The sequence below is a fragment of the Anolis sagrei genome, chromosome 6, assembly GCF_037176765.1.
Source record: "Anolis sagrei isolate rAnoSag1 chromosome 6, rAnoSag1.mat, whole genome shotgun sequence".
Taxonomy (NCBI): domain Eukaryota; kingdom Metazoa; phylum Chordata; class Lepidosauria; order Squamata; family Dactyloidae; genus Anolis; species Anolis sagrei.
The window spans coordinates 15,440,858-15,511,619 of NC_090026.1; the positions used below are offsets into that span (position 1 = coordinate 15,440,858).

The following is a 70,762-nucleotide window of genomic DNA, read 5'->3' on the forward strand; positions in this document are numbered from 1 at the left end:
ATAGCGTAGCTCTTATTTGGTCCTTGATTTGACCTTTCTTCTTGTGCAGGCTGTTTGGCTTAGAAGAAAGGGTAGCAAAGAAAACAGTAACAAGTTTATTGAAATATAACAGGGTATAATCGATTCAATGTTACTTCTCTAGAGGCACAAACTTAGTTGGTTACATTGATAAGGTTTCTTGAATAACTTTAGGTACAGACTTTAAGAGGTTTCTTTAAGCAGATGTATCTTTCCTTGACAACTGTTCTAGTAAAACAAATAAGCTAAGTGGCTTATTTAACAGTATTGGCTCCAAGCCAAACCTTGATTCTTAACCAAGAATCAGTCCCCCCTGTAGATCTATCACTACAGGATTCTTGTTGGATTTCCACACCCACACAGGATCAACTTCTGTGGTTCTTTGGCCACGGACTAGTTCCCTGATTCTCCCACTAGAGATATCAGTCTTCTCTGTAGCTCACCGGCTTACAGACTGCCCACTTTCAAACAGCTACGCAGTCAAGTGGCAGTTGGCTCTGCCCCCTGTTGCTATGGCAACTCAGCTAAAGGCAAGCCAAGCCAATTATCTATCAAAATATAACTCTACATACTTACCATTATTAACTATTGTCTAAACAACACATAACTATAGGAATAAAAATACACATCTTCACACAGAAGAAGACCCACAAGCCACTCTAAACACTTTTGCAGAAGCACACAAGAAGCTCAGCCTGTCACTGAACATTGAGAAAACCAAAGTGCTCTTCCAGCAGTCATCAGCCAATCCTTCTCCAATGCCAGAAATACAGCTCAACGGTGTAACATTAGAAAATGTTGACCATTTCCGCTACCTTGGCAGCCACCTCTCCACAAAAGTCAAGGTTGACACTGAAATACAACACCGCCTGAGCTCTGCAAGTGCAGCATTCTTCCAAATGAAGCAGAAAGTGTTTGAGGATGGGGACATCAGTAGGGAGACTAAGGTGCTTGTTTATAAAGCTGTTGTCCTCCCAACCCTGCTATATGCCTGTGAGACGTGGGCTGCCTACAGATGTCACACGCAACTACAAAAATTCCTGCAAATCTCTTGGGAAGACAGACGGACAAATGTCAGCATGCTGGAAGAAGCAAAGATCACCAGCATTGAAGTGATGGTCCTCCGCCATCAACTCCACCGGACCGACCACGTTGTCCGGATGCCTAACCACCGTCTCCCAAAACAGTAACTATTCTCTGAACTCAAGAATGGAAAACATAATGTTGATGGACAGGAGAAAAGATTTAAAGATGGGCTTAAAGTCAACCTTTAAAAAAATGTGGCATAGACACAGAGAATTGGGAAGCCTTGGCCTTTGAGCACACTAACTGGATGTCGGCTGCGACCAGCAGTGCTGCAGAATTCAAAGAGGCACAAATGGAGGGTGAAAGGGAGAAGCATGCCATGAGAAAGGTGCGTCAAGCCAACCCTGACCCTAATACAACCAAATTTAAATACTGGTGGGGTTGTGGAGAGGATTGATTTTGTCATTTGGGAGTTGTAATTGCTGGGATTTATAGCTCACCTACAATCAAAGAGCATTTTGAACTCCACCAATGATGGAATTGAACCAAACTTGGAACAAAGAACTGCCATGACCAACAGAAAATACCTGGAGGGTCTGATGGACATTGATCTTGAGTTTGGGAATTGTAGTTCACCTACATCCGAGAGCACTGTGGGCTCAAAAAATGATAGATCTGGACCAAACTTGGCACAAATACTCAATATGCCCAAATGTGGAGTTTGGGGAAAATAGGCCTTGACATTTGGGAGTTGTAGTTGCTGAAATTTATAGTTCACCTACAACCAAAGAGCATTCTGAACCCCACCAATGATAGAATTGAACCAAACTTCCCACACAGAACCCCCATGACCAATAGAAGATAATGTTTTCTTTGGTGACCCCTCTGAAACACCCCCCCCCCGTGACCCCCACAGGGGTCCCGACCCCCAGGTTGAGAAACAGCAATCTAATCAATATAATACTCTGACAAAGCCAACCCTGATCAGGACTGCCTTCCATCTGGAAACCGATGTCCTCACTGCAGGAGAACATGTGGATCAAGAATAGGGCTCCACAGCCACCTAGGATCCACCCACCAAGACACTGGACTTGGAGGACTATCATCCTCGGGCTACAAGAGATTGCCTATGTAAGTAAAGCTGCTGTGGCCCTCTATGAGAACAAGTTGGACAGCCCTTTGCTACTGTAGAATCCACACAGTTTGAAGCCACTTTAACTGTCATGTGCCCAAGGCCGTAGCCAGAAAAAAAATTCGGGAGGGGTTGAAATTTTCGGGGGTGGGGTGGGGTTTGAAACCTGCCTCCTAGCTCATGCTGAAGCAAAGAGCGCATCAGGGGGCAGAGCGGCCTTCAATAGTCTGCAGCTCCGCCCCTGTCAACCACCTCCTCCAAGTCTGGCCTCCTTAATGAGAACATTCAATACACACACCCCACAATGACAGTAATAATAATAATAATAATAATAATAATAATAATAAATATTTATTTGTACCCCGTGACCATCTCCTGGAGGACTGGGTTAACAACACACCATGATGCAATTAAAATCTGTGGCAGGGCCAAATGTAATAATTAAAATTAAAAAGTGCTGGGCATGACCAGGTGAAAAGGGTAGGTGTTTGGAGGGGGATGGGCATGCAGTTATCCTGGCTGGGGCTTGCCTGGTGTCCTTAGGGAGAGAGTTCCAGAGTCGAGGGGCCACCACGGAGAAAGCCCTATCCCTCGTCCCTGCCAATTGCACTTGCGATGCAGGTGGGATTCTGAGTAGGGCCTCTCCAGATGAACGAAGAGATTGTGTGGGTTCGTACACAGAGATGTGGTCACGCAGGTAGACGGGTCCCAAACAGTGTGAATAAATTGTCAATATTTGCCTGAGATAGTGCTTGCAGTTCTGGAGGGATTCTTAACTTTTTTTTTCATCTCATAGATTTAGCATGGGGATTTGGTTAACCAGTTAAAATTCATGAGTAAACCAGGTTTTTAAAAAAATCTGAAACAAATCTGAAAAAAAATCTGAAACAGACCTGTAGCGGGGGTGGGGGGGGTGGGGTTAGGGGTTCAACCTCCCCCCCCCCCCCCCCGCTACAGGTCTGCATGTGCTCCAGCTAGGCAATCCTGCTGGGATGTGTGGTTTGGCGAGGCACTAGCGCTCTTTGGCAGAGAACCGTAAAGACCTGGGAAGACTGCAACGCCCAAAGTGAGAGTAACGGACCGCCTTGGAGGGTCCGATGTGACCCCTCCCCTCCCCTCCCTGCTCACCCTTCTCTATCCTTTTCCGGAGCTTCTCCGCTTGGTCCTTGCAGCCGATCTTCTCCAGCAGCCGGATCGCCAGATCTGTAGAGGCGTCTCCGGGGCGGAAGCGGAGCAGGATATCAGCCAGATACGGGGCACGCGCCTCCCTCCGCACCATGGTGCGGACTCGGTGGGCGCCCAGGGAGCGCCGGACCTCCTGCTCGAATTGCAAGAGCTCGCTCTCCCCCAAGTCGGCCAAGGCGTCCAGCAGCAGGCCGCGACGTCCCCCGACCCGGGGTTTGACGCTTTTGCTCTGGACAAAGACGGGCTCCCATTCCCTCCTGTGGTCCGAAGGGCCTGGCTGGGGGTCGCCAGGGGTCTTGGCCATCGTCCTGAGGGGCCTTCAGGGGATCGCCGCCTCCTCTTCCTCCTCCGCACAAGCGCCTCGCCCGGGGGAAAGCGCCCAGTGGGGGAAAGAGCCAAAGGGCGTGCCAGAGATCTTGGTTTAACTTTTCCGTGAATGCTGTTCCCGAGGGCAGGGCAGGGCAGGGCGGACGTGGCCTCAGGCGGCAACGAAACCACCCCGTCGCCGCCTGCCACCCTCCGTCCACCCGCAGCACCTTTGAGCCTGGAAGACGGTCCTCTCTCTCCTCGGGAGGGAAGCCAAGGAAGGCTGCATCTTCTCTACTGAAGGATGAAGGCTCCTTGAGCTCACTTTTCACGGACTCAGCTTTTGCAAGACCCACCTCACACTTGAGCAGTGATCCTCAACCTTCCTCATGCCGCGACCCCTTCATACATTTCCTCATGTTGTGCTGACTCCCAACCATAACATTATTTTCATTGTTACTTCACAACTATAGTTTTGCTACTGTTATGAATCGTAATGTAAATATCTGATATGCAGGATGAATTTTCATTCACTGGACCACATTTGGCACCAATACCCTCTAGGTCAGTGTTTCTCAACCTTCCTAATGCCTGTGACCCCTTAATACAGTTCCTCCTGTTGTGGTGACCCCCAACCATAACATTATTTTCGTTGCTACTTCATAACTGTAATTTTGCTACTGATATGAATGTCATGTAAAAACCTTATATGAAGGATGTATTTTCATTCACTGGCCCAAATTTGGCGCTAATCTCCGATACACCCAAATTTGAATACTGGTGGGTTGGGGGGATTGATGTTGTCATTTGGAAGTTTTACTTGCTGAGATTTATAGTTCACCTACAATCAAAGAGCATTCTGAACTCCACCAACGATGGAATTGAACCAAACTTGGGACACAGAACTCCCATGACCAACAGAAAATACCGGGAGGGTTTGGTAAACATTGACTTTGAGTTCACCTACATCCAGAGAGCACTGTAGACTCAAACAATGGTGGATCTGGACCAAGGTTGGCACAAATACTCAATCTGCCCAAATGTGAGCGCTGGTGGAGTTTGGGGAAAATGGACCTTGATATTTGGCAGTTGTAATTCCTGGGATTTATAGTTCACTTACAATCAAAGAGCATTCTGAACCCCACCAATGAGATAATTGGGCCAAACTTCCCACACAGAACCCCCATGACAAACAGAAAATACTGTGTTTTCTGATGGTCTTTGGCAACCTCCTCTGACACCCCGTCATGACCCCCCCCCCAGGGGTCCCGACCCCCAGGTTGTGAAACTGGTGGAGTCCATGGATTGATTTTGTCATTTGAGAGTTGTAGTTGCTGGGATTTATAATTCACCTCCAATCAAAGACCATTCTGAACTCCACCAACAATGGAATTGAACCAAACTTGGCATACAGAACTTCTATGACCAAGAGAAAATGGTATGGATGGTTTGGTGGGCATTGAGCTTGAGTTTTGGAATTACAGTTCACCCACATCCAGAGAGCACTGTGGACTCAAACAATTATGGATCTGGACCAAACTTGGCATGGATAATCAGTATGCCCAAATGTGGACACTGGTGGAGTTTGGGGAAAATAGACCTTGACATTTGGGGGTTGTAGTTGCTGGGATTTATAGTTCACCTACAATCAGAGAACATTCTGAACCCTACCAATGATAGAATTGGACCAAACTTCCCACACAGAACCCTCATAACCAACAGAAAATACTGTGTTTTCTGATGGTCTTTGCCAACCCTTCTGACACCTCCTTGCGACCCCCCCCCCCCCCCCGCAGGAGTCCCAACCCCCAGGTTGAGAAATGCTGCACTAGAGAATGAATCCATGTTAAACCTGGTTGCTGCCTCCTGTAGAATTCTGTGGTTTGTAGTTTAGAGAAGAGCCTTTAACAGCCTCAGAATTCTGCAGGAGGCGGAAACTAGATGTAAAGTGGATTTATTCTCTAGTGTGACAAAGTAGCAAGAGCTACAGCAGCATTTCTTAACCTGGGAGTCGGGAGCCCGGGGGGGGGGGGGGGGTTGTGAAAGGGTTTCAGAGGGGTTGCAAAAGACCACCAGAAAACATATATTTCTGATGGTCTTAGAAACCCCTTTGGCAGAGAAGGCTGAAGATCTCTCCTCCTGGCATTCTCTTCCTATTTGGAAACAGATGGCGAATCCTCCCACCAAAATCCCTCCTCTCTGTGATTGGCTGGCCTCTCAGCCTAGGGGAGGGCTGTTTCTGAGACTCCAATCAGGAAGGGGAGAGCAGGTGTGCTCTGCGCATAGCAGTGTGGTGCGCATGTGCAGCCGAGGGAGAGCGTGCAAGGCTGGAGGGAGGCTCGTGCTAGCGAGTCCCGTCAAAGCATGGGTGTTCTGTGTGCAGGGCCGGCCCGAGGTAATTTTCAAGTGTAAGCAAACAGTATTTTGCCACCCCCCCCCCCCCCCAAACTAATCACTGAAAAATAAAAGGTAGGAGGTAGAGGTGAATAAAAGAATTACCTTAAAAACCAAAAGTTTACTTACAGCATTATGTTTATATAGTTACATTACATAGAATTAACACAAATTAACATTTTTTAAAGAATGCAAATATTTTATTAAACTTAGCAACAATTTTAAGTTTTTGTTGTTATTTTTGGTCTACAAGTACTACACAAAGTTTTCCTGGCCATGCTGTCTCTTCAGAATATTTTTCAGACTTTGGGCTTGCTAATAACAGAACTCAATTCCATGCTTGTTGAGTCTGTCAATTAGTTTTGTTTTGGAGAACGCAGCCCGAGGAGAATAGACACCTCCTTTTTAAGGAAGCAAACTCAAGTCCTTCAGAAGTGCCACGCCAGTCTGGACCATTGCAATGGGTGTGGCAACATAGGCTTTTCTGGCTTTCAATTCTGAAAACTCGTGTACTAGTAAATCTGTTTCCGTTTCATCCAACAAGTCATTTTCAATGGCCAAGGTACTAGTCCACTCAAGAACTCTTGACTCAAAGTTGATCTTAAGTATGTTTTATAAGTTTTAATTTTGAAAAACTCCACGGATACTGGAAGTGTTATCAGAATTCTCAATACAATATGTAACAAAATTTGAAAAAAAATGTTCTGGGTTTAAAGTGTTCCTGTTTAACGGTGTGGTACTTACTTTGAAAGTAGTTGTTATACTCCAGAAACTGCCACAAATTATGTTGAATTGGTTGAGACTCTATGAGATATTCATTGAACAACTAGAGCAAAATATGCTGCAGGGTGTCCCGCAAAAACAGTTTTTTTTTTTGCAGTTTAATAAACTTTTCCCATTTTTTTTGATAACCAATTAGGAAATGACATTTATAACCCAGGAAAAAAAATAGTGTTATACTGTGTTATGTGTTCCTGCATGATAGGGGTAGGACTGGATGGCCCTTGGTATCTCTTCTGGCTCTATCGTTCTATGAAGCTCTCTTAGCCAATGGTCTGGGAAGTGACCTCCTTGGACCACTAGCCCTTGGCCAGATTTCAAGGGAGTTCAACTCATGCACCAGGCTCTCCCTTCACAACAATGATGATATATTCCAGTTCAAAAGAGAAAATGTAGGATTTTATTCCGCTGTGTGGAAGGGGCCTGAGATTATGTAACTTCAGGTATAGGTACCTGAGTATGTCTGCCTTCCCTTTGCCCTCTCCCTATCCTTTTCCTCATAGCTATTCTCTACACAGCACAATACAAATGTCTCCGTTGTCTTGGTTTTTAGGCTTCTCCTTGGGGTCATTTATTTATTTACTTACTTACTTACTTTGCTTATATACCGCAGTATCTCAAGCCCGAAGGCGACTCACAGCGGTTCACAAACAGTAAAAACAATAGAAACAGCAGTGGTTCCATGCAACATATAACAATTGACTTAACACATTATCCATAAATTACCAATAAGCAATTACAATGCACAATTATTACGAAAAACAACCGTACCCAATCTTCTCATCATCCAAGCGTAGTCCAGGTTCGTCGTCCATTGTTCCATTCCTATATTCCATTACCAGATTGCACTAAATTACTCAAACGCCTGCACAAACATCCAGGTCTTCACCTTTTTGCGGAATACCATTAGAGATGGTGCTAGTCTAATGTCCGTAGGAAGGGCGTTCCACAGCTGAGGAGCCACCACCGAGAAGGCCCTATCTCTCGTCCCCGCCAGCCGAGCTTGAGAAGCAATTACATTTGGAGATCTGATTCAGGAAATTGTATTGGATGGACCGCATTAGCTCTAGTTTCTTAGATATAGTTATCACAGTTTTCAATGGGCAAAGCAGAGTGAAGAGTGATATATGTCATATGCCAATTTAGCTCTGAATGTAAAAGAATGTCAAAGAACATAACTGCCAGGGCTGTATGCTATGAAATCAGGGGAGTTGTAGTTTGCTGAGGGTCTGGGACTATTTTGCTCTTGTAAAACTACAACTTCCATGATTCCCTAACATGGAGCCCTGACAGTTAAAGTAATGTTAAATTGCATTAATTCTACAGTAATGATTCTCCCCCTGTCATCTACAAAGAGAGAGCTCTTGCAAAGAAGTGTCTCCCAAATAAAGAAGTGGGAATAAAGACCCCTTCTACACTGTCATATAAAATCCAGATTATCTGCTTTGAACTGGATTATATGGCAGTGTAGAAGGGACCAAAGAGTAAATTCGAGCTTCAGTTACATCAGGAGAATTCTTTGGGACTTTCCTTCCTAGGCTTTCCCCTCATTTATTAAAGGGAGGTAGCATTTTAAGAAGGCCCTTTCTATAATAACTGTATTGGAGCAAGGCAATAAGAGATTATTTAATGACAACCCGGACTGGTTCTGGAATATGACCTGGATTATGTGATTTTTAATTGTTTTAATGTTAATGTTTTAATTGGTTGGTTAGTTGTTGATGTATGTATACATGCGTCATTGAATTGTTGCCTTTGTAAGGCCGCCTTGAGTCCCCTTGGGAGGTGGGATACAAGTATGGTAAATAAATAAATATACATATTATATGAGGCTATATTTAGAGGAGGCTGAAGAGAGAAACAGCACAGTGGTTTGCCTATTGGACTCCATGTGGCTCTACACTGCTGAATGAATACAATGGCTCAACGCAATTGAATCCTGGGAGTTGCAGTTTGGTCAGGCTCCTGTACTCTTTGGCAGGGAAGGCGAAAGACCTTGTAAAACTACAACCCCATGTCACACTCTCTCAGTCTCTGATGGAGGCAAAGATCAACTCCTTTCCCAAAAAACCTGGCTAAGAAAGAAACCTCAGTGATGGGTTGGGTTGGCCTTCCGGTCAATGGGAAGTAACCTGAAAGCACATTATCACAAACAACCTGGTGGGTGGGTTATTGTGACCTTTCTGGGCTATATGACCATGTTCCAGAAGCATTCTCTCCTGATGTTTTGCCCAAATCTATGGCAGGTATTCTCAGAAGTTATGAGGTATGTTAGAAATTAGGCAAGTGAAGTTTATATATCTTTATATGTCCAGGGTGGGAGAAAGAACTCTTGTCTGTTTGAGGTAGGTGTTAATGTTTCAATTGGCCACCTCGATTAGCATTTAATGGCCTAGCAGTTTCAATGTGGCTTCTAACTGCCTGGGGGAATCTTTTGTTGGGAGGTGATTAGCTGGCCCCGATTGTTTCTTGCCTGGAAACAAGTGTTCTTTATTTACTGTGATGATTTTAGAGGTTTTTTTTTTTTAATTTATGGGGGATAGTGCCTTGTCTGCTTTGTGGTTTCATCGCCTTTCAGGGTCATCAAGGAGAAGACAGTCACTGCTGCTTTGTAAGATTTGCAGGATTTGGGACTGGTGTCAAATATATTTAAGAACAAGAGCAGAGAAGTCACACTGTACAGGTGTATGTCTTCTGGCATCATTTCATCATCTCTTGCCATCTTCAAGGTCCTCAATAAGATACTTCTGCTTGACCTTCAATGCCTCATAAAGACGATCCTTGCAAAAGCGGTTCCAGCTTGGCAGGAGCATGTAGAGCTCCCGCATTTTATCCTGGGAGGTCTTCATGAAGAGGATTTTTTGGTATTGCTCATTATCCAGGACAGCCCCATAAAGCATATCCAAGACTCCCTCTACATTGGTGGTCCGCCTTATCAGCTCCTCTCGGTGCCGCTCAACGAAGTGCATCCCTGGTGCATCAGGCAGATGTTCCTCTGCACGAAGGGAGGGAAAGAAAGAATGCATAAAAATTAATCACATATAATGCTGTGACATCTTAGAGCTAGGGAAAAGGTAAAGTGACCACTTGTTGGATACTTAGCTCTGCCACCAAGCAACTCTGATTTCCAGAAAATTGGAGGGATTAAGAGAGCCTAGAATAGAAAGAGGGACTCACCTTCTGTCTCTGGATTTGCACCAACATTGATTGGTCTGTGGGTTGGCCTGCAAGCAGCAGCACCTGGAAAAGGAAGAAACAGCAACTGTGTGTTTAAACTGCATTAATCAGTGTAGTCACAGTGACACCAAAGATTATTTTGTATTAAAAATTGCCTTTAAATGTGCAAACTGCCTCCTACATGTTTATCAGAATCTCTCTATCCTAGATATTTTTAGGCATGGGAGCAGCCCTTTTTCCTCAAAGGAATTTCCATTTCCCCCCCTGGAGGGACATTGCAACTAATACAGCCCTCCCAGGGCTTTTCCACACAGCCCTATATCCCAGAATATCAAGGCAGAAAATTCCATAATATCTGCTTTGAACTGGGTTATCTGAGTCCACACTCAGATAATGTGGGATTTTCTCCCTTGATATTCTGGGATATAGGGCTGTGTGGAAGGCCCCCCAGGTTCCTCAGGGGAATAACCTGACATATATGATTTAAAAAATGACAAGATATGAACCAATTCATCTGGAACAGGTTTAGACAAAGTGTGCTTCCATGGGTTTTTATCAAACTGCAGTTCCCACCAGTCCTAGATGGGGTAGCCAATTGTCATGAAAATAAGATTTATAGCTTGATGGCATCGGACTGATGATTGTCCATCTCTGTTATATTCATATGTAGCCCATGGGCTGTTTTAACATGTAATTAAAACAGCCCACTGTTGGACTCTTATCATTCAGCAAAGTTGGGGTTTCATATATTAAGTGACCTATCAATACATGTAAACACTGAAAAGAAAAGAAAACAAATTATTTTAATTAAGATAAGCACTTGGAAACCCTGAATGCTGAATCAACATCATGCAATTAACTTAATCTGGATATACAGCCCCTTCTATAAAGCAGATAATGTGGATTTTATATGGCAATATAGATGGGGCCTACACTGCCATATAAAATCCAGATTATCTGCTTTGAACTGGATTATATGGCAGTGTAGACTCACAGAATCTGGTTCATCTGGATTCTCTGCTTTGATAATATGAATTATATGTCAGTGTAGACCCAGCCTTAGCTGCACAGAATTCAGTCTTCACTACCAAACCATCAACAGTTCGATCTACAATTTGCTTTTGATGTATAAAATGTAGATGTTAAAATAAGAAAATATGTATTTGTGGTCTAGAAAATGAGGACAATGGTCTTCTATTGCACAGGCATCATTTGAGAACTAAAAAGGCTATATTGCAAACTACTATTGGTGGGATACGGAAGAGCAGTCAGCAGAGCTTTAATCCCGGTTGTGGAAGAGCATGGGTTTTAGGTACAGCACCGATTACAAGCGGAATCTGTGGGTTTCAAAGTTATAGTTAGAAAGGAGAATTTAAATAAAAAAGTCAAAATAGATGGAACTGCCCCTTCCTTCTCAAACACACACAGAATTATAGTCTGAGGCCCCTTTTAAACTGTCCTTATATCCCAGGATCCGAACCCAGATTATATGCTTTGAATATAATCTGAGATAAACAAATAATCCTGGGATAAAAGGACAGTGTAGAAGGGGCCTGAGATTGCTACAATGTCACAGCTATGGTCTTCTGATCCAACTGCCACCTCCTCCTTCCTCTCCAGTAAGGCACCATTGTGGTGGCCACTGATGTGTCTTGATAGCTAGTAGGGTGGAGGGGAACACAAGCCATGATATATATAATATATAATATAACTTTATTTTTATACCCCGCCTCCATCTCCCTGAAGGGACTTGGGGCAGCTTACAAAGGGACAAGCCCAAGGATTACAAGTTAAAACCGACATAGTAAAATACAATAAACAACAACAGATAATAAAAGATTAAAATCAATTGCCATCATAAAAACAACACCCTGGCTGGCCAACCATTTGAAGCAGGGTTCAGGCTCAAAGTAAGTGCAATGAAACCTTGGTAGAGCTCAGGGAAGGTGAAATAGTCAGTGGCTGGGTTGCCAGGATAATGCCCTTGGCCATTAAAGTGTCATAAGTAAAGAAAAGAGGCCAACTAAAGTGCAGAAACTTAGATAAGGTCAGGATAATTCTCTAGTGAACCACCTAGTTGAAAGCACAACGAAACAACCAAGTTTTTAATTCCTTGTGAAAAATGGAGAGAGTGGGGGCCTGCCTGATCTCCCTGGGGAGGGAGTTCCAAAGCCAAGGGGCCACCACTGAGAAGGCCCTCTCCCTCGTCCCCACCAACCGCACCTGAGACGGTGGTGGGAGCGAAAGGAGAGCCTCCCCAGAGGATCTTAGAGTATGTGCTGGTTCATAGGGGAAGATGCGCTCGCGAAGTTAGGCAGGTCTCGAACCGTTTAGGGCTTTGTAGGTGATTACCTGCACTTTGTATTGGGACTTACTGGCAGCCAATGGAGCTGTTTGAACAGTTGCAGTTTCTGGCCATCTTCAAAGGCAGCCCCACGTAGAGTGAGTTACAGTAATCCAACCTGGAGGTAACTAGGGCATGGACCATCATGGCCAAGTCAGACTTCACGAGATATGGGTGCAGCTGCCGCACAAGCTTTAATTGGGCAAAGGCCCTCCCAGTCACCGCTGATCACTTGATATAGGATCTTGATCATACTTTCCAGGACCAAATCAAGGCTACAATGAACATATGCAATTCCATGGGTGGAGCATGTTGCTATGATCACTTAATGTGTGATCTTGCTCCTACTTCTAGGACCAAATTAAGGCTGTAATTGACCTTGGGCTCCTAGGCTGATGTGAGTCCCTCATGAACACACATTTTGCATCTTCAAGCACCAGACATGTTCACAGAATCTTCCTCACCTTCTATGGGAGGCAAAATAGTAGACTTCAAGTCGTCTGGAAAACAGGAAAAGAAGACAGTCGGAGAGATAATTTGAGTGACACAGTTTTCTGAACCTTAAATCCCACACTTAGAACCCACGTAGGACTTCACCACATTAGTTAAAGCCTACTACATTCTGCACTTAAAATCTGGGCATCCACTGGGCTTACTACATTAGTTTGGGTTAAAGTGTAGTTTTTTGGTCTTTCAAACGTAGGGGACAGCAGTGTTTTTCAACATATCAAGATGAGGTGAAGAAATTGATTTTTCTTAACTCTCCGGTTGTTGTTTTTTTAACCAGATTTCTAATGAAGTAGCAATTGTTGCTCCCAGTTGAAAATGTGGGAGGGGAAGTTATGGGAGGAGCTAAAACACCCACCCCGGTTAGGAAGAGTTCTGTCACCGTCACTTCCTTGGTCTTTGCCAAATAATTTCTTTTTTTAAAGCCTTGGAAATAATCTCCACTGAGTTCAGTTAAACTTTAACACCTTTCAGGGCTGCCTGGCCATGTTCCAGAAGCATTATCCCCCCAGTGGCAGGCATCCTTTCTGGGAAGTTAGAATGTAGAAATTGGTGACTTTGAATAGAACTGAATAGCCTTGCAGCTTCAAAGCTTGACTGCCATTATGCAATGATGCAAGTATCCAGATCTTTGGGATTCAGAAGCAGGAGTATATGGCAGAGTAGATGGGGGCCCCACTTATCAGAGGCAAGCGGGAATAATGCAATTGGTGACCTTGATTATCACTGAATAGCCTTGCAGCTTCAAAGCCTGACTGCCATTATGCAATGATGCAAGTATCCAGATCTTTGGAATTCGGAAGCTGGAGTATATGGCAGTGTAGATGGGGCCCTACACTGTAGATGCGCCCCCCACTTATTAGGAGCAATTGGTGAACTTAATTAGCATTGAATAACCTTTCGGCTTCAAGGTCTGACTGCCATTATGCAATGATGGAAGTATCCCCTAGTAATTTGGTTGTATATGATTATGAAAGTATTATACAGTGTATATGCAACTTTGTTCCCAGAACACATACAGCTAAGTTGCAGAGTTTGTCCCCCTTCTCACATGCCAGAAATGACACTAAAATACCGAATCCTTCTTTCTTCCCCCCTCGACAGCATCCCAAAGGGACAAACTGAGGTATCTTTAAGAAAAAAAACCTCAGAGGAATGGTGAGTGGGGCCTAATGTCTGCAAAAAAAGCTGAGTACACTGGAAAAGTAAACCAATGTGGAGTCAGACACAACTCTCCTCTCCTAGAATCATAGAGTGGAAGAGACCTCATGGGCCATCCAGTCCAACCCTCTGCCAAGAAGCAGGAAAATTGCATTCTAAACACCCCTGACAGATGGCCATCCAGCCTCTGTTTAAAAGTTTCCAAAGAAGGAGCCTCCACCATACTCCGGAGTAGAGAGTTCCACTGCTGAACGGCTCTCACAGTCAGGAAGTTCTTCCTAATGTTCAGATGGAATCTCCTTTCTTGTAGTTTGAAGCTATTGTTCCACTGCATCCTAGTCTCCAAGGAAGCAGAAAACAAGTGTGCTCCCTCCTCCTTATGACTGCCTCTCATGTATTATACATGGCTATCATGTCTCCTCTCAGCCTTCTCTTGTTCAGGCTAAACATGCCCAGCTCTTTAAGCTGCTCCTCATAGGGCTTGTTCTCCAGACCCTTGATCATTTTAGTTTCCCTCCTCTGGGCACATTCCAGCTTGCCAATATCTCTCTTCAATTGTGGTGCCTAGAATTGGACACAGTATTCCAGGTGTGGTCTGTCCAAGGTAGAATAAAGGAGCAGTGTAACTTCCCTGGATCTAGACACTATGCTCCTATTGATGCAGGCCAAAATCCCATTGGCTTTTTTTTTGCCACCGCACCACATTGTTGGCTCATGTTTAACTTATTGTCCATGAGGATTCCAAGATCTTTTTCACATGTACTGTTCACGAGCCACACATCCTTCATTCTGTATCTTTGCATTTCATTTTTTCTGCCTAAGTGGAGTATCTTGCATTTGTCACTGTTGAACTTCATTTTATTAGTCTAACTAGAGAGATGGGCCAAAATTAATTAGGGACTTCCCAGCTTAATGTGGTGAAGTCCCTAATTAGGGATTCCACTCACCTTTTCTTATGAGGGCCATCCAGACCAATTCATTTGTATGCTTTTCCATCAGGGAAATACTTAGTTCATCTTTCATAGTTTTAGCATATACTTCAAGGTACTGCTGTTCCATGTCTGCAGGCAGGTATTTCAACGTCAAGTGCTGTGGAAGTGAGTGAGAGTTCAGAGTGTGACACTATTGCCTTGCTCACAGCTTTTCACCCAGCTCGGCCTTCCATGTTAACAAGACACTATTGCTCTTTTGACTCTTTTGACTGGGAAGAACTTGAGCCAAAACCTAATATAAGAATAATTCCTTCAAGCAAATAAACAATCGAACCTTTGTAGCAATACAAGATTTGCATCCCTACCTTATTTTTTTGGTTGGCAGGCTGACAAAATATGTATGTATGCATTTATTTGAAGAATTTATATTCTGCCCTTCTCACTCCGAAGGGGGCTCAGGGCGAATCACAGAATATGTGGCAAACATTCAATGCAATTTATACACAGACAACACAGGCAATTGAACATAGATAGAGGTATATAGGTTTTTCCCATCTTTCCATGTAGCCTCTGAGTCTCACCTCTGGACAGATGGCAACATCAGTCATCTTTCGCAGAGAGAAGCAGGAGCCGATCTTTAGAGCCTTCAGGGTTTCAGGTGGTTTCCGAATTCTCTGTGAAGCATAGTTCAGTTCAAGCTCATTGACAGCCTGGGAAGAGAAAACAAGATCACTTCTGAGACAGGCAATGAGAGTGGACTTTACTGCACAAGGTTCTAAAAGTATGCTCTGGTGTTGCAAACTTGTGTTTGTAAAATGGCAGATGGTATTTGAATCATACAATGAATCATCTGACCAACGGTGTTATGCCTCTGCTTGTAGTCTGTCTGCGTGATCTTCTTGCAGCAGCTGAGGATGTGATCTGTTGTTTCATCTGCTTCCTTGCAGAGTCTACATTTGGGATCTGTCATTGACTTTTCAATTCTGGCTTTGATAGCATTTGTTCTAATGGCTTGTTCTTGGCTCTCCGTCTCCTTTTTCAAAATCCCATTTGTGAGCCACAGCCATGTTTTTTTAAATTTTATTATTATTATTATTATTATTATTATTATTATTATTATTATTATATTTGCACAATTTGGAGAGGAAAGGAGGAAGGCAACCCCCTTCCCATCTCCAAACTACATAGGCACCTTTTCTGATATTGATAAAGGAGTGCAGCAATAGCTAGGAGCAAAAATACAACACAGGTCAGTGGTGTCCCCTTTTCCCTCCAGTGTGGAGTGCTGGCCAAGTGGGATGGTGGCACTGGCTCATTTGAACATTTGACTCTTCAGCAACTTAACTACAGAACCTTTGCAAACTTTAGTTTGTAGAAAGCATGGTTCCTGTTTGAAACTTAGCTGTGAGAAGACCGATTACATGTTCCACCAAAAGCTGTACACTTTTTGTCAGCAGAAGCTATGTACTACAGACTGGTTTACAATCAATTCACAGCCCTTATCTCTAAGTTACTGATTTCTGAAGAAAACTTTTACAGAGGGTGTCATGAGGACATGACCTGATGTAAGGTTTGCCATGCCAGTCCAGTGTGATCTTTCTCATTAGCAACACCTAGGGAAGTTAGAGGTTCCCAATTACCTTTTTCAAGGAAGAGTCATTGGGAAGGAGGTAGAAGTGTAATTTCATGCTTTGTACTCGAAGGTCTTGATACAGTAGGGCCACCGCATGGACTTTTATCTTTCTTCTAAACCATGGTCTCTTGAAAACAACTCCACGAGGAGAAAACACAGGATTTTTCAACTCCGCATGATACGATCCCACTGAGTCTGGCTTCTCCAAGCTCATGCCTTCTTCAACAAAATGTGCCAGATAGATGTCAGGACAGCCTTTACCTGACAAAGGAATACAGAGGAAACCTATTCTAGCCACAGCAGCTGGCTCAGGACACTGGATGTGGAAAAAGCTCTTTCATTACTAACGCCTTTTGCTCACACAGTCCTGGTTCAAAACATAACAATAGAAATACCTTATGCTACATCTTGTGTTTGAATAAACACTGAACTCTCTTTTTTGTATGCTTTGATAGCTTCTTAATAGTCATCTGACATTATGATTCCACTTCCGTGGTTGTCTTTTATGAAATCCTGGGGGTTGTAATTTTGTAAAAAGCTAGAGTCCGCTGGCTGAGGCTTGCAAAACTCACCTTCAAACTACAAAGCCCAGGATTCCAGATGACGGAACTATGGAATTTCAAGTAGAATTACAGTATTATAAGTGCCCAAGGGTTCTAAGCACCTGTCATGTGCAGACTGTATTATTATTTTATTCTTATTCTTATTATTTACAGTATTTCTATGCTGCCTTTCTCAGTCCGAAGGTGACTTAAGGCAGCTTACAAATTGGCAGCGATTTGATGCCGCACAGTCATAAAATACAATTAAAAGCGTTTAAGATACATTATAAAAACCAAATAAAAATAATTAAAAACATATAATCACCAGTGACTTCCTGTTAACTCATTTTCCAGAAGCATTGTTTAAGCCATTCCATGCTCACTTTTTCCTAGTTCCATGTTATCTGTTACGCTGCAAGTCCAAAAGCTTATTTGAAGAGCCAGGTTTTTACTTTTTTCTGATATGCCAGGAGGGAGGGGGCTGATTTAATATCCCTAGGGAGGGAGTTCCATAGCCAAGGAACCACCACTAAGAAGGCCCTGTCTCTCGTCCCCGCCAGGCACGCCTGCGACGAAGATTTTTTTTGTCGTGTCAGGAGCAACCACTCCTGTTGTGAGAGAATTGGCCGTCTGCAAGGACGTTGCCCAGGGGACGTCTGGATGATTTTTTTGATGTTTTATCATCCTTGTGGGAGGCTTCTCTCATGTCCCCGCATGAGGAGCTGGAGCTAATACAGGGAGCTCATCCGCCTCTCCTCGGATTCGAACCTGCGACCTGTTGGTCTTCAGTCCTGCCGGCACAGTGCTTTAACACTCTGCACCACCGGATCGAGAGAGATACCTTCAGACAGGTAAGCTGTACCTTAAACATAACTTTAAGCCCCCTCTATACTGCTTTATAATCCAGATGATCAAATCAAATAATACATATTATCTGATTTTAACTGGATTATATGAGTTTACACTGCCATATAATCCAGTTCAAAGCAGGTAATCTGGATTTTATATGCCGGTGTAGAAAGGGACCCTAGTCAAAACTGCCAGCTGGCTATCGAGTTTCATCTTGTTCATCTTGTATTTTGCAGATCTCAGACCTTTCTAAATGGTGATAAAAAGGAAGGAAAGGAGGGAGGGCTGGGTGTCATACATATAAAGGCAGTCCCTAACTTGTGACCAAGATGGGTTCTGTAGATTTGTTCTTAAGCTAAATTTGTTCGTAAGTCGGAACAGGTACATTTTAAAGTGTAATTCCAACCAAAAATGTATATATTTAAAGCTCTGGAGAGCAAAGGGAAGGGTTAACACAAATGTGGTGGTTGGTTTGCAGTCTATGTCCCTGTTCAGAAGATTTCACTCACTTTCTGTCCCTGTGATGATTGGACTTTGAAAAATGTGACTGGTTTTGGAAACAAGAACTGGTGAGGAAGCTTCAGTGAAGGCATCTTTTCTCCATGATGACTCTTCCAAGAGTGAACTTCCCTTCCTAGAGGCAGATTTAGCTCACTTCCTGTTGTCTCACCCCCGTTCTTATTTATGAATCATTTATAAGTCAGATGCTTCTTGTAATATCATGGAAAGGACCCTTGTAGACGTTTAGGTGAACCCCTAACTTGATGAAAAAAGTTCCGAACCTCTGCTTAAAGAGTGAGACTACTCTTTCTCCAGTAATTGGTTCTATATGAGTTGCTATTATTGTTAAAATATGCATAAAAGTCACGGTGAATCTTACATTAGTCTTAGGACAAATACAAATGTATTAACTTTTAAAAATAATATTCTAAACTGGGCTTTTACTAGGAAATCTGCAGGCGCACAGCTGTTAGTTGGTTCTCCCCTTTAAGATTCCTCCAGTTGTGCTTATGTATATTCAAATTCTGTGTCCTGTTATACCTTCAAGACAAAGGAAGTGAGGAAAGTGAACGGCTGCCACAGCCTCCTTTGCATCTGCCTGGATGTTGAGCAAAGGTCCCACAATATCCCAGTGCTTTTTATGCTCTTCATTGAGATATTTTGACCATAAATCAAAGTAGTAGATGAAGGTGACAGCTGCTCTCACATCAAATATCAGATCAGTAATACAGCAGCGGAAGGAACCGATCTTGGTGCAGTTCAATCTGAAAACAATAAAAAGCAAGACAAAAGGGAAAGAGACTTTGAGCAGGGGTCCATATAGTTTCAACTGATATTTTTCCAAGAGGTCTGAAGTACTCTAGGATCACATTGCAACTTATATGAAATAACTTTTTGAATTATCTGTTTCTTTTATTCATCTGAATGAGACACAGGTGAGTGATTGACCTATAGAACTGGCCTCTTAGCCAATTATACAGTTATGCCTCTGCTTGTGCTTCCAGACAGCACTAAATCACCGGTTTTAAACAGGAGCAAAAAATCCCAGGACTTCAAAAGAGGTCCACATACAGACTTGTTGGTCCTAGGATTTCTTATGCTTTGTTTTGAGATTTAGAGGCTCCCAAGATGGCTGCCACAGGACTTCCACCGTTGCTTTAAAAACAGCGAGATGCAGATGTGCGGAGATTCGGATATGCAGATCACTCCAAAAGTTCAATTCTTTGTTCTGGCCAGAAAAATTGTGCCCTCCAGATGTTTCATGAAGCATCTGCCACACAAACAAACCACTCCTGCCCAAGTCAGCACTGTACAATCAAACAGGAACACACACTTTCAAGCCAGGAACAGAACTTTGTCATAATTTTGCACTATTTTGCACTATAGAACTATTCCAGTACTAAGTCACTTTAATTTAAGCACTTTAGATCTTCCTGCCAGAACCCTTGCCATTACTAACCCGTCCCAAATTATCAGATTAAGTGGTTATGACCGTTGCACTTTATACAAAGGCTCTGAGTTCCTGCACCGTCACTTTGGAGTTAATTATATATATTGTTAACCATCAGCACTTTACTCCTATGTCAATGTTTACATTATCCTTGCTGTTATTGATATTCTATCAGTCATCAGCACAAGTGCACTTTACAGCTTTTACTATACTGGAAGGAGTAGGTAGTATCAAGGGGCGGGAATATTGGGATCCAGAGACAGGTAACCATAACTATAATCAAGCTTCTGTTACTGAGATAACAACGGTTGGAAGTTGAGGGAGCTTCCCCGGGGGGGGGGGGGGCGGGGGGAGCTGCGGGTGGGGGGGCCACCATAGAGGTGGTGACAGGTAGAGGGAGATACGGGAAAGGGAGAACAAAACACCCATTTTGGCCCAAAATTTACAATAACAAATTGGCAACCTCTAAAGATGCTAAGAATCAAAGACAAAATCAAATTCGTTCCAAAATTCACAATAGGACATTGGCAATTCCAAAAATTAATGTTACAATCCGGCCCAAAATTAACAAAAATAGATTGGTGACTTCAAAACCTTCTCCTGACAAGATACAACTGAGGTGCCAGGATGGTGGTCCCTCCAAGCTAAAAGTGGTGCTGTTCAATGCCAGGTCAGTAAATGGAAATACTTCCATTATCCAAGATCTAATTCAAGAAGAACGAGCTGACCTGGCTTGTATAACAGAGACCTGGCTGGACGAGGGGGGAGGGGTTAATCTATCCCAACTCTGTCCACCAGGTTACTCTGTTCAGCACCAACCAAGGCTTGGAGGGCGGGGAGGCGGAGTCGCAGTGGTCTACAAGGAGTTTATCCCTCTGATCAGGTGTCCCATCCCACAATCATCTTCTTTTGAATGTGCCGGCTTTAGGATAGGTGACCAGGACAGGATAGGGATTCTGTAGTGTACCGACCACCCCGCTGCACTACAGTCTCCCTACCTGAGCTAGCAGGAGTGGTCTCAGACATGGCGTTGAGTTCCCAACGGCTTCTGGTCTTGGGAGATTTCAACGTCCATGCCGAGGCCTCTCTTTCTGGTACGGCTCAGGACTTCATGGCCGCCATGGCAACCATGGGCCTGTCCCAACTAATATCTGGTCCCACCCATAGTGCCGGGCACACCTTGGATTTGGTCTTTTCTCAGGGGTGACGGGTTGGAGGAGCTGACCATCGCTCCATTGCCATGGACCGATCACCACCTGATCAGATTTAGACTAACTGTGCCTTCTAACCTCCGCAGGGGTGGTGGACCCATTAGAATGGTCCGCCCCAGGAGACTTATGGATCCAAATGGTTTTCTGACGGCTCTTGGGGATTTTTCCACCTCCTTGGCTAGCGACACTGTCGATGCTCTGGTCTCTCACTGGGACAGTGAGTTGACCAGGGCAATTGACACAATCGCTCCAGAACGCCCCCTCTCGAGCAACCGAGCTAAACCAGCCTCTTGGTTTACTGAGGAGCTGGCAGCAATGAAGCGAAAGAAGAGGTTAGAGTGCATGTGGCGCCAGAATCCCACCAATCCAGCCCAAACACATCTGAATGCCTTCTTAAGGTCCTACGGTGTGGCAATAACGGCGGCTCAGAAAACATTCATTACAGCCAATATTGCATCCGCGAAGAATCATCCAGCTGAGCTTTTCCAAGTTGTCAGGGGTCTGTTAAATCCGCCAAAAAGCGAGGCCTCGGATAACTCGGTGGCTCACTGTGAAGCATTTGCTCGATTCTTCGCTGATAAAATTGAGCGGATTCGGTCGGGTTTTGACGTCATGTTAACGGCAGTCTCTGGGGATATAACAGGAGCATCTGCTTGTCCAGTTTTGTTGGATTCTTTTCAATTGGTTCAGCTTGAGGATGTGGACAGGATCCTTGGAGAGGAGCGACCTACCACATGCATCCTAGACCCCTGCCCATCCTGGCTGATAAAAGAAGCCAGAGGGGGTTTGGCAGAGTGGGTGAAGGTGATGGTTAATGCCTCCTTACAGGAAGGGAAGTTTCCAGCGAGCTTAAAACAAGCTATTATAAAACCGCTGTTGAAGAAACCATCACTGGATCCCACTCAATTCGACAACTATCGGCCAGTTTCCAATCTCCCCTATTTGGGCAAAGTCATGGAACGTGTGGTGGCAACACAACTCCAGGGGTTTCTGGTAGACACTGATTATCTAGATCCGGCACAGTCTGGCTTTAGGCCGGGACATGGAACTGAGACAGCCTTGGTCGCCTTGGTAGATGATCTTCGCCGGGAGCTTGACAGGGGGAGTGTTAGTTCTGCTGGACCTCTCAGCGGCCTTCGATACCGTCGATCATGGTATCCTTCTGGGGCGCCTCATGGACATGGGGCTCGGGGGTACTGCTCTGCGGTGGCTCCGATCCTTCCTTGAGGGACGGTCCCAGAAGGTGTTACTGGGTGACACCTGCTCAGCCCCACAGCCGTTGTTGTGTGGAGCCCCACAGGGTTCAATTCTGTCCCCAATGTTATTTAACATCTACATGAAGCCGCTGGGGGAGATCATCCGGAGTTTCGGAATGAGATGTTATCTCTATGCAGATGATGTCCAAATCTGTCACTCCTTTCCACCTGTCACCAAGGAGGCTGTCCAAACCTTGAACCGGTGCTTGGCTGCTGTGTCGGACTGGATGAGAGCTAACAAACTGAAAATGACCCCAGACAAGACAGAGGTCCTACTGGTCAGTCGTAAGGCCAAACAGGGTATAGGGTTACAGCCTGTGTTAGATGGGTCTTACACTCCCCCTGAAGACGCAGGTTCGCAGCTTGGGAGTGATCCTGGACTCATCGCTGAGCCTGGAACCCCAGGTCTCGGCGGTGGCCGGGAGAGCTTTTGCACAATTAAAACTTGTGCGCCAGCTGCGCCCGTACCTTGGGAAGTTGGATCTGACCACGGTGGTCCACGCTCTTGTTACATCCCGATTGGATTACTGCAACACACTCTACGTGGGGTTGCCTTTGAAGACTGCTCGGAAACTCCAACTAGTCCAGCGGGAGGCAGCCAGATTGCTCACCGGAGCGGCATACAGGGAGCATACCACCCCCTGTTGTGTCAGCTCCACTGCCAGCCGATCCAATTCCGAGCACAATTCAAAGTGCTGGTTTTGACCTACAAAACCCTATACGGTTCCGGCCCAGTGTATCTGTCCGAACGGATCTCCCTCTACGTCCCACCTCGGAGTTTAAGATCTTCTGGGGAGGCCCTGCTCTCGACCCCGCCTCTATCACAAGTGAGGTTGGCGGAGACGAGGAGCAGGGCCTTCTCGGTGGTGGCCCCTCACCTGTGGAACTCACTCCCCGGGGAGATTAGACCAGCAACTTCCCTTTTTTCATTCAGAAAAAAATTGAAGACCTGGATGTGGGACCAGGCTTTTGGACATTCTGGCAGCTAAAGAAAAGACCTTGATGATGGGCAGGAATTGATGGAATGGAATGGATTTATGGAACTCTGAACACTGAGCATGAGATTGTTTACTATTGTGTTATGTACTGATGATTTTAACCTGTTAACTGTTTAATTGCTTTTATGTATGTATGTATGTATATTTGACATAGGCATCAAATTGTGCCTTTTTTGTAAGCCGCCCTGAGTCCCCCCTCGGGGGTGAGAAGGGCGGGGTAGAAGTAACTGTAATAAATAAATAAAATAAATAAATTATTGATGTTTTTTAGAGCCTAGCTGCCTGGCTATCTGTCCAGACAGATTTAGTTGTGTACTTGTGACATGGTTCAATAGGGTATTATTCCTGGTGATACATGGCCACTTCTATTAGCCACCTGCATAACCTTGGCTCTCGGTATTTACATTCCCCTCAAGCACATCCATGTTCCAACAGCCACTAGTACGTTTTTGCCATTTACTAAACTCTACCCTTGCTGTCAGCATACACCCAATGAGGAACCGACATGTATAACCCAGCAACATCATCCTGTTGTTCCCGGGTACAAGTACATTACGAAACCTGTCTGCACAGATAGCCATACAAGGTCTGAGTAATTACAGTAATGATGACATTCTGTTCCAGGTTTGAAAGTGTCCATTCCTGTTTCATTGTGTACTACTTAATGTGAAAATACTTGTTGCACCCCAGGAACTTCATTTTTCTGCCACAAATTTCATTAAACAGGTGAAGGACAAAGTTCCTCTTCCTGGGAAAAAGTTTTTGTCATCTTCTTTTTAGGAACTGACCAATTAGGAACAAACTTCTCTGTGGTTGCCCCCTGACTTTGGAACACCCTCCCCAAAGACATTAGACTAGTACCCACGTTGGCAGTCTTTAGGAAGAGCTTGAAGACCTGGCTATTCCGATGTGCCTTTCCAGAATAGGAAAACCCCAGCACTATGTCCCAGAAGCACTTTACTGGAGTTTAAGATTCTCTGCACATTGCACTTGCCCAGAAATCCAACATACCACCTGTCACACCCAGCACTTTTTAATCTGTACCCATCACTGGCCTGGCCCTAGTTTTACTGTGTTATGGTGTAATGTTTGTTGTTATTGCTTATGTTTTTGATTTGCTTTGAATTGTATTGTTGTTGTTATGCTGTTGTTGTGTTGAGCCTTGGCCTTTGTAAGCCGCATCGAGTCCTTTGGAGATGCTAGCGGGGTACAAATAGTTTAATAATAATAATAATAATAATAATAATACCTGGGAACAAACCCAGATACAAAAAATCCTGTGATTTCCGATTTCAGGAACATACAGACATACAAATATCTGCATATTTGGCCTCAAAATTGAGATATTCCCGCACCTGTAAATGTCAAGTTTTTTGCTTTTTGCAGTGATTGCTTCCACATTTTGAGGGAAAAAAGACCAGAAAACAAAAAAGCTTGAAAACCACTGGCCAAAAATAGATATTCATGTACTCACCTGTACATATTGTAGCCCCCTTGAGGGTCTGAAACTGTTTCAGGTTGGATGTTTTCTGCAAAATTCTGTAACAAAACAGTCACCTTTGATGTAGCCATCTCATCTGAAGTTAGAGCAATTAACAGAGATCCTTTGGCCTGAGCTCCATCCCTTCCAGTCAGAAAAGGTTCCTCTATACGTGGTGTGGTCTGTATTCATGGGACCCTAAGAGCCCACCCTCTGTCACACATCTAGAAACCCAACTCTATGAGGTGGGATATAAGACGACTGGACACACCTTTATCTAACATGACAATTCATGCCATTGTTGGAGATGCAACAAGGTGCCCTTAAATAAAAGGAGAATACGTCACTTTTCTATTGGAGTAAAGTGTTTGGATGGAGACTCAACAAAAAACACAAAGTTTTAAGGAGCAACTTTAAATGTGTTATACATCAGCACTAATTACTAGCCTGGATGAGCCCAATGTAAATAAGTCTATGGAGGTGGTAGTGGGGTGAGCTGGTGATAGTGAGCCTTTCCACAATGAGCTCTAAAGCTAAATCTCATAGCTCCCATTAAAAATGCATCTATCTGTGCATTATTCCCACACGCAATTAATATGGATCAGATGATTTCAGCTTACCCAAATTGGACAGCGACTGCATTTGAAAAATGGATTTAATTCTTCAGCGTTCTCCTCAGATCTTCCTTTTTCTGTAAATAGGGGAATACATTTAAATGACAGCTCTCTGCTCCATAATACTCTCTGCATAGTGGATAGTCACTAAACAGGAAGGTATGGGATGGAAACAGAGAATGTAAAGGATAGATTTTTGCTCATGATAAATTAATAGTTTACAATATCTTTCCCTCACACTGTTTGTAAAGGGAAGATGATGTTGTCCTGTTGTAGCAGAAAAGGGGAGCAGGAGAAGGAATGCAACATATCTTTTAACATGATTGTTATTGTTATTGTCGTTATAATCTTCCTTTTGTCTTCTTTACTATTTTACCAATATTAGTACATTAGTAAATGTCAATAAAACTGTTGTCACGCCCTTGGAATGATTTTCTTCTTCACAATGAGGGCCAAGAGGCAAAAGTTCACGGTGTGGAGAAGATTGTTGATGTTAACCTCAAAAGCGAATCGATCTTCCAGTCAAATTTAATAACATTTATTTTAGAAGTAAAAAAGGAGCTTGCCTTTATGAGGATTTACAAAGCCAATGGCAGGGAAGGTTTTTAGATGTGGGGCATCATAATGAAGAGAAGCACTTAGAATCCCTAAATGGGGAATCAGCATAATCCTATAAAGCTGGACAGAACCTAGTCTTCACCACCGAGCTGTCAATAATTTGAACTTCTGTATAGACTCGAGTATAAGCCAACCCGATTATCAGCTGAGGCACCTAATTTGAGCACACAAAAACTGGCAAAACTTATTGACTCGAGTATAAGCCAAGGGTGGGAAATGCAGCATCTACTGGTAAATTTCAAAATAAAAATAGATACCAATAAAATTACATTAATTAAGGCATCAGTAGGTTAAATGTTTTTGAATATTTACATATAGCTGTAATTTAAGATAAGACTGTCCAAGTGATTAAACCATTATTCTAACCTTCTTCAATGTAAATGTGCTTACGTATCCTTCCAATATTAATCGAGTAAAATAATAAATGTAATAACAACAATAATAAATAGAATAAAATGATAAATGTAATAATAATAATAATAATAGAGTAAAATAATAAATGTAATAGAAATAATAACAGCAGAGTAAGAGCCGTCGCAAACTAGGTTCCTACGGGAGAAAACCTTGCTAGCACGTCCCTGACGTCATGAGCCTGCGCCTCTCTCCCCGCCCCTTTCTCCGCCCCTTTCTCTTTGCCAGCGTGGTTTTTCCTTTGCTAGGGCAGCATTGCCCGCATTTTCTCTCAGTTGAATTCTGCCAACGGAGAGAAAATGCGGGCAATGCTGCCCTAGCAAAGGAAAAACCACGCTGGCAAAGAGAAAGGGGCGGAGAAAGGGGCGGGGAGAGAGGCGGAGTCTCGTGACGTCAGGGACATGCTAGCAAGGTTTTCTCCCGCAGGAACCTAGTTTGCGACGGGTCTAAAATAATAAATAGCCATGGCTCGACTATAAGCCATGGGAGGGCTTTTTCAGTTTTAAAAAGGTCTAAAAACTCAGCTTATACGCGAGCACAAGCTGTGGCATGTTCAGCTTTTTCATGCAACAATTACTCAATTACATCTGTCCCATGTGTAAACAGATCACTCCCATGGAACACAGGATCCAACAACTTGAGGACGTATTAAGACCCTTAAGGACATTCAGGAACTTGAGCTGTTCTTAGACACCACACAGCACGCTGTCTTAGTTGCACAGCCCATATCACACCAACAACATGGGGAGGCTCAAGAGGAGAACACCTCAGACATGGACAACCCTCAGGCTTGGAGGAATGTCACCCTTAGAAGGAGACATAGGACACGGAAGCCTCCTCAGAATACTTCTGCTCAGCTGCAGTTGCACAATAGATTCCAAATTCTCACACAACTATCACTTGACCAAGAAATACAACATATTGGGGAAGACCAGAATGGCTTGGATATTGACCAGTGGCTCATCCTTGATCAGTGTGCGGGGGATAGCCCTGACTGGGACAACACTTCACAACATTCACACTTACACAATCGTGCAGGTGTACCATCCCCAACCATAGATCAGGTGCAACAGGAACACATACAGGAGAACGATAGGCTCTTGGATGAATCTCAATGGATTGTCCTTGACGAATGCACCAGGGATGTCGAGGAGGAAGACAACACTTTACACCTCTACAATTCACATCAACAGGATCACTTTTCTGGGGACCTACACACTACATTGCACAAAAGGGACCCTGTCAATCCTGAATGTAAACAGGTCTTGGTAGTAGGCAACTCCCTCCTTAGAGGAACGGAAGCCGTCATTTCCAGACCAGATGGGATGGCTCGAGAAATATGCTGCCTACCGGGGGCAAAAATACACCATATCACTCAGAGGCTCACCAGGCTCCTCAAGTCCCATCACCGTCCTCCCCTCATGTTGATTCATGTAGGAACCAATGATACTGCTAGGCATACTTTTCAAAAGATCATAAATGATTTTCGAGCTCTTGGAACAAAGCTAAAACAATGTCATGTACAGGTGGTCTTTTCATCCCTCCTCCCAGTTGTAAGACACGGTCCTACAAGGGCCAGAACAATAGTGCAGGTCAATAACTGGCTTAGAAAATGGTGTGAGGAGGAACGCTTTGGCTTCCTCGACCATGGCCTGCTTTTCCAGGAGGATGGCCTACTGGCAAAGGATGGGGTGCATCTCACACAAGTAGGAAAACAGCTTTTTGCTCACAGACTCGCAAACCTCATTAGGTGCACTTTAAACTAGGTCCACTGGGGGAGGGGGACAACAGCCTTGCGAACACTACTTTACCCACAATTTCAGGGAACCGCCAGAAAGCTAAATGGAGGGCTGCACAAACACAACGAGGACCAAGTTCCAAAAGCACAATAATCCCAATTAAACAGCTTGGGGGAAGATCTCAGGGGCTCACATGTCTTTACACTAATGCACAGAGCATGGGAAATAAACAAGATGAACTCCAACTTTTAGCACAACACCACAAATATGATATCATAGGCATCACTGAAACCTGGTGAGCTGACTCCTATCGCTGGAATGTAGACATGGAGGGCTATAACCTCTTTCACAGAAACCGAACAAAGGGGAGAGGAGGCGGAGTAGCCTTATATATCAAAAACTCCGCACAGGACAGCTAGACTCCATACCGCATATTCTCCTGCACTGTCCACTCTACCAGGAGCTAAGATCCAGTCTGCTAACACAAGTTTTAGACTCACTGAAGAACCGCAGCGATTCTGACAAAGTGATTTTGCTTTTAAATTGCCAGGACTTTAGCTGCTGCCTTTCAGTGGCAAGATTCCTGAATATCAAAAACTGTTATGCTGCAGAAGAGATGCAATACAGCAATCCGGGAAACCAGCTTGAAAGCAACTGGATAAGAATCAAGGGAACTGGGACTCAAAAAGATGTCGTTGTAGGCGTCTACTACAGACCCCCAAGCCAGGAGGAAGAACTTGATGAAGTCTTCTGCCAACAGTTGACCAAACAGGCACAGAGAAGAGATGTAGTAGTCATGGGCAATTTCAACTATCCCGATATCTGCTGGAAAACAAACTCGGCCAAGAGTACAAGGTCCAACAAATTCCTTGCTTGCCTTGCAGACAATTTCATGGTCCAGAAGGTAGAAGAGGCAACAAGGGGGTTGGTTACTCTTGATCTCATCCTAACCAACGCGGAGGACCTGATAGATGCGGTTGAAGTGGTCCGATGTTTAGGGGCAAGTGACCATGTGTTCCTGCAATTTGAGGTACAAAGGAAGGCCGAATCCAAGACAAGTCAAACCCGCATTTTGGACTTTAGGAGAGGTGATTTCCGAAAAATGAAGGAAACACTTAGCGGCATTCCGTGGACACAGATACTAAAAGACAAGGGAGTTATGGATGGATGGGAATTTCTCAAGAATGAAATACTCAAGGCGCAATTGCAAACCCTGCCAACAAAGAGAAAAAATAGGACATGTGCAAAGAAGCCAGAATGAATGTCCAAAGAACTTCTAACTGTGCTAAGATGCAAAAGAGACATGCACAAGAAGTGGAAAAAGGGAGAAATCACCAAAGAAGTATACAAACAAATAGCCAACACCTGTAGGGAAAAGGTCCACAAGGCTAAAGCACAAAATGAGCTCAGGCTTGCCAGGGACATTAAAAATAATAAAAAGGGCTTCTTTTCTTATGTCAATAGAAAAAGGAAAAACAAAGAGGCAATAGGGCCTCTTCGAGGAGAAGATGGGGCAATGCTGACAGGGGATAGGGAAAAGGCAGAACTACTTAATGCCTTCTTTCCCTCGGTCTTCTCACAAAAAGAAAGTCATCTTCAACCTCAGCAAGATGGAGTGGGTGAGGGATTAGAGGACATTCAACCCCAAATTGGGAAACAAGTCATCCAGGAATACCTGGCTGCTCTAAATGAGTTCAAGTCCCCAGGGCCTGATCAACTACACCCAAGAGTATTGAAGGAACTAGCGGAAGTCATTTAGGAACCATTGGCAACCATCTTTGAGAGTTCTTGGAGAACGGGAGAAGTTCCAGTAGATTGGGGGAGGGCCAATGTGGTCCCAATATTCAAGAAGGGAAAAAAGGATGACCCAAACAACTACCGTCCGGTCAGCCTCACGTCGATACCAGGCAAGATTCTGGAAAAGATTGTCAAGGAAGTGGTCTGCAAGCACTTAGAAACAAATGCGGTCATCGCTAATAGTCAACATGGATTTATCAAAAACAAGTCATGCCAGACTAATCTGATCTCTTTTTTCGATAGAGTTACAAGCTGGATAGATGCGGGGAATGCCGTGGATGTAGTGTACCTGGATTTCAGTAAGGCCTTCGACAAGGTCGCCCATGACCTTCTGGCAAGGAAACTAGTCCAATGTGGGCTAGGCAAAACTACGGTGAGGTGGATCTGTAATTGGTTAAATGGACGAACCCAGAGGGTGCTCACTAATGCTTCCTCTTCATCTTGGAAAGAAGTGACGAGCGGAGTGCCGCAGGGTTCTGTCCTGGGCCCGGTCCTGTTCAACATCTTTATTAATGACTTAGATGAAGGGCTAGAAGGCATGATCATCAAGTTTGCAGATGACACCAAATTGGGAGGGATAGCCAATACTCCAGAGGACAGGAGCAGTATTCAAAACGATCTTGACAGATTAGAGAGATGGGCCAAAACTAACAAAATGAAGTTCGACAGTGACAAATGCAAGATACTCAACTTAGGCAGAAAAAACGAAATGCAAAGATACAGAATGGGGGACAATGCCTGGCTCGAGAGCAGTACGTGTGAAAAAGATCTTGGAGTCCTTGTGGACAACAAGTTAAACATGAGCCAACAATGTGATGTGGCGGCAAAAAAAGCCAATGAGATTCTGTCCTGCATCAATAGGAGCATAGTGTCTAGATCTAAGGAAGTAATGCTACCCCTTTGGTTTTGGTTAGACCACACCTGGAATATTGTGTCCAATACTGACAAGCTGGGATGTGCCCAGAGGAGGGTGACTAAAATGATCAGGAGTCTGGAGAACAAGCCCTATGAGGAGCAGCTTAAGGAGCTGGGCATTTTTAGCCTGAAGAAGAGAAGGCTGAAAGGAGATATGATAGCCATGTATAAATATGTGAAAGGAAGCCACAGGGAGGAGGGAGCAAGCTTGTTTTCTGCTTCCTTGGAGACTAGGACGCGGAACAATGGCTTCAAACTACAAGAGAGGAGATTCCAGCTGAACACGAGGAAGAACTTCCTGACTGTGATAGCCGTTCAGCAGATGGCTGGATGGCCATCTGTCAGGGGTGATTTGAATGCAATATTCCTGCTTCTTGGCAGGGGGTTGGACTGGATGGCCCATGAGGTGTCTTCCAACTCTTTGATTCTATGATTCTATGAGTATATATGGTACATTTTATTTATATGGTCACCAGTTGCTCCAGAGGAAGATAAAGGCCTGCTTCAAAAATTAAAAACAGGAAAAGCCCCAGGTAAGTACATGCTCCCACCTGAATTGTTTAAATGCAACATCACCTGGTGTGCTTCTATCCTGGCCAAACTGTTTACACATATCAACTAGACAGGAATCATACCAAATGGATGGAAGACTAGTATAATTGTTCCACTATATAAAAAGGGCCATAGAACTGACCCTCACAATTACAGACCTGTTAGTATGCTGGACATCGTGTGAAAGATCTATGGTAGGTTTTTGTTAAATAAATTACATAGCTGGGCAGAGGAGAATAATATCATTGCAGAGGAACAGGCTGGATTTCGACAAGGCAGAAGCACAATAGACCAATGTTTTGTGCTTTCACAAAACAGTCTGAAGAAGCCAAAGGGATGCCTATATGCTGCATTTGTGGATTTTACCTTGGCTTTTGATTCAATTGACAGACAGCGTTTGTGGGCAAAGTTGGCAGATACTAATGTGGATGGACGAATGCTGTCATTGTTTGTGTATTTATTTTGGATTTTCTACCTTGCTTTTTTCCAATGGGCCCAAGGCGGCTTACAAGATCCTAACATCAACCATATCAATACTATATATAAATAAGACATAAAAATAGAAAAGCCTTAAAATAGTAGAACTATCAAATAGATAACCATAATAGCAGGACTCAATAAAATCAATTAAAAGCTTTGTTAAACAGGAAGGTCTTCACTCCTTTTCTGAAGGACATCAAGGAGAGGGCTGCTCTAATTTCTTCTGGCAGCTCATTCCATAATTTAGAAGAACATACCATCTCTAGTGATTTTTAGATGTGGGTTGTCCCTTAGCTGTTTGAAGGCGAGGGTCTTCTTGCTGAATCTGCTCGCTCTAAAACCAAAGATCAGTTCCATGTTTTGTTTTTGATCTATAAAGTATATAGACAATAACATAGGAAGATATGTGTTTGTGGTCGAAAAAATGAAGATAACAATTTCTTACTGCATAAGTATCTTTGGAGAACAAATGAGGACTATAATACAAATTGACAAATATCAGAAGTGGGGATCAGCAGAGGCTTAAGCTTTTGCATGACAGATCACAGTTTCTAGATAAACTGGTTAAAAGCAAAATTTGTCAGTTTCAAAGACAATAGTTAGAAAGGAAAAAACTAAGAAAATGAAAGAACAAGGAGTTTTTGTGTGTGTGTGTCAGAAGTGACTTGAGAAACTGCAAGTGTGAGAAAACTGGCCATCTGCAAGGACATTGCCCAGGGGACGCCCGGATGTTTGATGTTTTACCATCATTGTGGGAGGCTTATCTCATGTCGCTGCACAGAGAGCTGGAGTTGACAGAGGGAGCTCAACCCGCTCATGCTGGATTCAAATAAATGATCTGTTGGTCAACAATCCTGCTGGCACAAGGGTTTAACCCATTGCAACACTGAGGGCTCCAAGGATTTGTTTTCAGAAAAGAAAATGGGAAGTTTAGGAGCCCTGCACTAGACATTCAATATGTGGTCCATGGCTTTGATGAAATGAAGCATGTCTTGCTGAAAGACCTCTCTGAGCTTCCTCGGTGGCCAAGGAGAGCTGTGCTTCTTACTTGTGGAGAAGGGAAGAGAGAAGGAGGAAATTCTCACTTGATGCAAAATCTTGACCAATGCACTCCGAGGCCAAATCAAGACTGTAATTGACCTTCCAGAGCTAGTGGGTTGGGGTGAGTCCCTCACACAATCACATTTTGCATCTTCAAGCACAAGAGATGCCCACAGAGCCTCACTCACCTATCATGGGATGGAAATCAGCATACATCGATTCCTCTGAAATGAAAAAGGAAAAGGAGAGTGTCAGAGAGAAAAATCTGGGTGAAATAGTTTCCTGAATACTAAATTCCATACTTTGGATCAATTATGAATTCCTCCCTTGGTCAAAGCTCACCTTTTTTAATGAAGGCCTCCCATACTAAATCATTTGTATCGTCTTCGAGCAGGACAAGCTCTAGTACATCTAGATATAATTCAAGGTGCCAAAAATAACCATCTGTAGTTGGATATTTAAACTGCAGTTTCTGTGGAAGTGAGAGTTCAGAGTGTATCAATATTGTTTCACTCACAGCTTTTTAAATAGCTCAGCTTTTCCTCTTAATAAAACACTATTGCATTTTGATTGAGAAGAACCTGGGCCAAAATCTAATACTGTACTGTATGAATAAAAAAGAATCCCTTTCTATAATATATATAACTGAATCCTAAACTGGTAGCAATGCAAAGTTGTTATGATGGCAAAACTTATCATTGTCTCTGAATCTCACCTTTGGATAGATACAGCAACCAGGTGTGCTTTTCAGAACGAAGTGGGAGCCAATAATCAGAGGCTGCATGGTCTGGGATGGATTTTGAACTTTATGAGACAGTAATTCACGCTTATTGACAGCCTGGGAAGGGAGAACAAGATCAGTTTTGAGACATGCAGAGATACACTAAGGTCCTAAGAGGCTGCTCTGGTGTTGCAAATGTGTCCTTGTAGAGTGGTGAGGATAGAAGCATACAATGTTGCTGAAGTGCTTGATCAGCTTAGTACATGAGCTGAACCTTAACTGTATTGTCGAAGGCTTTCATGGACGGAATCACTGAGTGGTTGTCGGTTTTTCCGGGCTATATGGCCATGTTCTAGAAGCATTTTCTCCTGACGTTTCACCTGCATCTATGGCAAGCATCCTCAGAGAACACCTCACTACCTCTGAGGATGCTTGCCATAGATGCAGGTGAAACGTCAGGAGAAAATGCCTCTAGAACATGGCCATATAGCCTGGAAAAACCTACAACAACCCAGTTAACCTTAACTACTCCTGAACTTTTGAATTGTCTGTTTTACTGGAAGATTTCAGCAACTCAAAAACGTAACCATTCTTGCATGATTTTGCTTTTTATATCTTCATTTCTGAGAACCCAGATGCTTTACCAATTCTGCCTACTCCCTGCAAAGCATCAAATAGCTATGCATGTTGACTTCAGGGACTTTACACTTAGATGAAGGAGAGTATATGGCTCAGTGTAGCATAGGTCAACATGCATCCAAATATGGACGTATGCTACACTGAGCCATATACTCACTTGACATGTTGGACCGAGACCATTGTGCATTATAAAATTTCATCTGAACTGTGAAAATCACCGTTCTTCCATTTCTCCCCCAACTCTTTTCTATTACTGCCTTCTCTGGAAAAAGCATTTCACCATCTCCAGCTATTCAAATATGGTATGAATCAGGAGCCATTTTCAAATAAACTCCTCCCACATTTGGGGCACAATCAAAATGTCATATGTTAGCACGGAGATATGTTATGCATCATGAGCAAATCATACAGCCCAAGGGGCCATCTACAGGGGCCACAAAATCCAGGATTGGTCCAAACCAGCCCCAGATTCTGCCATGGTGTTTACACCATTTTGGTCTCAAACCACGGCAGGGGTAGCGGTGGCACCCTGAACCAGAGCACTCCAGTGAGCAACTGGCCATCATTGGACTCCTTTCTTCATGTCAGCACCTAATTGTCCAGCCTTGATATTGATATTGTTTTTAAAATGCCTGTTTGTGTTGATGTGTTGTTGCTGATTTTATTTTATTATGTTTGTTTTAATCTGTATTTTTTTGGCTTGTCCCCTTGTAAGCCACCCCGAGTCTCTTCAGGGAGATGGTGGCACGGTATAAAATAAAGACAGATACATAGATATCTGCATAACTTGGAGACGACTGGGTTTAAAGGAGAAGTCTAATACAGCAACAAGAAACAAAGCTGTCTGCATGATTTGGAAAGGATTCTAATATAGCAGCAAGAAGCCACATAGGTAAGTGACATCTCCTTTTCCCTCTCTTACAGAGCATGAGCAAAGTGGGATGGTGACACTGGTCCATGTGAACAGCAGGGCCTACTTTGAACCCCCAACAACTCTACTACAGAACTTTTGAGGATTGAGTTTATGGGAAGTGTGATTCTTGTTGGAGACTTAGCCGTGAGAAGACACGGCTACATTTTCCACTAAAGACCTATACACTTTCCAGCAGAAGCTACCTACTGTGACCTGTGTACAATACGTTCACAGATCTTACTTCTGAGCTATTGATCTCTGATATTTGAAATCACTTTCAGATAAATTACCACAATCGCATAACCTGATGCAAGATTCTTCCTGCCATCCAGTATGATCTACTTAATTTGGAACATTGAGGAAAGTTAGAGGTTCCCAGTCACCTGTTTTAGGGAAGAGTCATTGGGAAGGAGATAGAAGTGTAATGTTATGTATCTGTTTCCACGTTCATAATACAGCAGAGTTATTGCATGAGCTTTGATCTTTCCTTCAAACCGTGACTTCTTGAGAACAGCTCCACAAGGACAGGGTGTGAGATTCTTCAATTCCACATGATATGGCCCCACTGAGTCTGGCTTCTCCAAGCTCATCCCCTTTTCTCCAAAATGTGCCAGATAGATTTCAGAACAGCCTTTACCTGCCAAAGGAATACACAGGAAGCCTATTTCAGCAAAGCATCAGGCTCAGGACATTATAAGTTGGTATTAAAATCAGTACAAATGAGTTAATTTTAAAAATTACTATTCTAAGCTGGTATATGAAACGGGGCTTTTACTAGGAAGTCTGCCAGAGGTTCTCCTCTTTCATATTCCTCCAGTTATAATGATGTATATTCAAATTTTGTGCCCTGTTCTACCTTCAAGACAAAGAAAGTGAGGAAAGTGAATGGCTGCCACAGCCTCCTTGGGATATGCCTGGATGTTGAGCAAAGGGCCGACAATTTCCCACTGCTTTCTATGTTCCGCATTGAGATTCTGTGACCATGAATCAAAGCTGTAGGTGAGAGCGACAGGTGCATTCACGTCAAATATCAGATCAGTTACACAGCAGTGGAAGGAACCAGCTTTGGTGCAATTCAATCTGAAAACAATAAAAAAGAAGCACAAGAGGGAAAGGGATTTAGAACAGGAATCTGTATAGCTTTCTATGCCATCTCACTGGATGTTTTTGTAAGGGATTTGACGTGCTCTAGGATCACATTGCAACTTATACAAAAGGTTAATCTGCTTCTCATCTAAATCTATTCAGTAGAACTTCAGCACTACTTGAATTATCTGTTTCTTGGTTTATTTGCATGAGACACATCCAAGCAAGAAACTGACATGCTAGGTTTTGCCAGGTATACAGTTATCTGAGCCCAGAGAGGAACCTCAACCCTGTCCTCTACTAGACTAGAAGAAAAGGCCAATGAAAGTTGTAAAGTAGAGGTGAGTAAAATACAGACTGTAGGCTGCATGCAAAATATTTTTTTTTGTCCCAAAATTCCCTAGAAGGAGCCTTTTCTTCATCGTTATGTGGTCACTAAGGAACCCAGGTAAACTGAACATATTCTGAATGGAAGACATTCAATGCAGAAAACATCCCAGAAAGATAAAAAGTTTGAAAACCACTGGTCAAAGACAAATGTTCAAGGTGCTTACCTGTATATATCATAGCCCTCTTTATGGTCCAAAAGCCATTCAGGTTGAATATTTATTGTAAGATCCTGTAACACAACAGTCCTCATTGACACAGCCTTCTCATCTGAATTTGGAGCAATCTTGTTCCCACACCAGAGATCTCTTGACCTGAGCCCCATCCCTTTTAGTTTGAAAAGGTTCTTCTGCACCTGCCATGGTCAGCATCCACATGACCCTAACAGCCCAACTTCTGCCACACATCTAGAAATGCAGTTGTGGGTGGGGTATACAAAACTTTGTTTTATTGTTTTAATTAATGCTATATGTATTGGTTTTAATTATTGTTTTGTATTTGATTGTGTTATTTTATTGTAATTGTGATGTAGCAGTCTTGCACCGTTACTAATGTAAGCCGTCCTGAGTCCCCCTTCGGGGGTAGAGAAGAGACGGGATACAAATGCCAGAAATAAATAAATGAAAAGACTGGACACACTTACATCTAACATGACAATTCATGCCATGCCTGGGGAAGCAACAAGAAGCTAAAATGTCACCTTTCTATTGGAGTTATTTTATTAAAATGGAGAATGTTTGGATGGGTACTCAACAAGATACACCAAGGTTTTGACTACGTGTGTAATATATGCTGTTACAGATGTGGAATGACCTGCCGGAAGAGATCTGACAGCAAACTGAGCTGTTGGAATTTAAAACTCACCCGAAAACCTATTTTTTTCTAGCAGACCCACCTAGTCAATTTTAACCACGCATTTTAACTCACATCCTGTGTTCATCATATTTTAATGTTTGTTCTGTGCATTCTAATAAATTTATTTGGTATTTATTTTAATCCAATTTAATATGTATGTTTTATGTAATGTTTAAGATTATTATATGCTTTAACTATGTTGGGATTTATAATACATGTAAAGTTGCTTATTATTATTATTATTGAGCAACTTTACATGTATTATAAATCGACACTAATCACAAGTCTGGGTGAGCCCAATGAAAATAATTTTGAATGATCGTATCTTTACGCATTTGTCAAATATCTACGATAATCTGGGGAGGGCATTCTCTATCCCACCATCTGTTCAAGCGCGTTTGGTGGGAACCACAGAGAGGGCCTTTTTGGTGGCTGCTCCCTGACTTTGAAAGTCCCATCCAAGAGAGATCATGATGGCACTATACCTGTTGGTCTTCCACAAATTATATTGTCGTTAGATTGTATGTTTATTAGCCACCTTGAGTCACCACAGAAAGAAATGTGGGGGTATAAATAAAACTAATAATAACAATGATTCCCTAAATTAATGTGGTGGTGGGGTGGGGAGATGGTAGTAATACTTTCCACAATGAGCTTGAAACATAAACCCCCTAGCCCCCCCCCCCCCCGAATTGAAATGCATCTATCTACGTATTACTCCTGCAGGTGGTTAATATGAATCAGATGGTTTCTGTTGCTTACCTCATTTGGACACTGAGTGCATTTGAAAAATTCCTCCGATTCATCATCATTCTCCCATCTTCCTTTCTCTGTAAGTTGAGACACACAATTAAATGGCAGCTTCTCACTCCATAACATTTCTTGCATAGTGGAAGGGCATTAAATAGGAAGGTGAGAAATTGAAACAAAACATGTCGAAAATAGACAGTTTTTTTTCAAGAAGAAATTAAGACTTTGAAATACTTTTCCTTCCCACTGTATTCAAAGACATTGCCGTATTTGCCAGTTGTAGCAGGGAAAGAGGAGCATGGGACAGAGACAGAGGACAGAGATTGACAAAAGGCTGCAACTTAACACTATTTTTGAAGAGGCCATATTTAAACAGGATCCAGACTGCTCAACAAACATCTTGACCCTGGCACTTGGTCTAGGCACATGGATTTCCAAGAGCAAAGGGAGGGGCGTTGATGTTTTCCTACTATGGGAGGACATCACAGATGGCTAGGAGAACTTGTAATCAAATGTCCAGTTGTTCACCAAAAATAAATGCTTGCTGGTTATAATTGAATGAACCCTAAAGATAGATGATTTTGAGATATGACTGTATCTTAAACGTATTTCGAGTAACAGTGATGTGATAAAGCAGGGCCATGTTTATGTATTGTGCTCATGTCTACCACTATTCACCTGTGCTAGGACGGCTGTAGCAGGAGCTCTTACTTCATTTTCTTTCTAGTGAGTGTTTGCATGTATTCCAAGGTTCCATGCATTTTGCAATAAGGTGGTTTCCCTTGCTCGGCAATTATAGGGCCAATGACCCGTCAATCATCATCATGTTCTTTAGTTCCACCCCTTTCCCCAGGGCTCTGGGAGGGAAAAGAAAGACTTCAGGCAGTCTTTCAGTTTTTTTCAGGAAGCCCAGTTACAGGACGTGAACTTTCCCCATCTGTAGAGAAGCTTCGTTTCTCACAACATCCGGGGGAAACAGCCCTAAAGCTTCTAAGGAAAACAGTTTTACAGCACAACCCTTGTTGGGGTTAAAGATACAGATCCACATCATTCGTGGAGAAAATCCAAAAGGACTCCAGCTGGAAAATCTACAAGGTCTTGGCTGGTAGGTCTACTCGGGTAACCAGAAGCAATTGGAGCCGGGAGTAGGGCCCATACCAGCAGAGACAAGAAAACAGGCAAGATGAAGTAAATATAGTTACTTTTATTATTTTTCCCTTTTTCTATTTCCTTCAAAGATAGCTCAGTGACGCTAGTTAGCTCCAAAAACCTTTCCTATCTAGAATTGATTTCTTTTATTTTAATAAACATATTATTTTGATCCTATGAGTTGTGGATCTGCAATCCTATTCCATCCTGTTGAATGGAAGTCAATCCTTGCTCACTACATGTAAGTTTCTGCTGCTTATGTACTGTGCATCCTGCACTCTGCTATATTTTTGGTGGAATCACCCCCAGAGAGAGTCATTTTTGAGCCTAACAGCTCCTGATTCCCAACAGCAACCAAAGCCAAAACCAAGGTCACAACAACATCTGTTATAGAACTTCAGTATGCTGATGATAACGTAGCCTGTGCGCATTCAGAAGAAGACCCACAAGCCACTCTAAACACTTTTGCAGAAGCATACAAGAAGCTCAGCCTGTCATTCAGCATTGAGAAAACCAAAGTGCTCTTCCAGCAGTCACCAGCCAATCCCTCTCCAATGCCAGAAATACAGCTCAACGGTGTAACATTAGAAAATGTTTACCATTTCCGCTACATTGGCAGCCACCTCTCCACAAAAGTCAAGGTTGACACTGAAATACACCACCGCCTGAGCCCTGCGAGTGCAACATTCTTCCAAATGAAGCAGAGAGTGTTTGAGGACTGGGACATCAGTAGGGAGACCAAGGTACTTGTTCATAAAGCTATTGTCCTCCCAATGCTGCTATACGCCTGTGAGACACGGGCTGCCTACAGATGTCACACTCAATTCCTAGAATGATTCCATCAGTGTCGCCTCTGAAAATTCCTGCAAATCTCTTGGGAAGAAAGGCAGACAAATGTCAGCATGCTGGAAGAAGTAAAGATTACCAGCACTGAAGCAATGGTCCTCCATCATCAACTCTGCTGGACCAGCCACGTTGCCCGGATGCCTGACCACCATCTTCCAAAGCAGTTACTATTCTCTGAACTCAAGAATGGGAAACATAATGTTGGTGGACAGAAGAAGAGATTTAAAGATGGGCTTAAAGCCAACCTTTAAAAATGCGGCATCGGCCCAGAGAATTGGGAAGCCCTGGCCTTTGAGCACGCTAACGGGAGGTCAGCTGTGACCAGCAGTGCTGCAGAATTCGAAGAGGCACGAATGGAGGGTGAAAGGGAGAGGCATGCCATGAGAAAGGTGTGTTAAGCCTGTCGCAGCTATCAAACTGGGATTCCAAACATTCAATCCCTTCTGCGGAAGTTGCGCCCTTCATATAAGGAGGAAAAACCCAACAAAAACAAACTGTCTTTTAAAAACCCAACAAAAACAAACTGTCATCCTGCACTCTGCTATATTTTTGGTGGAATCACCCCCAGAGAGGGTCATTTTTGAGCCTAACAGCTCCTGATTCCCAACAGCAAAGGAAATTTTATATGAAGGTATTTACAAATAAAGCAGTGTCTTTAGAATATTCAGCTGCTTCCACATGATGGCTTGTAAACACAAAGTCCTTATCTCCAGATAAGACGCCACAGTCTTGCTCTTCAGACGTTGTAGCAATAACACATGTGCTGGTACAGCTGTACCAGGAGCTCCATTTCTGTTTGCTTTTGCATGTAAAGTTTTTTGCAGTCCTAAGTTTCAGGGACCCTGCAGATAGGTGGCTTCTTTTGGCTGCAATCATAGGGCAAGCCACCTGTCAATAATAGTTAGGTTCCTTGGTCCCACCCCTTTTTGAGTTTTGGAGGGAACAGGAGCCATTTTGAGTTAGTTCTCACAGAGAAGCCTTTCGCACAGGACATAGAACAAAGTGGCTCCTGTAGAAAAGCTTCGTCTTTTACAGCTTGGCCGGGGTTATACAGCCCTACGGCTTGGCCAGGAGACATACAGCCACAGCTTGGCTGAGGGACTCCAGCCGGCCATCACAGCAACCTGAACTCCTTCTTTTTCCCTGGAGGTCTACAAAGCTCTGTTGAGGCAAGGGTCACTCGCGGAAGCCAGATGCAGTTGGTACCGGGTGCAGGGGCTCCACGTCAACAGAGGCAAGTACAGACTGCCCAGATTAGAAGCTAGGATTTCTCCATCAGTTAGTTACAGTTGAGAAGACAGTGCCTGTTCCTAGTGGACAAGATTGAAAGAGCCTATAGACTGTTAAGAAAACCGTTAAAGTACCTGTTTGTTCCTTAATAGAAGAACTTTGTTGGACTTACTTTAAGCATTCTAAAGACTCTGTTTGGGGGAATCTAAGGGCCTTTATTCTGAGGCAGCCCCGGCGTCCCGTTGGGCACAGAGAATTTATGTCCTGTGTACAGTCTAATGCACAGGCCCAGCGTGCGACAGCACAACACACCTCCAACAACTCCAGCTCCAGCCTTGAGCTCCAAACTCTCTCCAGTCTTCAAGCTTTTTTTCAACCTTTTTCAACCCCCCCCCCCCCCAAAATACAATGTACTTAGCCTCTATTAGTAGTACTTCACCTTCCACAGGTGGCTTGATTGTTGCTGGTCATACAATGATTGAACATGATTCTTACAATCACTTACCCATTTTTCACTTTAGAAATGATCTAATCCAGTGTTTCTCAACTGTCCAGATGCCTCGACCCCTTAGTATAGTTCCTCATGCTGTGGTGACCCCCCAACCATAACATTATTTTCCTTGCTACTTCACAACTGTAATTATGCTCCTGTTATGAATCGTAATGTAAACATCTGATATGCAGGATCAGGCATGTAGCCGGGGGGGGGGGGGGGGGCTTGGAGGGCTTGAGCCCCCCCCCCCCCCCCCCCGGAATTCTCACAGTGGTCTGCGAAAAGGCCTTACTGGTACATTATTTTAACTGTTATGCTTATTCATATCATGATCTGATCACTATGCTCAATATATCTCATATGTATGGGGGTATTGGGGTAACAAAACAAAAGGTTTGCTAGGGTAGACCCTCTTTCACCCAGACTCAGCCCCCCCAAATCAAACTCAGCTCCCCCCCAATCGAAATCCTGGCTACGGGCCTGTGCAGGATATATTTGCATTCACTGGACCAAATTGGGCAAAATACCCAATAATACAACCAAATTTGAATATTGGTGGGGTTGTGAAGAGGATTGATTTTGTCATTTGGGAGTTGTAATTGCTGGGATTTATAGCTCACCTACAATCAAAGAACATTTTGAACTCCACCAATGATGGAATTGAACCAAACTTGGAACACAGAACTCCCATGACCAACAGAAAATACTGGGAGGGTCTGGTGGACATTGATCTTGAGTTTGGGAGTTGTAGTTCACCTACATCCGAGAGCACTGCGGGCTCAAAAAATGATAGATCTGGACCAAACTTGGCACAAATACTCAATATGCCCAAAATGTGGAGTCTGGGGAAAATAGCCCAACATTTGGGAGTTGTAGTTGCTGAGATTTATAGTTCACCTACAATCAAAGAGCATTCCGAACCCTACCAATGATAGAATTGAACCAAACTTCCCACACCGAACCCCCATGACCAACAGAAAATACTATGTTTTCCGATGGTCTTTGGTGATCCCTCTGACACCCCCCCCCCCACCCGCGACCCCCACAGGGGTCCCAACCGCCAGGTTGAGAAACACCGATCTAATCAATATAAAACTCTGACAAAGCCAACCCTGACCAGCACGCATGTAGCGGAGGGGGGGGGGGGCTTGGGGGGCTTCAGCCTCCCCCCCCCCCCCCCGAAATTCTCATGGTGGTCTGCGAGAAGGCCTTACTGGTACATTTTTAAAACTGTTATGTTTATTCATATCATGATCTGATCACCATGCTCAATATATCCCATATGCATGGGGGTATTGGGGTAATGATACAAAAGGTTTGATAGGGTAGACCCTCTTTCACTCAGACTCAGCCCCCCCCCAATCAAAATCCTGGCTATGGGCCTGCTGACCAGGACTGCCTTCCATCTGGAAATCGATGTCCTCACTGCAGGAGAACATGCGGATCAAGAATAGGGCTCCACAACCACCTAGGATCCACCACCAAGACTTGGAGGACTATCATCCTCGGGCTAGGAGGGATCGCCTAAGTAAGTAAGGAAAGCAGGCAACTATGATAAAGTTGCTGTGGCCCTCCATGAGAAGGAGTTGGACTTTGTAGAATCCACATAGTTAGAAGCCACTTTAACTGTCATGTGCCCCAGCTAAGCAATCCTGGGATGTGTGGTTTGGCGAGGCACCAGCACTCTTTGTCAGAGAACCCTAAAGACCTGGGAAGACTACAACTCCCAAAGTGAGAGTAACGAAGCCCCGATGTGACTCCTCCCCTCCCCTCCCTGCTCACCCTTCTCTGTGCTTTTCCGGAGCTTCTCCGCTTGGTCCTTGCAGCCGATCTTCTCCAGCAGCCGGATCGCCAGATCTGTAGAGGCGTCTCCGGGCCGGGAGCGGAGCAGGATTTCGGCCAGGTGCGGGGCACGCTCCTCCCTCGGCACCACGGTGGGGAGTCGGTGGCCGCCCAGGGAGAAGTAGAGCTCCCTCCTGAATTGCGAGAGCTCGCTCTCCCTCAAGTCGGCCAAGGCGTCCATCAGCAGGCCGCGACGTCCCCCGACCCAGGGTTTGATGCTTTTGCTCTGGACAAAGTCGGGCTCCCATTCCCTCCTGTGGTCCGAAGGGCCCGGCTGGGGGTCGCCAGGGGTCTTGGCCATCGTCCTGAGGGGCCTTCAGGGGATCTCCTCCTCCTCCTCTTCCTCCTCCGCACGAGCACCTCGCCCGGGGAAAAGCACCCGACGGGAAAAGAGCCAAAGGGCGTGGCAGAGATTTTGGTTTCACTTTTCTGTGAATGCGGTTTCTTCAGGGCAGGGCGGGCAGGGCGGACGTGGCCTCAGGCGGCAGCGAAACCCACCCCGTCGCCGCCTGCCATCCTCCTTCCACCCGCGGCACCTTCGAGCCTGGAAGACGGTCCTCTCTCTCCTCGGGAGGGAAGCCAAGGAAGTGCGCATCTTCTCTACTGAAGGATGAAGGCTCCTTGAGCTCACTTTTCACCGACTCAGCTTTTGTAAGACCCACCTCACACTTGAGCAGCGATCCTCAACCTTCCTAATGCCGCGACCCCTTCATACAGTTCCTCATGTTGTGCTGACTCCCAACCATAACATTATTTTCATTGTTACTTCATAACTGTCATTTTGCTACTGTTATGAATCGTAATGTAAATATCTGACATGCAGGATGTATTTCAATCACTGGACCACATTTGGCACCAATACCCTCTACATACTGGTGGAGTCCAGGGATTGATTTTGTCATTTGAGAGTTGTAGTTCATCATCATCATCACCATCATCATCATTTAATTACTTATTAATCGCCCTCCATCCAAGATGCTCTCTAGGCCAGTGTTTCTCAACCTGGGGGTCGGGACCCCTGAGGGGGTCGCGCAGGGGTGTCAGAGGGGTCGCCAGTAACCATAAAAAACAGTATTTTCTGTTGGCCATGAGGGTTCTGTGTGTGAGGTTTGGCCCAATTCTATTGTTGGCGGGGTTCAGAATGCTTTTTGATTGTAGGTGAACTAAAATTCCCAGCAACTACAACTCCCAACTGTCAAGGTCTATTTTTCCCAAACCCTACCAGTGTTCACACTTGGGTACATTGAGTATTCATGCCAAGTTTGGCCCTGATTCCTCATTGTTTGAGTCCATAGGTGAACTACAACTTCAGAACTCAAGGTCAATGCCTACCAAACCTTTCCAGTATATTCTCTAGGTTGTGAGAGTCCTATGTGGCAAGATTGGTTCGATTTCATCGTTGGTGGACTTCAGAATGCTCTTTGAGTGTAGGTGAAAAATAAATCCCAACAACTACAACTCCCAAATGACAAAATCAATCCCCCCTCCCAACACTACCAATATTCAAATTTGGGCATATTGGGTCTTTGTGCCATATTTGGTCCAGTGAATGAAAACTCATCCTGTATATCAGATATTTACATTACAATGCATAACAGTAGCAAAATTACAGTTATGAAGTAGCAACAAAAATAATTTTATGTTTGGGGGTCACCACAACATGAGGAACTGTATTAAGGGGTCGCGGCATTCGGAAGGTTGAGAAACACTGCTCTAGGCGATTTACAAGCTAAATTGTAAAGGATAAAAATACATACAGATATTGATAAAATTAACATAAATCAAAAGCTCTAGTAAAAAGCCAGGTCTTAAGTGCTAGGGTAGAAAGCCCCAACTCATGCATGGCTCTCAAGTAGGGCGGCAAGGAATTCCATAAGAAAGGGCCGGAAATAGAAAAAGCTCTGCGTCTGGTCCTTTCCAATTGCACCTCTCTAGGACCCGGTATATAAAGTAAGTCACGTTGGGATGGTCGTTGCGACCTCTGATGATGGGAGAAGGAGAGACGGTCCCTAACATACGATGGACCCTGGCCGTAAAGAATCTTAAAGGTCAGCACTAGCATCTTATATAGACCATGGTAATCAGTTGGAAGCCAATGCAAATGCTGCAACACTGGTGTTATATGGCATTTCATGGGTGTTCTTGTGAGTAACCTGGCTGACACATTCTGAACAATACAGAGCTTTTGGGTCGTAGACATCGGAAGGCCAACATACAGGGCGTTGCAATAGTCCAGCCTAGATGTGACCGTGGCTTGGATGACTGTTGCCAGAGCCTCATCAGATAGATAGGGTGCCAATTGCCCCGCTTGTCGTAGATGGAAAAAGGCCTGTTTGCTGGCAGCAGCGACCTGCGCTTCCATTGTCAGCTGCGAATCCAAAACGACACCCAAGCTCTTAACGGTAGGTGAAGGAGATAGGGCCGCACCATCGAAGGTGGGTAGCAAATGGGTCAGACCAATCGAGCGGCCATGCCAGAGAATCTCAGTCTTCGCCGGGTTCACCTTCAGTCTACTAGCATGTAGCCAGTTCGACAGAGCCTCCAGACATAAGGTGAAATTGTCTGGTATTGACGTTGCTCCAGGCTCCAGGCTCCAGGCGCAAAAGGAGTTAGGTGTCGTCCGCATATTGATAGCAGTCTAGGCCAAAACTCCGAGCCAAACTAGCAAGGGGTCTAACATAGATGTTGAAGAGAAGAGGGGAGAGAATTGCACCTTGGGGTACCCGACATAGGAGGGGAGATCTTTCAAAGACTTGATCCATATACTCCATGCATTGGTTCCGGTTTCGGAGAAATGAGTTGAACCAATTGAGGGCCTGACCGTGAACTCTGGACATGGCAAGACGGCGAATCATTAGATTGTGGTCAACGGTGTCAAATGCTGCGGTAAGGTCGAGAAGTACCAGTAGTGCTGATCCGCCGCTTTCAGACTAGCGACAAAGTTAATCTGTAATGGCAACCAGGACTGTCTCCATCCCATGGCCAGGGCAGAAACCTGACTGGAAAGGATCCAGGCTGGCTGTGTCATCCAAAAATTGTTGCAATTGTACAGGCGCTCTATCATCTTACCTAAGAATGGAAGGTTAGAGACAGGACGATAATTGGCAAGGGTCATGGGATCCAAGCTAGGCTTGGATCCCATGACCGAACCCTTGCCTCTTTTAGGTTGTCCGGGAAGACAAGAGAGTTCAAGAGAGCCATTGATTATATTACTCAACGGATCGAGTAGACCTTCCAGGCAGCTCTTAACCAGCCAAGAGGGGCACGGATCAAGGGAACAGGTGGTTGGTTTTGCAGCAGCCAGGATTCTGGGATTTATAATTCACCTCCAATCAAAGAGCATTCTGAACTCCACCAATGATGGAATTGAACCAAACTTGGCATACAGAACTTCTATGACCAAGAGAAAAGGGTTTGGTGGGTTTGGTGGGCATTGACCTTGAGTTTTGGAATTGTAGTTCACCTACATCCAGAGAGCACTGTGGACTCAAACAATTATGGATCTGGACCAAACTTGGCATGGATAATCAATATGCCCAAATGTGAACACTGGTGGAGTTTGGGGAAAATAGACCTTGAAACTGGGAGTTTTAGTTGCTGGGATTTATAGTTCACCTACAATCAGAGAACTTTCTGACCCCACCAATGATAGAATTGGACCAAACTTCCCACACAGAACCCTCATAACCAACAGAAAATACTGTGTTTTCTGATGGTCTTTGCTGACCCTTCTAACACCTCCTTGCGACCCTCCCCCCAGGAGTCCCAACCCCTAGCTTGAGAAATGCTGCACTAGAGAATGAATCCATGTTAAACCTGGTTGCTGCCTCCTGCAGAATTCTGGGTTTTGTAGTTTAGGGAGGAGCGTTTAACAGCCTCAGAATTTTGCAGGAGGCAGAAACCAGATGTAAAGTGAATTCATTCTCTAGTGTGACAAAGTAGCGAGATCTACAGCAGCATTTCTTAACCTTGGAGTCGGGACCCAAGGGGGGGGGGGTTGTGAAAGGGTTTCAGAGGGGTTGCCAAAGACATCAGAAAACATATATTTCTGATGGTCTTAGAAACCTCTTTGGCAGAGAAGGCTGTAAATCTCTCCTCCTGGCGTTCTCTTCCTGTTTGGAAACAGATGGTGAATCCTCCCATCAAAATCCCTCCTCTTTGTGATTGGCTAGCCTCTCAGCCTCCCTCTCAGCCAAGGGGAGGGCTGTTTCTGAGACTCCAATCAGGAAGGGGAGAGCAGGTGTGCTCTGCACATAGCAGTGTGGTGTGCATGTGCAGCCGAGGGGGAGCGTGCAAGGCTGGAGGGAGGCTCGTGCTAGTGAGTCCCGTCAAAGCATGGGTGTTCTGTGTGCAGGGCCGGCCCAAGGTAATTTTCAAGTGTAAGCAAACAGTATTTTGCCACCACCCCCCCCCCCAAACTAATCACTGAAAAATAAAAGGTAGAAGGTAGAGGTGAATAAAAGAATTACCTTAAAAACCAGAAGTTTACTTACAGCATTATGTTTATATAGTTACATTACATAGAATTAACACAAATTAACATTTTTTAAAGAATGCAAATATTTTATTAAACTTAGCAACGATTTTAAGTTTTTGTTGTTATTTTTGGTCTACAAGTACTACACAAAGTTTTCCTGGCCATGCTGTCTCTTCAGAATATTTTTCAGACTTCGGGCTTGCTAATAACAGAACTCAATTCCATGCTTGTTTAGTCTGTCAATTAGTTTTGTTTTGGAGAATGCAGCCTGAGGAGAATAGACACCTCCTTTTGAAGGAAGCAAACTCTTGTCCTTCAGAAGTGCCACGCCAGCCTGGACCATTGCAATGGGTGTGGCAACATAGGTTTTTCTGGCTTTCAATTCTGAAAACTCGTGTACTAGTAAATCTGTTTCCGTTTCACACAACAAGTCATTTTCAATGGCCAAGGTACTAGTCCACTCAAGAACTCTTGACTCAAAGTTGATCTTAAGTATGTTTTATAAGTTTTAATTTTGAAAAACTCCACGGATACTGGAAGTGTTATCAGAATTCTCAATGCAATGTGTAACAAAATTTGAAAAAAATGTTCTGGGTTTAAAGTGTTCCTATTTAACTGTGTGGTACTTACTTTAAAAGTAGTTGTTATATTCCAGAAACTGCCACAAATTATGTTGAATTGGTTGAGACTCTATGAGATATTCATTGAACAACTAGAGCAAAATATGCTGCAGGGTGTCCTGCAAAAACAGTTTTCTGCAGTTTAATAAACTTTTCCCATGTTTTTTTTTATAACCAATTAGGAAATGACATTTATAACCCAGGAAAAAAATAGTGTTATACTGTATTATGTGTTCCTGCATGATAGGGGTAGGACTGGATGGCCCTTGGTATCTCTTCTGGCTCTATCGTTCTATGAAGCTCTCTTAGCCAATGGTCTGGGAAGTGACCTCCTTGGACCACTAGCCCTTGGCCAGATTTCAAGGGAGTTCAACTCATGCACCAGGCTCTCCCTTCACAACAATGATGATATATTCCAGTTCAAAAGAGAAAATGTAGGATTTTATTCTGCTGTGTGGAAGGGGCCTGAGATTATGTAACTTCAGGTATAGGTACCTGAGTATGTCTGCCTTCCCTTTGCCCTCTCCCTATCCTTTTCCTCATAGCTATTCTCTACACAGCACAATACAAATGTCTCCGGTGTCTTGGTTTTTAGGCTTCTCCTTGTGGTCATTTATTTATTTATTTACTTACTTACTTTGCTTATATACCGCAGTATCTCAAGCCCGAAGGCGACTCACAGTGGTTCACAAACAGTAAAAACAGTAGAAACAGCAGTGGTTCCATGCAACATATAACAATTGACTTAACACATTATCCATAAATTACCAATAAGCAATTACAATGCAAAATTATTACGAAAAACAATTGTACCCAATCTTCTCATCATCCAAGCATAGTCCAGGTTCGTCGTCCATTGTTCCATTCCTATATTCCATTACCAGATTGCACTAAATTACTCAAACGCCTGCACAAACATCCAGGTCTTCACCTTTTTGTGGAATACCATTAGAGATGGTGCTAGTCTAATGTCCGTAGGAAGGGCGTTCCACAGCCGAGGAGCCACCACCGAGAAGGCCCTATCTCTCGTCCCCGCCAGCCGAGCTTGAGAAGCAATTACATTTGGAGATCTGATTCAGGAAATTGTATTGGATGGACCGCATTAGCTCTAGTTTCTTAGATATAGTTATCACAGTTTTCAATGGGCAAAGCAGAGTGAAGAGTGATATATGTCATATGCCAATTTAGCTCTGAATGTAAAAGAATATGAAAGAACTTAATTGCCAGGGCTGTATGCTATGAAATCAGGGGAGTTGTAGTTTGCTGAGGGTCTGGGACTATTTTGCTCTTGTAAAACTACAACTCCCACGATTCCCTAACACGGAGCCCTGACAGTTAAAGTAATGTTAATTTGGATTAATTCTACAGTAATGATTCTCCCCCTGTCATGTACAAAGAGGGCGCTCTTGTAAAGAAGTGTCTCCCAAATAAAGAAGTGGGAATAAAGACCCCTTCTACACTGTCATATAAAATCCAGATTATCTGCTTTGAACTGGATTATATGGCAGTGTAGAAGGGACCAAAGAGTAAATTCGAGCATCAGTTACATCAGGAGAATTCTTTGGGACTTTCTTTCCTGGGCTTTCCCCTCATTTATTAAAGGGAGGTAGCATTTTAAGAAGGCCCTTTCTATAATAACTGTATTGGAGCAAGGCAATAAGAGATTATTTAATGACAACCCGGACTGGCCCTGGAATATGACCTGGATTATGTGATTTTTAATTGTTTTAATGTTAATGTTTTAATTGGTTGGTTAATTGTTGATGTATGTATACATGCGTCATTGAATTGTTGCCTTTGTAAGGCCGCCTTGAGTCCCCTTGGGAGGTGGGATACAAGTATGGTAAATAAATAAATACATATTATATGAGTCTATACTTAGAGGAGGCTGAAGAGAGAAACAGCACAGTGGTTTGCCTATTGGACTCCATGTGGCTTTACACTGCTGAATGAATACAATGGCTCAACGCAATTGAATCGTGGAGTTGCAGTTTGGTCAGGCTCCTGCACTCTTTGGCAGGGAAGGCGAAAGACCTTGTAAAACTACAACCCCATCTCACACTCTCTCAGCCTCTGATGGAGGCAAAGATCAACTCCTTTCCCAAAAAACTTGGCTAAGAAAGAAACCTCAGTGATGGGTTGGGTTGGCCTTCCGGTCAATGGGAAGTAACCTGAAAGCACATTATCACAAATAACCTGGTGGGTGGGTTGTTGTGACCTTTCTGGGCTATATGACCATGTTCCAGAAGCATTCTCTCCTGATGTTTTGCCCAAATCTATGGCAGGCATCCTCAGAAGTTATGAGGTATATTAGAAATTAGGCAAGTGAAGTTTATATATCTTTATATGTCCAGGGTGGGAGAAAGAACTCTTGTCTGTTTGAGGTAGGTGTTAATGTTTCAATTGGCCACCTTGATTAGCATTTAATGGCCTAGCAGTTTCAAAGTGGCTTCTAACTGCCTGGGGGAATCTTTTGTTGGGAGGTGATTAGCTGGCCCCGATTGTTTCTTGCCTGGAAACAAGTGTTCTTTATTTACTGTGATGATTTTAGAGGTTTTTTTTTTTAAATTTATGGGGGATAGTGTCTTGTCTGCTTTGTGGTTTCATCACCTTTCAGGGTCATCAAGGAGAAGACAGTCACTGCTGCTTTGTAAGATTTGCAGGATTTGGGACTGGTGTCAAATATATTTAAGACCAAGAGCAGAGAAGTCACACTGTACAGGTGTATGTCTTCTGGCATCATTTCATCATCTCTTGCCATCTTCAAGGTCCTCAATAAGATACTTCTGCTTGACCTTCAATGCCTCATAAAGACGATCCTTGCAAAAGCGGTTCCAGCTTGGGAGGAGCATGTAGAGCTCCCGCATTTTATCCTGGGAGGTCTTCATGAAGAGGATTTTTTGGTATTGCTCATTATTCAGGACAGCCCCATAAAGCATATCCAAGACTCCCTCTACATTGCAGGCCCGCCTTATCAGCTCCTCTCGGTGCCGCTCAATGAAGTGCATCCCTGGTGCATCAGGCAGATGTTCCTCTGAACGAAGGGAGGGAAAGAAAGAATGCATAAAAATTAATCACATATAATGCTGTGACATCTTAGAGCTAGGGAAAAGGTAAAGTGACCACTTGTTGGATACTTAGCTCTGCCACCAAGCAACTCTGATTTCCAGAAAATTGGAGGGATTAAGAGAGCCTAGAATAGAAAGAGGGACTCACCTTCTGTCTCTGGATTTGCACCAACATCGATTGGTCTGTGGGTTGGCCTGCAAGCAGCAGCACCTGGAAAAGGAAGAAACACCAACTGTGTGTTTAAACTGCATTAATCAGTGTAGTCACAGTGACACCAAAGATTATTTTGTATTAAAAAATTGCCTTTAAATGTGCAAACTGCCTCCTACATGTTTATCAGAATCTCTCTATCCTAGATATTTTTAGGCATGGGAGCAGCCCTTTTTCCTCAAAGGAATTTCCATTTCCCCCCCTGGAGGGACATTGCAACTAATACAGCCCTCCCAGGGCTTTTCCACAAAGCCCTATATCCCAGAATATCAAGGCAGAAAATTCCATAATATCTGCTTTGAACTGGGTTATCTGAGTCCACACTCAGATAATGTGGGATTTTCTCCCTTGATATTCTGGGATATGGGGCTGTGTGGAAGGCCCCCCAGGTTCCTCAGGGGAATAACCTGACATATATGATTTAAAAAATGACAAGATATGAACCAATTCATCTGGAACAGGTTTAGACAAAGTGTGCTTCCATGGGTTTTTATCAAACTGCAGTTCCCACCAGTCCTAGATGGGGTAGCCAATTGTCATGAAAATAAGATTTATAGCTTGATGGCATTGGACTGATGATTGTCCATCTCTGTTATATTCATATGTAGCCCATGGGCTGTTTTAACATGTAATTAAAACAGCCCACTGTTGGACTCTTATCATTCAGCAAAGTTGACGTTTCATATATTAAGTGACCTATCAATACATGTAAACACTGAAAAGAAAAGAAAAGAAAACAAATTATTTTAATTAAGATAAGCACTTGGAAACCCTGAATGCTTAATCAACATCATGCAATTAACTTAATCTGGCCCTTCTATACAGCAGATAATGTGGATTTTATATGGCAATATAGATGGGGCTACAATAGTCTACATTGCCATATAATCCAGTTCAAAGCACATAATGTGGATTTTATATGGCAATATAGATGGGGCCTACACTGCCATATAAAATCCACATTATCTGCTTTGAACTGGATTATATGGCAATGTAGACTCACAGAATCCGGTTCATCTGGATTCTCTGCTTTGATAATATGAATTATACATCAGTGTAGACCCAGCTTTAGCTGCACAGAATTCAATCTTCACTACCAAACCATCAACAGTTCGATCTACAATTTGCTTTTGATATATAAAATGTAGATGTTAAAATAGGAAAGTATGTATTTGTGGTCTAGAAAATGAGGACAATGGTCTTCTATTTCACAGGCATCATTTGAGAACTAAAAAGGCTATATTGCAAACTACTATTGGTGGGATATGGCAGAGCAGTCAGGAGAGCTTTAATCCCAGTTGTGGAAGCGCATGGATTTTAGGTACAGCACCGATTACAAGCGGAATCTGTGGGTTTCAAAGTTATAGTTAGAAAGGAGAATTTAAATAAAAAAGTCAAAATAGATGGAATTGCCCTTTCCTTCTCAAACACACACAAAATTATAGTATGAGGCCCCTTTTACACTGTCCTTATATCCCAGGATCTGATCCCAGATTATATGCTTTGAATTGGATGAGTCTCTACTTCCATATAATCTGAAATAAACAAATAATCTTGGGATATAAGGACAGTGTAGAAGGGGCCTGAGATTGCTACAATATCACAGCTATGGTCTTCTGAAACTGCCACCTTTTCCTTCCTCTCCAGTAAGGCACCATTGTGGTGGCCACTGATGTGTCTTGATAGCTAGTAGGGTGGAGAGGAACACAAACCATGATATATATATATAATATATAATATATAATATAACTTTATTTTTATACCCCGCCTCCATCTCCCCGAAGGGACTCGGGGCGGCTTACAAAGGGACAAGCCCAAGGATTACAAGTTATAACAGACATAGTAAAATACAATCAATAACAACAGACAATAAAAGATTAAAATCAATTGCCATCATAAAAACAACACCCTGGCTGGCCAACCATTTGAAGCAGGGTTCAGGCTCAAAGTAAGTGCAATGAATCCTTGGTAGAGCTGAGGGAAGGTGCAATAGTCAGGGAGCTGGGCTGCCAGGATAATGCCCTTGGCCATTAAAGTGTCATAAGTAAAGAAAAGAGGCTCTTGGAGACTTTCCCGCCACCTCGGCAGGTGACCATGTCGAGGCCTTGGTCGCTCTCTGGAATGGGGAGATGACCAGGGCAATTGACATGATCGCTCCGGAACGTCCCCTCTCAAGTAACCGAGCTAAACCAGCTCCTTGGTTCACTGAGGAGCTGGCAGCGATGAAGCAAAGGAAGAGGGAACTGGAGAGCGTGTGGCGCTCGGACCCAAGCGAGCCAAATCGAGCACGGTTTGTGTCCTTTTTAAGGGCATATGCCGCGGCAATAAAAGCCGCAAAGAAAACTTTCTTTGCGGCCACTATTGCGTCTGCAAAAAACCGTCCGGCGGAGTTGTTTCGGATTGTCAGAGGTCTTTTGACTCCCGCCACCTCAGGCGGGAGCCCTGACAATTCGGCCACGCGCTGTGAAGCATTTGCTCGGTTCTTTGCAGACAAAGTCGCTTTGATCCGTTCTGGGCTGGACACCATGTTAAATGCAGTCTCTGTGGATGTGACAAGAGCACCTGCTTGTCCTATTTTGATGGATTTTTTTCAGTTTGTGAAGCCCGAGGATGTGGACAAGATACTTGGAGGAATGAGGCCCACCACGTCCATCCTAGACCCCTGTCCATCCTGGCTTCTGAAGGAGGCCAGAGGGGGATTGGCTGAGTGGGTAACGGTGGTGGGTAATGCCTCCCTTCGGGAAGGCAAAATTCCAGCGAGCCTAAAACAGGCTATTATAAAACCGCTGTTGAAGAAACCATCATTGGACCCCACTAAATTTGACAACTTTCGGCCTGTTTCCAATCTTCCCTTCTTGGGCAAAGTCATGGAAAGCGTGGTGGCCTCACAACTCCAGGTATTCTTGAGAGACACGGATTATCTGGATTCGGCACAGTCTGGTTTCAGACCGGGATATGGTACCGAGACGGTCTTGGTCGCCTTAGTGGATGACCTGCGCCGGGAGCTAGACAGGGGGAGTGTGTCCCTGTTGGTGCTCCTGGACCTCTCAGCGGCCTTCGATACCGTCGACCACGGTATCCTTCTGGGGCGTCTTGCGGAAATGGGTCTTGGGGGCACTGCTCTGCAGTGGCTCCAGTCATTTCTGGAGGGTCGTACCCAGAAGGTGTTATTGGGGGACTCCTGTTCAACGCCACAGCCTTTGACCTGTGGGGTTCCACAGGGCTCTATATTGTCCCCCATGCTGTTTAATATCTACATGAAGCCGCTGGGTGAGATCATCCGGAGTTTCGGGGTGCGGTGTCATCTGTACGCAGATGATGTCCAACTCTGTCACTCCTTTCCACCTGCTACTAAGGAGGCTGTCGAAGTCCTGAACCGGTGCCTGGCCGCTGTAATGGTCTGGATGAGGGCGAACAAACTGAAATTAAATCCAGACAAGACAGAGGTACTCCTGGTCAGTCGCAAGGCCGAGCAGGGTATAGGGTTACAGCCTGTGCTGGATGGGGTCGCACTCCCCTTGAAGGTGCAGGTTCGCAGCTTGGGTGTGATCCTGGATTCATCGTTGAGCCTGGATCCCCAGGTTTCAGCGGTGACCAGGGGAGCATTTGCACAGCTTAGGCTCGTGCGCCAGCTGCGCCCGTACCTTGGGAAGTCTGACTTGGCCACGGTGGTACATGCTCTGGTCACATCCCGCCTTGACTACTGCAACGCTCTCTACGTGGGGCTGCCCTTAAAAACAGCCCGGAAGCTTCAGCTAGTCCAGCGCGCGGCAGCCATGTTGTTAACAGGAGCAGGACGCAGGGAGCATACAACGCCCTTGTTGTTCCAGCTCCACTGGCTACCGATTTGCTACCGGGCCCAATTTAAGGTGCTGGTGTTATCCTACAAAGCCCTAAACGGTTCCGGCCCAAAGTACCTTGCGGACCGCATCTCGGCCTATGAGCCCACGAGGACCTTGAGATCATCTGGGGAGGCCCTTCTCTCGATCCCGCCTGCCTCACAGGCACGTCTGGCGGGGACGAGAGAGAGGGCCTTCTCGGTGGTGGCCCCCCGGCTGTGGAACTCCCTCCCTGCTGACATCAGACAGGCGCCCTCCCTCATGGCCTTTCGCAAGGGCCTGAAGACATGGCTTTTCGAGATGGCATTCAACTGAGTGCTATGTTACTGGAAATGACAATCGGAATGGATTACGACTACGAGTTTGGTTATGATTCCACGATAAGACGGAGCGGATTATTTTAGTGTAATTAGATGTTGTGTATTAGTGATTTTAGTTGTTGTCTTGGTTTCATTGTAAATTGTCTTTTACGTGCGGTACACCGCCACGAGTCGCCCTTGGGCTGAGAGCGGCGGTTAATAAATGCAAGAAATAAAATAAATAAAATAAATAATAAAGTGCAGAAACTTAGATAAGGTCAGGATAATTATCTAGTGAACCACCTAGTTGAAAGCACAATGGACCAACCAAGTTTTTAATTCCTTGTGAAAAATGGAGAGAGTGGGGGCCTGCCTGATCTCCCTGGGGAGGGAGTTCCAAAGCCAAGGGACCACCACTGAGAAGGCCCTCTCCCTCGTCCCCACCAACCGCGCCTGAGACGGTGGTGGGAGCGAGAGGAGAGCCTCCCCAGAGGATCTTAGAGTACATGCTGGTTCATAGGGGAAGATGCGCTCGCGAAGTTAGGCAGGTCTCGAACCGTTTAGGGCCGTGATGGCGAACCTATGACACACGTGTCACTACTGACACGGGAAGCCATTTCTACTGACACGCGCCTGCGGAGCGTCTGTCTCTCTTCACGACGCTCCTAGCCTTTGGCCGCTCTCCTCTTGCTGCTCCTGTTGCCCCTGGACGGGAGACCAGCAGCAGCCAGGCTAGTAGCAGGGCAGCAAGAGGAGAGTAGCCGAAGACTAGGAGCGTGGTCAAGAGAGACAGACGCCCCAGCCATGGCGCACCCCGCCTCGAACACCCTGGAGCTCTACAGGCGGAGATGGAGCATCCGGGGGGGGGGGGGGGGGGGCGCGGCGGCAGGAAGGCCCTGATCTGCTTGCCTGCCTGCTTTGAACTGCATTATCAGAGTCCACACTGCCATATAAGCCAGTTAAGTGTGGATTTCATACAGCTGTGTGGAACGGGCCAGAGCAGCTTACATTTCAATACAGTTTTAAATCTTCAAATATATGAAACATTACAATAGAATTAAACATCATTGCTATTCTTTAAAACAGGCATGGGCCAGCTTGGGCCCTCCTTGTGTTTTGGACTTCAACTCCCACAATTCCTAGCAGCTAGTAGTGGGAGTTGAAGTCCAAAACACAAGGAGGGCCCAAGCTGTCTTATATGGCAGTGTGGACTCTGATAATGCATTTCAAAGCAGATATTGTGGATTATCTGCCTTGATATTCTGGGTTATATGGCTGTTTGGAAGGGCCCTTTCAGACAGGCCCTATATCCCAGGATCTGATCCTAGGTTTTCTGTTTATCCCAGATTATCTGGCAGTGCAGACTGATATAATCCAGTTTAAAGCAGAAAGCCTGGGATCAGATCCTGGGATATAGGGCGTCTGGAGAGGCCCACAGTCGCCTTGTGGAGACAAAAGGTGATGTATAAATAAACATAATAATAAAATTGTAGAGCAGAAATCTGTTCCTGGTTTGAAAGAGTTATTTTCTGTTTAATTGTGCGGCCTTTACTCTGAAAGTAGTAGTTCTCATCCAGAAACTGTGGCTGCCACAAACTATCGGCCAAACTCCCATGACAAGAGGTCATGGGAGTTTGGCCAATAGGTGATCAGTAAACATATTCATAGGTTCCTGCTGTTATAGTAAACCTGTTACCCATGCCACGACATGCTTGAAGTCAAAATTTCATTTATTTGTAATTAGAAATAAATGTTTCACAATATATAAAAGAAATGTTTAACAATATTCCTGTGTAAACTCTAGTCTGGCCCTCCAACAGTCTGAAGGACAGTGAACTGGCCCCCTGTTCAAAAAGTTTGAGGACCCCTTTAGAATAGTCAATAAAACAATAATTATTTTATTTAGTTTAAATAACAATATATATATAATTGTAATATATAACTATATTTAATATAATTAGGTTATGGTTTATTAAATATAGGTATATGTTACAATTATATATTTTTTGTTATTTAAACTAAATATTGCGAAATTATGGGTTTTTGTCCTGAGGTGACACACCACCTGAATTATGCTCGGTTTTTTGGCGAATTTTGACACACCACACTCAAAAGGTTGCCCATCACTGACCTAGAATTTTGATCCAAAAATATAGTTTGTATACAGTGAAACAAGAAAAGATTGCAATATCAAGGAATAAAACAAATATATCAAATTTCTACCCAAAACATAGAAGGCTCCCTTCTGTAGAAGAGGAACACACAATGTCAAACCTGAAAGCCAGAGAAGCTGAGAAGGAAGGCAAAGACAGCAGAAAACTAAAGTAAGGATTCACAGAAAGGAGAGGGTTTCCTATTCATCTCATTCCTGACTACAGATTTGTAGAATTGTGTAGACGTGGGAGCCTTGCAGAGGCTAAATGGACAATTAATTTATGTCACATCTGTAACTCCTTTCATTCTGCTAGTTCTTATTGAATGTATGTTGAGTGTATATATAGTATCGCATCTTATTGTCCTTCTGGTTGCTTCTGGGTCTGCACTACACCACTGGACAAATTACACTATTTAGCTGGTATTGCACCACCTGACATCTACCGGGAAGTAGCAGCCAATAGTGAAAGGACCAAGGCAGAGACATCTCCAGCTCATCCCTTGTTTGGGTATCAGCCAGCACGTCAACGACTTAAATCAATAAGTAGTTTTCTAAGATCTATAGAGACACTCGCTGGCTCAAGTGGCAGGCTCAAACCCAGAACCTCAACCAATGGCTATTACCAAATGAGAGACTCCCCCCTGGGCACACAGAAGACTGGGAGACTTGGAAGGCGCTGAACAGACTGTGCTCTGGCACCACGAGATGCAGAGCAAACCTCAAGAAACGGGGCTACAAAGTGGAATCCACGACATGCGAGTGTGGAGAAGAGCAAACCATTGACCACCTGCTGCAATGCAACCTGAGCCCTGCCACATGCACAAGGGAGGACCTTCTTGTGGCAACACCAGAGGCACTCCAAGTGGCCAGATACTGGTCAAAGGACATTTAATCCACTACCAAGCTTGCAAACTCTGCTTTGTCTGTTTGTTAAAAATTTGTTTAAAATGTAATACAATTGTCTGGTTGATACTGATATAATAAATAAAATAAAAATAAAATCTTATTGTCCTGCAGTTTTTATAAGCAGGCTTGGCTATATATTATTAACCCACTACTGAGAAACTTGCCCAATGGATCAGCCCAATTCTATGTAAAGTTTTTAGTAAAGACTTTCTATATATATTTTAGATTTCAATCTTAATGTCAAAAATAAGTAGTATGATTTTACATGGGATTTCATAGAATCCTAGAGTCGGAAGAGACCTCATGGGCCATCCAGTCCAACCCCCAGAAAGAAGCAGGAATATTGCATTCAAAGCACCCCTGACAGATGGCCATCCAGCCTCTGTTTAAAAGCTACATTTGTGCTACATTAGAACAGTAAAGACAAATGTTACTTAAATGAAATAAACATTAAATATTAAATAACAAGAAAAATAAAATAAGGTGTAAACACTAAACTAATCTGGGAATCTGCTATTGCAACACGTCCAATGAAGTGGCTTAAAACAAAGATTAGGACTAAGTATGTTCCAATCTACTTGGATTACACGAAGCTCATTCCAGAAGCGTGTTTAAGAACAGATCCAAGAGTCCAGAAGAGCCTTGACAATTTCCCCCAAGTTCCTCTCTGAGGAAGCCAGGGTAAGACAACTTCCTGCTTTAGATTCAGACTGAAACTTGTTTTGTACGTATTTTTGGTGTTCTTACCCTTGTTCATATGCATCTTGGTCTTATCAGTTTATAATCTGTTTGCAGTTGTGCACCTTTTACTGTGGAGCAAATTGGATCTTTGGACCATCATAAAGTTTTGATTGATTGATAATTGGATAATTAAAATCAAACTGCAGGCGTAATCCCATTGTAAAATCCAAGTGGACACGAAATGTATAATCTGGGCCAGAGAAAGGGCTTTTAGCCTTCTCCCCCTTCACAGCTTTTGTTGCATGGCTGTAGGTCAGAAATCCCTTGTTTTACTGACTAGGGGCAAAGTATCCCTACTTATTTCTTAATGGAAGGAAATGACTCAGGGATGAATGAGATCTTTTTTTCTGTTCTAATTGGTTTGTGCAATTTTTTCCCATATCAGGAGCAACTTGAGAAACTGCAAGGTGGGAAGGAAGGGAAGGATAGGAAAGAAAGGAAGGGGAAGGATGAGAAAGGAAGGAAGGAGAAGAGGAAGAAGGGGAAGGAAGGGAAGAGTAGCAAATAAAGGAAGGGGAAGGAGGGGGAAGGAGAAAAGAAAGGCAGGGAAGGGATGGGTAGGGAAGAAGGGAAAGGGAAGGACAGGAAAGGAAAGGAAGAAAGGAGAAAGGGAGGAAGAGAAGGATAGGGAAGAAAGGAAGGAGAAGGATGGGAAAGGGAGGAAGGAGAAAAGAAAAGAAGGTGAAAAGAAAGGGAAGGAAGGGAAGAGAGGGAAGAAAGGAAGGGGGAGGATAGGAAAGGAAGAAAGGAGAAGGGAAAGAAAAGAAGGGGGAGGAAGGAAAGGATAGGGGAGAATGGAAGGGGAAGGATAGGAAGGGAAGGAAGGAGAAAAGAAAAGAAGGTAAAAGAAACACAAGGAAGGGAAGATAGGAAAGAAAGGAAGGAGAAAGGGAAGAAAAGATGGGGGAGAAAGGGAAGGATAGGGAAGAAAGGAAGGAGAAGGATAGGAAAGGAAGGAAGGAGAAAATAAAAGATGGGGAAGAAAAGAAGGTGAAGAAAGGGAAGGGTAGGGAAGAAAGCAAGGGGAGGACAGGAAAGGAAGAAAGGAGAAAGGGAAGAAAAGAAGGGGGGATGAGAAAGATAGCAATGAAAGGAAGGGGAAGAATGGGAAAGGAAGGAAGGAGAAAAGAAAAGAAGGGAAGGAAGGGAAAGATAGGGAAGAAAGGATGGATAAGAATAGGAAAGGAAGAAAGTCGATGGGGAAAAAGGAAGGGGGAGGAAGGGAAGGATGGGGAAGAAAAGGAAAGAGATGGGGAAGGGAAGAGTAGGAAAGAAAAGAAGGGGAAAGGGGAGGAAGGAGACTGGGAAGGGAAGGAAAAGGACGGAGGGAGGGAGGGAGGAAGCTTTAGATGGCAAAGTCCACTCCCCACTTTTGTCAGAAGGAAAAGGGGAGAAATAACAACACATCCCCTTCCCATCTGTGACAGGCATCCCTATGGCGCTTGAACCATTGAAGGCCCTTCAGTCCCACTTCAGGGCGTTTCCCATCACCCAATGGTTCCCAAAGGTGGATTCTCCAGATGTTCAGGACTTCCTCTCCCAGTCGCCCCGTCCAACTTGAACCCCAGCCAGACCTTCTGGAGCTGAAGCCCCAAAGAGCTGGGTGAGCCAGGTTTGGGGAATCAGAAGGCCCCCCCCCCCCCCGCCCCGGGTCCCCCCTTCTCTTCCTTACTGGTTCCGGCTAGACAGGCGAGCTTCTCGGCCTGGCGCTTGCAGTTGATCTCCTCCAGCACCCCGATGGCCACCTTCTCGGCGTACTCCTCGGCGTAGAAGCTGAGCAGGAGCTCGGCCAGGTCCTCGGTGTCCGCCTTCTCCAGGCGCCCTTTGGGGATGTTCTTGTAGCCTTTCTTGACCGGGAATTCGTTGAGTTTCCTCTTGAACCGCTTCAGATCCGCTTCCCCCAAGTCATCCAAGGTGTCCAGCAGGCGGTCGTGGGCGGACTTGGGCATCCTTTCCCCTCGCCCCCCGTCCCCAGTTCGGTCTCAGAGGAGGGCAGGCTCGCCTCCCCCCTCGAAGGTGCCCCAGGGACAGCCAGGGCGAAAGAGAAAGAGAAAGAAGGCGCTTCCTCCACCTCGCGAGGCCATTGGCGCAGAGGAGGCAAGACCGGCCCACGCGTGTTTCGGGATCAGCCCCACGCTTCCTCTTCGAAGGGAAAGACGTTGTGGGTTCTCCTCTTTTCTTTTCTCCACAGTGCTTTCGGGGAAATGCTCTTTTCTCAACCGTCAGTAGCGCATCTGTAGAAAGAAGGGACGAGGGTTGAATGAAAAGTAATGCCTCCACCTTCGTAACTCCTCAAGAGATGGCAGTACTGGTGTGCGGCAGGTACTGGCTTGTTCAGTAGATTTTCCTCTACAGTTCCATTTCGGCCGGAAGCCTTAGCATTGAACGGTTGTGTTGTTAAAGTGCAAAGTATGGAACCCTCCGCAGATGGTTGGTCAGTGCGTTCGATTTATTAAAATATTCCCGGTAATAGTATGAAATCTGGGTCCGGAAGCTCTGAGCCTTACGCTCTTTCCGCTTTGCTCCTTTGGGAGCGCTGTTTGCGCAACGCAGAACGGAACACAGATATTATAGAAGGAATGTAAGAATTCTTTAATGGTATAACCCTAACCCAAACCCTAAGCCTTACCCTAAACCTAACCCTTAACCTAACCCTAAACCTTACCCTATTCTTAAACCTAACCCCTAAGCCTAACCCTAACCCTAACCCTACCCCAAACCCTAAACCTTACCCTAAACTTTATCCTACCCCCCCCCCCCGCCTTTTCTATCCTTCCACCAAATTGAAGTATATTCCCACCCTCGGTGTGCTGCTCTCCCTTTCCCTTATTCACAACCACCATTGCGGAATGTGCGGAATGCTCGGGGCTTCCGGACCCAGCTATCATACTATCACCACATTCCCATCCAAACCCAAGTAACCAACCCTCGTACATATCTATGTTAGTTCGGGATCAACATTAGATGGTGTCAGGGCATTCATGGGAACGATGTGTTTCCCTCTCCCATGAAGTAACTTGAGTATTTGTGTAAATACTGCACAGTGAAACTGGTTCAATTCAACCCACCTCCAATCTGCATTATATTGTTTGTGTTTTTTACTGACTTTCTAGTGAGTTTCTGGCTTGATCTGCTCCACAGTGAATTTTTTGGTGTCAGAAGTGACTTGAGAAACTGCAAGTGTCTTCTGGTGTGAGAGAATTGGCTGTCTGCAAGGATGTTGCCCAGGGGACGTCTGGATGATTGGAGTTTTCCCATCCTGTGGGAGGCTTCTCATGTCCCCACATGAGAAGCTAGAGCTCAACAGATGGGAGCTTTTCCCCTGCTCCCCAGATTCGAACTGTCAACCTGTCGACCAACCAGTACTGTGGGCAGAAGGGTTTAACCCATTGAGTTGTGCCCTTTGTGGACACCTTACCTTCGAGCCAGCTTTGAACTTCACTATTTGGTTTGTGTAGAAGCACCCCATTTGAGACTCCCCTTGACTTTCTCCCACTACCAACTCTGCTCTTAAGAAATTACTTAGGTGATCCCTCGTAGTCCGAGGATGATGGTGTTCCATGTGTAGTGTCCTGGCGGTGGGTCTGTAGGTGACTGTGGAGCCCTATTCTTGATCTGCATCTTCTCCCACAGTGAGGGCATCGGTTTCCAGGTGGAAGGTGGTCTCAGTAAGAGTTGGCTTGATGCGCCTTCCTCTTGGCACATTTCTGTCTTTCGTCCTCCATTCGTGCCGCTTCAAATTCTGCAGCACTGCTGGTCACAGCTGACCTCCAACTGGAGCGCTCAAGGGCCAGGGCTTCCTAGTTCTCAGTGTCTTTGCCAGAGTTTTTAAGGTTGGCTTTGAGCCCGTCTTTAAATCTCTTTTCCTGCCCACCAACATTCCGTTTTCTGTTCTTGAGTTCAGAGTAGAGCAACTGCTTTGGGAGACGGTGGTCGGGCATCCAGACAACGTGGCCAGTCCAGTGGAGTTGATGGTGGAGGACCATCGCTTTAGTGCTGGTGGTTTTTGCTTCTTCCAGCACGCTGACATTTGTCCACTTGATTTCCCAAGAGATTTGCAGGATTTTTCGGAGGCAGCGCTGATGGAATGGTTCCAGGGGTTGCATGTGACGTCTGTAGACAGTCCATGTCTCACAGGCATATAAGCAGGGTTGGGAGGACAATATCTTTATAAACAAACACTTTGGTATCCCTACAGATGTTCCAGTCCTCAAAAACTCTGTGCTTCATTCAGAAAAAAGCTGCACTCACAAAGCTCAGGCACTGTTGTATTTTGCGGAGAGGTGGCTGCCAAGGTCATGGAAATGGTCAACATTTTCTAATGTTACACCATTAAGCTGTATTTCTGGCATTGGAGAGGGATTGGCTGGTGACTGCTGGAAGAACACTTTGGTTTTCCCGATGTTTAATGACAGGCTGAGCTTCTCGTAAGCTTCTGCGAAGGTGTTTAGATTGGCTTGTAGGTCTTCTTCTGAATGTGCACAGACAACATTGTCATCAGCATACTGGAGTTCTATAACAGATGTTGTTGTAACCTTGGTTTTGGCTTTCAGTCTGCTGAGGTTAAATAGCTTGCCATCTGTCCGACAGATGATTTCCACTCCGGTGGGAAGTTTCCCATCAACAAGATGAAGTATCATAGCGATGAAGATATTTTCCATCTTAAGAAATGTAAAGCTCTATTAGAATTGTCCCAAGTCCTGCCATGATGTCGCGTCACCTGCAGGAAGGACATTAACCCAGGTAACTTCCTACCTTCTTTGTTTACCACTTTGCCCTCCCAAAATGATCAAATAAAAAATCTCATTGCATAAACAACCCAGATTTCCAAACAGCAGCCCAAAACAGCTTTCTGTTCCTTTCCCCAATCCCAAAAAGTGTTTCAGGGATTACTGGAAGTAATGCCTTCTGGCAAAGTAAACAAGCTGACCAATATGAGGACAGATTGCAACGAGCATGTATGAACCTAACCAGGCCCGTAGCCAGGATTTCGTTTCGGGGGGGGGGGGGGGGGCTGAATTTTTTTTCAGGGGGGGTTTCGGGGGGGGGGGGCTGAGTTTCGGGGGGGGGCTGAGTCTGAGTGAAAGAGGGTCTAGCCTAGCAAACCTTTTGTATCATTACCCCAATACCCCCATGCATATGGGATATATTGAGTATGGTGATCAGATCATGATATGAATAAACATAACAGTTTAAATAATGCACCATTAAGGCCTTTTCGCGAACCACCATGAAAATTTCGGGGGGGGGGGGGCTGAAGCCCCCCGAGCCCCCCCCCCCCCCCCCCGGCTACATGCCTGAACCTAACCCTGTTATAACTCTTCCAAACAGGAGGTAAGTTGTCGAAGGCTTTCGTGGACGGAATCACTGGGCTGCTGTGAGTTTTCCGAGCATTTTGGCCATGTTCCCGAAGCATTCTCTCCTGATGTTTCGCCCACATCTATAGCAGACATCCTCAGAGGTTGTGAGGTTGGGAGAAAGAACTCTTGTCTGTTTGAGGCAAGTGTCAATGTTGCAATTGGCCACCTTAATTTGCACTGAATGGCCTTGTAGCTGATTGAGACAAGTTAAAATAAATGAATACAAGATAAAAATGCAGAGTTTTAAAAACTGGTCAGAATAAAACAGCTTGGCAAATTAACAGCTTTAAAAACAGATAAAACGGTATCAGAATGTGTAAAACGCCAGCGCTCATAAAATCACTGGCTATTGTTATAAAACCCCAGTAATACAAATTTTAACAATGTTTGTTGATGGCTGTTGTTTTCACATTATTTCACATCTATTGTTGCTTAATAAAATATTTTTAAATTAATATACATTAAGTATTCATTAACTGGTTTGCATTAGACCCTCCTTCACATTCCTGGCTGATCTTTGAAGGTGTACAGGGTCAGCCTTGGTGAGTACTTGAAGGGAAGGTCACCAATGAATAACAGATGCTCTGGACTGTATTTCAGAGGAAGGAGTTACAAGCTGGGTAGATGCGGGGAATGCCGTGGATGTAGCGTACCTGGATTTCAGTAAGGCCTTCGACAAGGTCCCCCATGACCTGCTGGCAAGGAAATTAGTCCAATGTGGGCTAGGCAAAATTACGGTGAGGTGGATCATTAATTGGTTAAATGGACGAACCCAGAGGGTGCTCACTAATGCTTCCTCTTCATCTTGGAAAGAAGTGACGAGCGGAGTGCCGCAGGGTTCCGTCCTGGGCCCGGTCCTGTTCAACATCTTTATTAATGACTTCGATGAAGGGCTAGAAGGCATGATCATCAAGTTTGCAGACGACACCAAATTGGGAGGGATAGCCAATACTCCAGAGGACAGAAGCAGGATTCAAAACGATCTTGACAGATTAGAGAGATGGGCCAAAACTAACAAAATGAAGTTCAACAGTGACAAATGCAAGACACTCCACTTTGGCAGGAAAAACGAAATGCAAAGATACAGAATGGGGGACAATGCCTGGCTCGAGAGCAGTACGTGTGAAAAAGATCTTGGAGTCTTCTTGGACAACAAGTTAAACATGAGCCAATAATGTGATGTGGCGGCAAAAAAAGCCAATGGGATTTTGGCCTGCATCAATAGGAGCATAGTGTCTAGATCTAGGGAAGTAATGCTACTCCTCTATTCCGCTTTGGTTAGACCACATCTGGAATATTGTGTCCCATTCTGGGCACCACAATTCAAGAGAGATATTGACAAGCTGGAATGTGTCCAGAGGAGGGCGACTAAAATGATCAGGGGTCTGGAGAACAAGCCCTGTGAGGAGCGGCTTAAGGAGCTGGGCATGTTTAGCCTGAAGAGGAGAAGGCTGAGAGGAGATATGATAGCCATGTATAAATATGTGAGAGGAAGCCACAGGGAGGAGGGAGCAAGCTTGTTTTCTGCTTCCTTGGAGACTAGGACGCGAAACAATGGCTTCAAACTACAGGAAAGGAGATTCCATCTGAACTTGAGGAAGAACTTCCTGACTGTGAGAGCTGTTCAGCAGTGAAACTCTCTGTCCCAGAGTGTGGTGGAGGCTCCTTCTTTGGACTAGTTCCCACATTGGACTAGTTTCCTTGCCAGAAGGTCATGGGGGACCTTGTCGAAGGCCTACATCCACAGCATTCCCCGCATCTACCCAGCTTATAACTCTATCGAAAAAAGAGATCAGATTAGTCTGGCATGACTTGTTTTTGATAAATCCATGTTGACTATTAGCGATGACCGCATTTGTTTCTAAGTGTTTGCAGACCACTTCCTTAACAATCTTTTCCAGAATCTTGCCTGGTATTGTTAAGGAAGTGGTCTGCAAACACTTAAAAACAAATGTGGTCATCGCTAATAGTCAACATGGATTTATCAAAAACAAGTCATGCCAGACTAATCTGATCTCTTTTTTCGATAGTGTTATGATGGAAAATGATCAAGGGTCTGGAGAACAAGCCCTATGAGGAGCAGCTTAAGGAGCTGGGCATGTTTAGCCTGAAGAAGAGAAGGCTGAGAGGAGATATGATAGCCATGTATAAATATGTGAGAGGAAGCCACAGGGAGGAGGGAGCAAACCTGTTTTCTGCTTCCCTGGAGACTAGGACATGAAACTACAAGAGAGGAGATTCCATCTGAACATGAGGAAGAACTTCCTGACTGTGAGAGCCGTTCAGCAGTGGAACTCTCTGCCCCGGAGTGTGGTGGAGGCTCCTTCTTTGGAAGCTTTTAAACAGAGGCTGGATGGCCATCTGTCAGGGGTGATTTGAATGCAATATTCCTGCTTCTTGGCAGGGGGTTGGACTGGATGGCCCATGAGGTCTCTTCCAACTCTTTGATTCTATTATTCTATGATTCTAAGGAGCTGTTGAAGGAAGCAACCTTTGCAAGCCTCCTCAATATGATGTTTATCTGTTTCATGATGTGTCGTTTTATAACCTGAAGTATATGTCTTAATTCATTTGCAGTTTCCTTATCTCTATGTACTTAAAGCAGTGGGAGGGGCTGCAGGCCACACGACTGACTCAGTGACAGTTTAGAATGTTCAATTTTAAACAGGATGACAGTTAGGGAATGTCTGTTGAGGAATGACTGCTAGGGAAGTGTGTTGTGCTTTGAATGAGCTTGAGTAGAGAAGTCTGTCAGAGGGCAGAAGCTCGTGTTTCGAAGTTAGAAACTGTTGAGGCTTGTGTTTTATTTGAAAACTAAACTCTTCTTAAAGAGAGCTGTATGAAGCAACATAGTTTATGAAGAAACTGTTAAAGATTATACGTTCAAGATACAAACTCTCTGAGTTTCAGAGAGTTTTCATTTCTGAAAGAAACGTGCCTGTCTCTTTAAATACATGAAGATATCAGTCAACAAAACTTATATTTAAAAGAAGTCTGCTTGCACCTTTGTCTGATGAAAGCATCAAACAGAAACAAAATATCTACATGCCCAGCGATTATCAATGACCAAATAAACTCTGCTACTAGAGGGGACGTGGTTTTAAAACGGGGAATTTTCAGAGATCTTCCCAATGCCCATATATCATGAGTTCCTGCCGTATTGGCCTATTTCTGCAGTAGGCCTATGTTCACAGAAAATGTTTGAGAAATCAGTGTCCATCCTTCCCCCCCCCCCCCCCCCCAATTGGAAAGGGGGCTTTTTCTTTTTGGGAAATATTTTGATTTCTTTGCCCCTACAGCGACAAAAACTCAGAGATTTGTCATCTCATTGAACAAATTTGTCGTGTGGCTCACATGTAAGGCACCAATAAGCACTGTTATCTAAGAGTGCATCTACACTGTCGAGTTAATGCAGTTTGACATCACTTTCACTGTGCCCTGACTCAATGCTATGGAATCCTGGGATTCATAGTGTGATGAGGCACCGGCACTCTTTGGCAGAGAAGTCCAAAGGCCTTATAATAATTCCAGCTCCCATGATTCCATAGCATTGAGACATGGTTGTTAAAGTAGTGTCAAACTCCTGTAATTCTGTAGTGTAGATGCACCCTGAGACATCTTTGCAGACTGCAATTTCTGTTGTCTGCATTCTGAATTTTATTTTGCTGTATTGTACCTTTGGGCTTGGCCTCATGTTAGCTGCCCCGAGTCCCCTTTGGGGAGATGGTGGCGGGGTATAAATAAAGATTATTATTATTATTATTATTATTATTATTATTATTATTATTAGCTGCCCCCTGCCACACGTTGCTGTGACCCAGTCTGGTGATCTGGAAAATAAAGTATTGAGAAAGTGTTGGTTTCTAATATATGTGATTTCTTTCTGCTTGTGAGTAAACAGTATTTTTTGTTGTTTCTTTGTCAGTGTTGATGTGGAGATTGTTTAGTTGGCCTACTCTGGAACGTGCAACATATAATTGTCCTTCTTTAGGGGTCCCTTGCAAATCTATGATATCTATCTATCTCTGTGTGTGTGAATATCATATCTATGGCTGGATGGCTCTTTGTCAGGAGGTCTTTGATTACGTTTTCTTGCCCCGGTGAAGGGAGTTGGACTGGATGGCCTTAAGTATTTTCTGTTGGTCATGGGGGTTCCGTGTGGGAAGTTTGCCCCAATTCTGTCATTAGTGGGGTTCAGTATGCTCTTTGATTGCAGGTGAACTATAAATCCTAGTAACTATAACTCCCAAATGTAAAGTGCTATTTACCCCAAACTCCATCTGTGTTCATATTTGGGCACATGGAATATTCATGCCAAGTTTGGTCAGGATCCATCATTGTTTGAGTCCACAGAGTTCTCTGGATGGAGGTGAACTGCAGCTCCCAAACTCAAGGTCAATGCCCACCAAACTCTTCTAGTGTTTTCTTTTGGTCATGGGAGTACTGTGTGCCACATTTGGTTCAATTCCATCATTGGTGGGGTTCAGAATGCTCTTTGATTGGAGGTTACCTATAAATCCCAGCAACTACAACACCCAAATGACAAAATCATTTTTTTTAGTGATGGTCACTCCTTGGATTAGTAGGTGTTTTGTGGTTAAATTTGGTGTCAATTTGCCCAATGCTTTTTGAGTTATGTTGATCTCACAAACGAACATTACATTTCTATTTATATAGATTATTATTATTAATAATGCTGTAACCCACATTCCCTCACCAGATGCTTGAGGAAATTATGACAAGGAAAAGAGTCCACCTCAAAATAAGGTTATAGTTTCTAAATATCAAAGGGATTTGTGAGGGACATGTACACAAATGGGGAACGAGAAATTTATTGGACCTCGTGTGATTTTCAGTTTAGTCCCTGTCTTATAACAATTTAGTCCCTGTCTCATAAGAACAAGTGGAATGTTAGAATGCACATTAAAAATGGTATTTTCTCCCACTGATCTTTTCCTAGTAAAGTCATGTCATGGAGACTTCCTATGGCTTTGTCTTTTGGCATTACATTGCATTGGAAGGTGAACATCATCTGTCACTGAGCAGTATAACAACTCTCTTTTATTCTTATTTATTTATTTATTTACTTCGTTTATATACCGCAATTCTCAGCCCAGGGGCGACTC

General features: G+C 44.2%; 4 protein-coding genes across 4 annotated transcripts; all 4 read right to left on the reverse strand.

Moving 5' to 3' along the window:
* Nucleotides 1-7,877: 7,877 nt before the first annotated feature.
* Nucleotides 7,878-15,126, reverse strand: LOC137097343 (apoptosis-associated speck-like protein containing a CARD). Its single transcript, XM_067469816.1, has 3 exons — nucleotides 14,978-15,126; nucleotides 12,827-12,862; nucleotides 7,878-9,836 (listed from the first exon to the last, which is right to left on the reverse strand). The coding sequence occupies exons 1-3, from the start codon at nucleotides 15,087-15,089 to the stop codon at nucleotides 9,550-9,552; spliced, it is 435 nt and encodes a 144-aa protein (XP_067325917.1). The 5' UTR covers nucleotides 15,090-15,126; the 3' UTR covers nucleotides 7,878-9,549.
* Nucleotides 15,127-16,708: 1,582 nt separating this feature from the next.
* Nucleotides 16,709-25,777, reverse strand: LOC137097291 (caspase recruitment domain-containing protein 8-like). The gene is made up of 5 exons (XM_067469533.1): nucleotides 25,503-25,777; nucleotides 24,877-24,941; nucleotides 19,028-19,251; nucleotides 16,753-16,856; nucleotides 16,709-16,720 (listed from the first exon to the last, which is right to left on the reverse strand). Exons 1-5 carry the CDS (start codon nucleotides 25,629-25,631, stop codon nucleotides 16,709-16,711), a joined length of 534 nt encoding a protein of 177 aa, XP_067325634.1. The 5' UTR covers nucleotides 25,632-25,777.
* A 7,452-nt stretch (nucleotides 25,778-33,229) lies between these two features.
* LOC137097292 (NACHT, LRR and PYD domains-containing protein 1b allele 5-like) lies at nucleotides 33,230-44,348 on the reverse strand. Its single transcript, XM_067469534.1, has 8 exons — nucleotides 43,901-44,348; nucleotides 38,413-38,480; nucleotides 36,963-37,150; nucleotides 36,179-36,402; nucleotides 35,706-35,959; nucleotides 33,765-33,887; nucleotides 33,392-33,521; nucleotides 33,230-33,273 (listed from the first exon to the last, which is right to left on the reverse strand). The coding sequence occupies exons 1-8, from the start codon at nucleotides 44,259-44,261 to the stop codon at nucleotides 33,230-33,232; spliced, it is 1,392 nt and encodes a 463-aa protein (XP_067325635.1). The 5' UTR covers nucleotides 44,262-44,348.
* Nucleotides 44,349-51,063: 6,715 nt separating this feature from the next.
* On the reverse strand, nucleotides 51,064-62,366 carry LOC137097341 (apoptosis-associated speck-like protein containing a CARD). Its single transcript, XM_067469814.1, has 3 exons — nucleotides 61,949-62,366; nucleotides 52,274-52,336; nucleotides 51,064-52,091 (listed from the first exon to the last, which is right to left on the reverse strand). Exons 1-3 carry the CDS (start codon nucleotides 62,223-62,225, stop codon nucleotides 51,805-51,807), a joined length of 627 nt encoding a protein of 208 aa, XP_067325915.1. The 5' UTR covers nucleotides 62,226-62,366; the 3' UTR covers nucleotides 51,064-51,804.
* Nucleotides 62,367-70,762: the final 8,396 nt, after the last annotated feature.

Excerpts from the sequence above, each read along its gene's own strand:
- LOC137097343 (XM_067469816.1), bottom strand. The coding sequence starts at position 15,089 with ATGGAACAGCAGTACCTTGAAGTATATGCTAAAACTATGAAAGATGAA. Across the intron at positions 12,863-14,977 it reads GATGGCCCTCATAAGAAAAG|ACGACTTGAAGTCTACTATT; the intron begins GTGAGTGGAATC and ends CCTGTTTTCCAG. Across the intron at positions 9,837-12,826 it reads TATTTTGCCTCCCATAGAAG|AGGAACATCTGCCTGATGCA; the intron begins GTGAGGAAGATT and ends CCCTTCGTGCAG.
- LOC137097291 (XM_067469533.1), bottom strand. The coding sequence starts at position 25,631 with ATGCAGAGAGTATTATGGAGCAGAGAGCTGTCATTTAAATGTATTCCC. Across the intron at positions 24,942-25,502 it reads GCAGTCGCTGTCCAATTTGG|AATTTTGCAGAAAACATCCA; the intron begins GTAAGCTGAAAT and ends GTTTTGTTACAG. Across the intron at positions 16,857-19,027 it reads TCACTTCCTTTGTCTTGAAG|GTAAAGGCTGTCCTGACATC; the intron begins GTATAACAGGAC and ends TTCCTTTGTCAG.
- LOC137097292 (XM_067469534.1), bottom strand. The coding sequence starts at position 44,261 with ATGGCCAAGACCCCTGGCGACCCCCAGCCGGGCCCTTCGGACCACAGG. Across the intron at positions 36,403-36,962 it reads GAGGGCTATGATATATACAG|ATTGAATTGCACCAAAGCTG; the intron begins GTAAGCACCTTG and ends TATTGTTTTCAG. Across the intron at positions 33,888-35,705 it reads ATGACTCTTCCCTAAAACAG|GCTGTCAATAAGCGTGAATT; the intron begins GTGACTGGGAAC and ends CTCCCTTCCCAG.
- LOC137097341 (XM_067469814.1), bottom strand. The coding sequence starts at position 62,225 with ATGCCCAAGTCCGCCCACGACCGCCTGCTGGACACCTTGGATGACTTG. Across the intron at positions 52,337-61,948 it reads CGCCTGTCTAGCCGGAACCA|GTGCTGCTGCTTGCAGGCCA; the intron begins GTAAGGAAGAGA and ends TTCCTTTTCCAG. Across the intron at positions 52,092-52,273 it reads TGCAAATCCAGAGACAGAAG|AGGAACATCTGCCTGATGCA; the intron begins GTGAGTCCCTCT and ends CCCTTCGTTCAG.